The sequence below is a fragment of the Sciurus vulgaris genome, assembly GCF_902686455.1.
Source record: "Sciurus vulgaris genome assembly, chromosome: 11".
NCBI lineage: Eukaryota > Metazoa > Chordata > Mammalia > Rodentia > Sciuridae > Sciurus > Sciurus vulgaris.
Window position 1 is genome coordinate 26,308,202 of NC_136472.1, and position 50,484 is coordinate 26,358,685.

The 50,484-nt window shown below is 45.2% G+C and overlaps 6 protein-coding genes across 7 annotated transcripts in view; 3 read left to right on the forward strand and 3 right to left on the reverse strand.

Annotated features, from left to right (window-relative positions):
* Positions 1 to 6,099, forward strand: part of MTCH2 (mitochondrial carrier 2) — a 19,307-nt gene extending 13,208 nt beyond the window's left edge. Inside the window, exons 10-13 of the mRNA XM_079105048.1 lie at positions 871 to 918; positions 1,803 to 1,870; positions 3,888 to 3,963; positions 5,890 to 6,099. Coding sequence (XP_078961174.1) covers positions 871 to 918; positions 1,803 to 1,870; positions 3,888 to 3,963; positions 5,890 to 5,976 — 279 coding nt within the window. The 3' untranslated portion in view covers positions 5,977 to 6,099. The remainder of the gene's footprint in view (positions 1 to 870; positions 919 to 1,802; positions 1,871 to 3,887; positions 3,964 to 5,889) is intronic.
* A 12,325-nt stretch (positions 6,100 to 18,424) lies between these two features.
* Positions 18,425 to 28,137, forward strand: C1QTNF4 (C1q and TNF related 4). Of its 2 annotated transcripts, XM_079105049.1 has the most exons (4): positions 18,425 to 22,223; positions 22,416 to 22,591; positions 25,781 to 28,026; positions 28,061 to 28,136. In XM_079105049.1, the coding sequence occupies exon 3, from the start codon at positions 25,786 to 25,788 to the stop codon at positions 26,770 to 26,772; it is 987 nt and encodes a 328-aa protein (XP_078961175.1). In that variant the 5' UTR covers positions 18,425 to 22,223; positions 22,416 to 22,591; positions 25,781 to 25,785; the 3' UTR covers positions 26,773 to 28,026; positions 28,061 to 28,136. The 2 variants fall into 2 exon arrangements, with proteins under 2 accessions (XP_078961175.1, XP_078961176.1); XM_079105050.1 differs by lacking the exons at positions 18,425 to 22,223; positions 22,416 to 22,591 and having other exon boundaries at positions 25,210 to 28,026; positions 28,061 to 28,137.
* On the reverse strand, positions 28,055 to 31,063 carry FAM180B (family with sequence similarity 180 member B). Its single transcript, XM_079105052.1, has 3 exons — positions 29,746 to 31,063; positions 28,707 to 28,777; positions 28,055 to 28,513 (listed from the first exon to the last, which is right to left on the reverse strand). Exons 1-3 carry the CDS (start codon positions 29,882 to 29,884, stop codon positions 28,118 to 28,120), a joined length of 606 nt encoding a protein of 201 aa, XP_078961178.1. The 5' UTR covers positions 29,885 to 31,063; the 3' UTR covers positions 28,055 to 28,117.
* A 141-nt stretch (positions 31,064 to 31,204) lies between these two features.
* On the reverse strand, positions 31,205 to 37,629 carry NDUFS3 (NADH:ubiquinone oxidoreductase core subunit S3). The gene is made up of 7 exons (XM_079105051.1): positions 37,476 to 37,629; positions 37,300 to 37,365; positions 35,794 to 35,891; positions 35,443 to 35,592; positions 33,367 to 33,492; positions 33,112 to 33,231; positions 31,205 to 31,450 (listed from the first exon to the last, which is right to left on the reverse strand). The coding sequence occupies exons 1-7, from the start codon at positions 37,534 to 37,536 to the stop codon at positions 31,283 to 31,285; spliced, it is 789 nt and encodes a 262-aa protein (XP_078961177.1). The 5' UTR covers positions 37,537 to 37,629; the 3' UTR covers positions 31,205 to 31,282.
* Positions 37,630 to 37,652: 23 nt separating this feature from the next.
* Positions 37,653 to 42,691, forward strand: KBTBD4 (kelch repeat and BTB domain containing 4). The gene is made up of 4 exons (XM_079105034.1): positions 37,653 to 37,808; positions 38,583 to 39,200; positions 39,727 to 39,833; positions 40,499 to 42,691. The coding sequence occupies exons 2-4, from the start codon at positions 38,612 to 38,614 to the stop codon at positions 41,357 to 41,359; spliced, it is 1,557 nt and encodes a 518-aa protein (XP_078961160.1). The 5' UTR covers positions 37,653 to 37,808; positions 38,583 to 38,611; the 3' UTR covers positions 41,360 to 42,691.
* PTPMT1 (protein tyrosine phosphatase mitochondrial 1) lies at positions 41,417 to 48,528 on the reverse strand. Its single transcript, XM_079105053.1, has 4 exons — positions 48,240 to 48,528; positions 48,039 to 48,119; positions 44,883 to 45,074; positions 41,417 to 42,999 (listed from the first exon to the last, which is right to left on the reverse strand). Exons 1-4 carry the CDS (start codon positions 48,411 to 48,413, stop codon positions 42,868 to 42,870), a joined length of 579 nt encoding a protein of 192 aa, XP_078961179.1. The 5' UTR covers positions 48,414 to 48,528; the 3' UTR covers positions 41,417 to 42,867.
* Positions 48,529 to 50,484: the final 1,956 nt, after the last annotated feature.

The following is a 50,484-nucleotide window of genomic DNA, read 5'->3' on the forward strand; positions in this document are numbered from 1 at the left end:
GAGTTGCTTAGGGCCTCACTAAGTTGCTGAGGCAGGCTTTGAACTTGCGATCCTCCTGCCACAGCCTTCTGAGCTGCTGGGATTATGGGCGTGCACCACTTGCACACTGCACCTGGCATTGTAAGGATCTTTTTTTTTTTTTGGTTGTAGGTAGACATGATACCTTTTGGGTTTTATTTATTTATTTTTATGTGGTGCTGAGAATTGAACCCAGTGCCTCACACATGCTAGGCAAGTGCTCTACCACTGAGCCACAGCCCTGGCCCCTAAGGTTCTCAATTATAAGGATGGAGTTTCTCCAAGGTGCCTGGTACAAAGCTGTATATAGAGGTAGTGAATTGTCCCTTGGATATATTATAAAGAAAATTTTCCAGGAACTATATTTCTGAGACATGAATAATGATTTACTGATCTCATTTTCTTTCGTTTTTGGAAATACTGAGACTTTACTTTTTTTTTTTTTTTTAAAGGAGTTTTACATCCTTTTTTTAAATATAATTTTTTGGTAGTTGTAGTTGGACAGAATGCCTTTATTTTGTTTATTTTTATGTGGTGCTAAGGCTCGAACTCAGTGCTTCAAACATGCTAGGCAAATGCTCTACCACTGAGCTACAGCCCCAGCCTTACATTTGTTCTTATACCACCCTAACGTAATAGAACTTTGTCAGTCTTGAATCAGATCAATCATTTTGACTACAGTTTTTTTATACTCATACTCAATATTTTGTATTTTTAATCCTCAAAATTAATTTTCATGTCATCAAATTGATTTAGACAGAATATATTGATATTGATTTGCTTGTGGGCAATTCACTTAATATCAGCTTAATTTTCTTATTCATTCTAATAGAGGCTCCTTTCCTGTTCTAGGTTTCCACCATGAATGAAATGAAAAGTTATTCCCAAGCTGTCACAGGAGTAAGTTTTGTTTGATCCTTTTTACCTTCTAAGAATAGTTTTGTTTTTCTTTTAAATTTCGCCTGTTTGATCACTGCTTTAAAACCATGAGATGTCTCACTGGGAAATGTCCCTCATATTTGATAATGTTTGTCAAAGGTAAGAAATGATGCAGTTGCTACCTTGTAGTAACAGTAATAACAGACTACATAGTTTGGTGCTATTCAGCTTTCAAAGGGGGTAGATATGAGCAGCTTCATACTGTGTCCTGCTCATCTAACACCTGGAGAACTTTACCCTCTTTAATCACTGTGGGGTCTTGGAATGTTGACCTTTATGTATGTATGTTTGTTTGTATGTATGTATGTATGTATGTGTGTGTGTGTATATATATATATATATATATATATATATATATGAATGATGATGTTATCAGGCTGGTCTCAAACTCCTGGGCCCAAGTGATCTCCTGCCTCAGGATCCCGACAGTAGCTGGGAGCACACACCACCATGCCCAGCTAATAGCAGGCTTTTAGTTTACATTGTCTTGGGAAGGATCCTCTTATTTTCTTCAAGGGTATTTTGAAATGCTTTCTTTGTATTGTATATAAAGGTAGTGAATTATATTTACTTTTCATCCTAAATAATATAGTTCATTTTCATTTTAATGAGAACTTAATCCTAGGATAAGAGAATTCTTGTGGCCTTTGTTAAAAGATTGATTATAATATTAGGAGGAAGAAACATCTGTAGGCTAAAAATTGTGTAACTTGGTCTTTTGGGGAGTATTGAGGAATGAGACAAATGTTTAAGTAGTTGATCATTATGACATTAGGCCTTTAACAGGAAAGAAGAGACTGAAGAGCTGAAATGATCTAATTAGCTGTCTTTTTGCCATTTTACAGTTTTTTGCCAGTATGTTGACCTATCCCTTTGTGCTTGTATCTAATCTTATGGCTGTCAACAACTGTGGGTAAGTACTTTGCATTCCTGTTTGTTTGTTTGTCTGTTTTTTTCTAGTTCTGGGGATCAAACCTAGGGCCTTATGCATACTAGGAAAGTGCTCTGCCACTGAGCTGTACCCTCAACCCCTGTACTTTGCATTTCTTATCCTGATAATTGGCTGCCTGAATGCCTGACAGAGCAGTCCTGGTGAGAATTTGGGGAAGAAAAATGTACTTAATGCTAGTATTATATTCCTAATTTTTTCTCTGTATGCCCCCATGCAGCAGTATTAATTTATATTTATAAGCAACTACCTTATATCCTTTTTTAGAATAGAGAAGGGCATAAATAATATTTCTTAAGCATTTATTTATTTTTCCAATACTGGCAATGGAACCTGGGGGGGCTGTACCATTGAGCTATATCCCCAGTTCTTTTTATTTTTACTTTGAGACAAGGTTGTCACTAAGTTATCCAACTGACCTTGAACTTGTGATCCTCCTGCCTCAGATTCCCAAATAGCTGGAATTACAGGCCCGCACCACAACACTCTTTGTGTTTATATATTTTTAAAAATTGATATGCATTTACCAACTGTATAGGTCCTATCCTCAAAAGGTCAAGATAAGTAACAAATCATTCTACTTTCAGCAGGCATGGTGGTGCATGCCTGTAATCCCCAGCCTCTCCGGAGGCTGAGGCAGGGAGATTGATTGCAAGTTCAAAACCAACCTTAGCAACTTAGTGAGGCCCTCAGCAATTTAGCAAGACCCTGTCTCAAAATAAAACATAAAAAGAGCTGGGGATGTGGCTCAGTGGTTAAGTGCCTTTGGGTTCAATTCCCAGTATCAAAAAAAATAAAATTACTTTCATATTGTTCCCTTTTTTTAGTACCAGGGATTGAACCCAGGGACGCTTAACCACTGAGCCACATTCCAGCCCTTTTCATGTTTTATTTTGAGACAGGGTCTTGCTAAGTTGCTTAGGGCCTCAGCCTCCTGAGAGACTGGAATTAAAAGCATGCACCACTACACCCAGCTTGATTTCCAACTCCTAGATGCCAAGTGACTCTACCAAGTTGGACAGAAGTTTTGCCTTTTGTTTTAATTCAGAACTGTTACAATATAGTAGCTGACATAATATGTTGTTAGTTGTGTGGAGTTTTGAGCAGATTTTGACTATCATGTGACCTTCTGTTTTCTGATTTTTAGAGCAACCACCTCATTTTTGCTCAGAGCATACTTGAAAGATGAGTTTAATGTATTATTTCTTTTTTTAATATTTTTTTACCTCCACGCACAAGTTCAAAGCCTGCCTCAGCAACTTAGTGAGGCCCTAAGCAACTCAGTGAAATCCTGTCTCTAAATACAATATAAAAAAGGGCTGGAGGGCTGGGGATATAGCTCAGTTGGTAGAGTGCTTATCTTGCAAGCACAAGACCCTGAGTTCAATCCCCAGCATCGCAAACAAAAATAAAAATAAAGATAAATTTTAGTTGTTGATGGACTTTTATTTATTTGTATGTGGTGCTCAGTATTGAACCCAGTGCCTCATGTATGCTAAGTGAGCACTGTACCTCTGAGCCACAACTCCAGCCTCAATGTATTATTTCTTATAATTTTTTCAAGAGGAAGTGATTATGGATTACATCTGAGTAGGAGCACATAGTCATGAGTATTTGTATCCATTGTCATACTTAGGTTCTTCGTGAACAGCAGTTTTTAAATCCCTTCCCTGTTCTTACCATGCAGTTTCTGTGTTCTGGAGTTTAATTTCTTCTCTAATGTGAAACCCAAATGTAGAAAATAAGGTTGAAGTTTGGCCTGCTATTTGTTGATTTGGAGTCTAATTCAGGGGTTGAATTCCCTTTTGAATGCTTGATCTTACCCCTCCTCCAGTATAATTTGTTTCATTACAACAAAAACTGCCTCTTGAGAGAATCTTCTACATAGAAAGATCTTTTGTGAAAGATTTATCAAATGCCTGAGGATAATTTTGTAAATATTATCATGAATGCCTAATTTTTTTTTTTTTTCCCTGTTTAGGCTTGCTGGTGGATGCCCTCCTTACTCCCCAATATATAGTTCTTGGATAGATTGCTGGTGCACGCTACAGAAAGAGGTATTTCTTTCCCACTCTCTTGTTTTATTTTCTTAACATCTCTGAAATCCTAAGTTAACTCTTGTAACTCACCCTGTAATTACCAGTTAACATACCCTTTACAGTGTTCTATGTATCACTCTGGCATATTAATAAAATGTGATGCTTAGAAATCATCAGCAAGGGAAAGGAAGAAGTAAGAATACCTAGATGTAAACTGGAAGCCATTTGAATGATCATATTCAGTTTATAAATAGGATCCAGATAATTATCTGATTGCCTTGATTTCAGACTGTTTCAAACTCGCCTTTCTTTTGGTGTTGGGGACTGAACTCAGGGCTTGTGTGCTAAGACATGCTGTGCCACTGAGCTATGCTCCAGCTCCTCAAATTCACCGTTTTTTCACTCCTGAGAATCTCCTTATATATGTCTTTTCCCATAGTTGGGATGAGAAGACCAAAAAAACAAGAAATTACTTGTTTATGAAAAATTTTTGTCACAAATGTTAACAGAGCTGGTTGCTTACTTTTAGAGTCATCTTGGTGAATGATTTTATCCAGATTCCAGTTTATGATTTGTCACTTGCTGGCCTGGGAGGCATGTCATTTGCAACCATATCTTTTCCATCAATCTAGGCCAAACTTTATCAGAAACTAAAATATTGGATGACTGAGGAGTAAATTTAGATGAAACACTTAAAATGGCTATCAGTTCAAAGCTGTTTTTGAGTGGGAGGCACTTTTTAACGGACTGCAGAAGAAAGTGTACTAGACACTCTTTGTTGGGTTATTTTATGGCTCTAGCATGTGTGTGAGAAAGGCCTCGGTTCACAGCTGAGCACTGGTGAAGAGGCCTGAGGGTTGCTGGGGTTGGTTTTGCTCAGCGTACCTACCCTGTGTTCTAAGCTAGAACCCTCAAGTGATTTCATACAGACCTACATGAACTTCCTGAGTTTTACCCTCTTTATTGGATAGTCTCCTCATGGGTCCCCACTTCAAAAGATGGCCTCCCCCCACCCCCTATTTTTAGCTAGCCTCCTACTACAAAAAGAAGGTAGATAGAAAATGGACGAGTGTGTCAAGACACATACCTGGGGAGCAGTTGATCCTACAGATGATTAAGAGAACAACAGATCTGGATTGGGCATTCACTGTATTTTGGAGTTTCCATGGAATTCTCAAAATAACCAGCCATAATATAATTTATATATTTCTTTTCACATATGAAGAAACAGGGGCTGAGAGCAGTGTAGTAATAATTACATAACCCAAAATCTCACAACCTGTATATGAGAAAGCCAGGATTTAGACCCTCCAACTTTAAAGACTACTCAGTGGCACTCAGACATTTTTACCTCAATTATTTATATATATATATATATATATATATATATATATAAAAAATAGAAACTTGACCATTTCATTAAAAAGATAAATGTAGGGTGCTTGTTTAGAATGTGTGAAGCCTGGGGTTCAATCCCCAGCACTGAAAAAGAAAAAGCACTGAGTGTTGAGCACTGTTCTAAGCACTTTTCATGTTAGACTAATTTGATAATTCAGCTAGCAAATGACAAACACCAAATCATAACTGGACCATCTCTATAGAGAAGAAATTCTTGCCTTATCAATGAGGAGAAGTTAAAGTCAGTTATTTCTACTGTATCTCAGCCTGTCAGAAAAGATCCTGTCCACCTTCTTTGGTGTTCTGGGTTGTAGCTCAGTGGTAGAGTACCTGCGTAGCATGAACAAGGCTCTTGGTTGGATACCTAGCACCACGGAGGGTCGGATGGGGAAACCACCCTCTTTGGTAATGATGATCCCAGTTTTGTCCTGGTCATTTTAGTCATGTCTCCTAGAAACATATGCAGTGGGATCTCTGCTGACTTAGTTTGGCTTATTTCATCTTCATGCTGTATTTGTGTTTTTGTTTTTGTTTTGTTTTTTCCAGGGAAATATGAGCCGAGGAAATAGCTTGTTTTTCCGGAAGGTCCCCTTTGGGAAGACTTATTGTTGTGACCTGAGAATGTTAATTTGAAGATGTGGGGCAGGGACAGTGACATTTCTATAGTCCCGGACGCACAGAATTATGGGAGAGAATGTTGATTTCTATACAGTGTGGCGCGCTTTTTTAATAATCAATTAATCTTGGGAAAATGGAGGTGACTGGTGTCTGCCTTTTTTTGTTCTTTTTCCTAGCACATCATTTACCACTGATATTCCCCTATTAGTTATTCTGAAATGGGACACTTGTTGCTCCAGATTCTTGTTTGATATAAACTAAGGGGGAAAAAACCTTATATTTTCCTAAAGGCACAGGCAGGTTGTTGTTGATTCGGGTCTCAGTTTAAGGCTTTGTAAAATGAAGAGTAGAATCCCAAGAAGAAACACTTCTATAAAATTTAAGGAAATTAAAAAGGCATAATATATAGGAGGTTATGAATGACCTTTTCTGGCAGACCATAATAAGGCAACAACATTAGAGTCGGCCTCCCTTTATATGCTTCTAAGCAGTTAATTAAAACCTTGTCTCTTATACTTCTAAGAACGAACAATATGTTGCTAAATTACCATAGATAAATCTCTATATGAGCTATCCATTCCTTCAGTCTATTGTAGAGGGAAAAAATTATCACCACCAACAAAGAGAAAGGATGTTTGTAAAGAATAAGATTTGGAAAGAAAGTATGATGACTTTTTTTTCCCCCACAAAAATAAATTTTTGTTTTTACCTAAAATATGAAAAGCAGATAATGCAGCAGTAGCCCCCTTCTCTAAGAACTAGGCCTTGGCCAGTCCCTAAATTCCATCACTGTATGGTTCTCATTGTATATGATCTTTTGTTCCTAAGTTTTTTGTTTTGTTTCCTTTTTGTTATTTTTACAGAAGGTGAGTAATTTGGTTTTTCTTCCTGATGACACCCTCAGAAAGCATATTTGTATCTGGTAATATGGACATAAGTCCACAGGGTTCTTAGGTTATTTATCACCTCACATGTCATACCCTCAGTTAGGCATGTTAATAAACATTTGGAGGAAAAATCACTTTAGGAGGAAATAAAATTCAATTCAAGCATAAAGCTCCTATTTACTCAGGCCTTATAAAAACAGGTTAAAATGCCCTAAAATGAGAAAGCCTATGGTTTCATTTATTTAAATAATCTGGGACTTTGCCAAATGAGTAAGCTCTTAATTTGCTGCTTCTAAATTTATCTATCAAAGTAGTAGCACCCATAATATTAGATTACTGGGGCACACAGGGGTCTTCTCCCTCCTGTGGGTTTACACTACAACCTGAAGCTCATGAGACTAGCTTAACTTGAAATGTCTTTGATGTCAAAAAGTACTCTGTCTCAAAAAGTAATGTAAGTTTTATATTTTATTCAATATTATCTGAATTTGTTTTAATATAAAAATGTTTTACATTACCTACTTTTTGCTCCCTGTCCCCCCACAAAAAAAAAAAAAAAAAATCTTCAAGTAAAGATGATCTAGGAAAACCTTGCCATGTTTAATCCTGTGGCTTCTGTGCACATACACGCCTGCCTCTTCCTGAGAAGCATGTCTGACTATAATAACCAGTCACCAGCAGAGGACGCCAAGGCTTTGGTTTTGCCCATGCAAATGATATGGCCAGCTGAGTTCACCAAGGTCTGGAAATGCTCAGTCAAAATATTTGAGTCATTTCATTCTTGCTGCATCCTAGCTACAGATTCATCAGGGGCCTTGTAGGTATGGTCCTCCATGAGATAATCTTTAACATAATTCTGAAGTTTATTCTTAGGTTAGTAAATGCAAATAGGTGCTCTTCATACACTTAACGCAAGCCGGGTGTGGTAGTGCATGCCTGTAACCCCAGTAACTAGGGAGACTGAAGCAGGAGAATTGCAATTGCAAGTTCAGGGTCAGCAACTTAGCAAGACCCTGTCTCGAAATAAAAAATAAAAAAGGGCCGGGGATGTGACTCAGTAGTATGGGTTCAATCCTCCGCACACACACACACACACACACACACACACTTTCAAGAGGACTGAGGATGCAGCTCAGTAGTAGAACACTTGCCTAGACTTTAAGAGAGAATCTTGCATCCTGCTTTGTGTCTTGGAGAGAAAGTTGCAAGTAAGAGGTTCTTTTGCTGCTAACCAAACAACAGTTTTTCGGACTATCTTAAATGAGATTACTTTTCCAAAGCAAGTGAGAAAGTTCTCCTCCCAACCAACACTGTCCATATGACAGCTTCCTCATCCACTTACTCCCTAGAGAGATGTCTTGGGGAGACCCTAGCAGTGTACGAGTTAAATCTCCACAGTGTTCTAGACTGCTGTTTTCCCATGCCAAGAGAGAGAAAAATTCTTGAAGAGTCTGTCTGTTATGCCTTGTCTCACAGGAGAACTCCTCTGCAGTCAGGGCCCCAAATCTCTTGTCTAGGACCAGTTAAACACATTTTGTATTGAAACAGGAATTATTTCAGAACCAACTTTTTGCAGCCCTAAAGAATTTCTTTAGGAATTCTTTAGATTCTGATCAGTATCACATACCAAAATATGGGTAGAGGACTACTTTAAAGAGCAGGGCTGGCAGTATAGCTCAGTTGGTAGAGTGCTTGCCTGGCAAGCACAAGGCCCTGGGTTCAATCCCAGTATCGCAAAAAAAAAAAAAAAAAAAAAAAAGGCAGCAAGGCAAAGAGGAGAGCAAGGACCTGGGGCTGTTCTTTAAGACTCTCCAACTTCCTGAGAAGGAGTAAATCTTGACATTAATCTTTGCCTTTTCCAACTCCAATACGATACATGGTGACAGGAAATTTTGTAGTACCAACCTCTGCCTCAAAAAATGGACTGATCCCTGGTAATACCATATTTCTGTGGAAAATCTATTAGGTATTACTTTTATTTCCAGAGTAGCATGAAAAGTCAGAAGTTAGATTAAGGACAAGAGCCAGAATTGTATCTACTCTCCCTTTCTATCCAGTCTGGGCCCTGCCCTTCTGGCGTCAGAAAAAGTGGTAAGAATGTCCTTTGGCTGAAAACACAAAAGGAGGGTGAAAAAGGAAACAAGCACGCCTCCTTTCATACTGCTCGCCTCCACTGGAATTCAATGTCTCATGCCTTTCCTTCCCCCAGGATCCCACATTGAGAGTTTATAAATGCATCTGTCAGTTATTAAGTGAGTAGTTTGGGCAAATTCCCAGTGCTCGGGGCAATGGAGGACACAGAGGCCTGTGATAAATGTTCCTGTCCTCCAAGGCCCTTAGTGTCCACTGAGAAAAAGATTTAAAAACTATTGAATGTTGGAGCCAGGCTCCATGGCACACATCTGTAATTCCAAAGACTCAGGAGGCTGAGGCAGAAAGATCACAAGTTCAAGGCCAGCCCAGAACTTCAACATAAAAAAGAGAAAGCACTGCAAATGTTGCTCAGTAGATTTAGCCCCTGGGTTCAGTACCCAAGACAATAACTAGGAATACCAGAAAGGTTACATGCAATGATGTGCAAAACAGTCACTGAAAGAGGGTGCTCACTGAAGCTCTGAGAAACTTACTCTGATCACCTCCTGCCTGTATGAAGCAGCATATGCCAGTAACTTTATCGAAACTAAGCACTGTGGGGTCTACAAGAGGTAAAGCTCGTCTTGTTGGGGAATCACTGAAGACATCATGAAAGAGTGACCATGAGTTAGTCTTTTAAGGATAATGAGGACCCTGGGAGGCAGAATGGTGGAATGGGAACGATTCCTATCTCTGTTGCTTATCACTGTGGGACCCTGGGCAGGATACATAATAGTTCAGTTTTCCTGTTTTGGTTCATTGTTTTCAGTGCTGAGGATTGAACCCAGAGCCTCACATGTGCTAGGCAGCACTCTACCACTGAGCTACAGCCTTAGCCCTTCATTTGTTTATTTAGTCAGTTTTGTTTTTGTTCTTTGATACCAGGGATTGAACTCAGGGGCACTTAAACCACTGATTCCCATCCCCAATCCTTTTTTTTTTTTTGAAGCTGGCTTTTTGCTTTGAGCTGGGCAATCCTTCTGCCTCAGACTCCTAAGCCACGGGGATTACAGGTGCACCACTGTGCCTGGCCCCTTACTCATTTTAAATCTCATGCTCCTTATCTCTAAAATGAGAAGTGATACTTCTCTTGTAGAAGTATTAAATTTAGTATGGTTTTCTGGCATGGTAATTATTTGGTATGTGGCAACTATTATTAGATTTTTTTTTTTTTTTTTTTTTTTGGTGGTGGTGCTATATACCCAGTCCTATTGTTAGAATTTTAAGAATTAGAAGGAGGAGATATTTTACAGATCATCAGTAATAACATGGGCAAAGCCGAAGAGTTAGTAAAGGCTAAAGCAGTTGAAGACATGCATCTCTCCCTAACCTTTCTCCCAGACATCATCCTATATCTCAAATTAGAAACCCTGGCGATTGCTTTGACTCCTCTTCCCCTCCCCCTGCTTCTAAAAAGTCACCACTAGATTCTCAGAAATGCCTCTTGAATTTGTCACCTCCCTTGCGTCCCCCCCCCCCCCCCACTTGGTACATCATCTCTGCTCAGCTGTTCCAACAGCCTTCTATCTGCTCTTCCTGCCACCAGGGTAGGGCAGTAGGCAGTAGATAAAGCCAGAGCTCTATGGTGTGACACGGTATGGATGATGTCTTCAACTTTCCTCTGCCTACACTGGCAAGTGGTAAAGGACAAAAACCTTTCTGATCCAAGTGTCTTAGACTTCCTACCCTAGCATCCTTAACCCTTACACCCTGAACCCGGGCCACATAGTCCCAATTCTCCTGCAACCTCCGCTGCTCTGCACATTTGTACTTCTGTGGCAGCTGCTGTCTGTGTCTGTTATCTTCCACTGAAGTCTTGTGCAGGAGGAGTCAAGCTGAGAGACGGGGATATTTATAAATGGAAAGTGGGTGTAAAGTTCTGCAGTTACAAATGTTTTAAATAAGGCTAATTCCACCTCTTCCCCCATTTAAGCTTTGAAATTCCTGTCCACCCCCTCATCTCCCATATTTGCCCAAAGCCTGTAAGTTCCTGTCCTGTCCTCAGTCACAGCCACAAGCTTGAATACCATGGTGGCTAAAAGATGTAACATGAAATGAAGTGTAGGAAATACTTCAAAGACAACTATAGAGAGTAAATGCAACTGAGATACCTACCACCTAAGAATAAAATACTTGCTAATGGCCCTCTGTATGCCTTTCCCATATTTCCATTAGCTCCAACCCATAAAACAGCCATATAAACAAAATATCACTCCCATTGAAGTGGTAGGAAAATGAAGCTCAGAAGAGTTGACTGGTTTCATGTAAATGGCAAAGCCAGAACTCAGACCTGAGTCTCCAAATTTGTAGAATTTCTAATATGCCATGCACATGCATTGAGTTTTAACATTTTTGTATATAATAGGGGAATTGATTTTAACAAAGAGTTATGAAACAATGAGAGAGAACTCATGATTTTATTTTAACAATGAAATGGTCAACATTGTATGGTACAGTTGCATACTCAGAAGCTCAATCAAACTGCCTTAAAAGGAATTTACTGGCTCAAATAACCAATGGTCAGTGGTTAATCCAGTGGTTCAAACAAGGGCATCAAGACTCTCATTTTCTGCATCCCTGGGGTTTTCCCATTTCTACCGAGGTTCCCCCATCCCAGATAGGCATTTTCCATGTGGCAAGAAGATGTCAACTGGCAACTCCACTCATGGCTTCTTAGAGCTTGTCATTCCATAGAAAGAACAAATATCTCCTTGAAGAGTTCCAGGAAAATTCCTTAAGAGGACTTGGCTTGAAACCCACACCCATCTGTAAACCATTTGGTGTGCCTGGGAGATGAACTACTCTAGTACCCTTCTGGCTGGATATGAGCCACAGACCCGATCTGAAGGGGCTGAGCAGCCCCACTAGAATAATACACATTAAGCTGGACTGTTTTCTAACAGGGAGGGCATGGATCATCAAATGAAGGTTCCCTGGACAAAGAGTGATTACACCCTGTCCAAAAGAAACAGCTTGCCAGGAATATCTAGCAAACACATGAGAATCCATAAACTGAGCTGGGCATGGGAGTTGATGTACTTGGAACCTTCTATACACAAGTACATGCAGATACTCAATCATTCCATGAGGCAGATAAGAGCCCCATTTTCCAAGTGAGGAAAACTGAAGTTGAGATTTAATGAGTTTGCTAGTAAGTGCCAGAGCTGGATTCCAAATATGGTTATGTTTGACTCCAAATCCTTTGAGCTTTGTACCACAGCACACTGCCCATGTGGGAGGAGCCAGACGTGGAGGTTGAAACTGATAGATGAGCACTTGGAAGCCATGTCCCCATGGGACGGGTAGCATGGTACCAGACTGGGAAACCACCCATGCCCTGGCCACTGCAGTCTTGCACAGCTACCAGCTGGGCAACTGACAAACTTCACATGTGTCAATGACAGTTTCTTCACAGTGGAACAAAAACACTACCAAAAACTGCTCGCACTATCCTTACTTCTGATCATGGGAAGAATCACCTGATGTTCTCAGGAAGGCAAGAACCACAGGAGGAAGCTGGATTGAGAGGGAAGGACATGTTGGGTATAGAATGAATGAATGAATGAATAAACAAAAGCCCTAGAAAAATTAATTGAGAATGAGAAAAGAGCTCAACTTAGTGTCTAGATGGGAATGTGGCACAAGAGGGAATAGAAACTAAGAAATTAGGACATCCCATTTGCAGAAAATCCCCATAAGGAAAAGGAGAGAGCTGAAGAAACCAGCTCTATAGAGTTTCTGACAAGCTCAGAATTTAAAAGGCAGGGGGCATAAGAGATGGGAGGAAAGGTAAGGTCTTTGAAGACTTGGAAAAAGTGCAAAGACATTGCTGGTTATGTTCAGAGCAAGAGGACAGAGTTCCACTTATGGATGAGTTTGGTTGGGCAGTTGTCAAGGAAAGCAAAATACTCATCCCTGTTTTCCATTTTTCCCCAAGGAAAAGCATTGCTAAGCTGAAAAGAATAAAAATGTGGTTTAGAGAGGAAATTGAAACCTCGAATAGAAGAGATAAGAGAAAACCTGGATTAGGGCTGTAGCTCACAGATAGAGCCCTTGCCTAGCATACCCAGGCCCTGGGCTCTACCTAGCTGGAGGTGGCTGAGGACCTAAGCACCTAGCCCTTCAAAATGAACAGCAAACCCTGAGGTGTTGAAAAACCTTTGTAGATAAAATCTGGGAATCCTTTCTAGTGAGTTGAGAAAACCTGGGTGAAAAGGAAAGGGGCCACAGTGCTGAGTGACTGCAAATGTCCTGATATTCAGGATAAAAAGGTAGATTCTGGAGTCTCCTCTAGCTGGGTACATTTGAGGTGAAACCGCCCCCCAATTTATTTTAGAATACAATATCAAACTATGGGTTTGAGAGGAACGAGAAAAAGAAGTAGTACTTTCACAAAGAGCAAGATATGGTGAAAATAATGCAAATGATTATTATTTGGAATTTACTACTTATTGTTTGGCTGAAACCAGTAGGATGTAATTTAAAAGAAATAAGTGGAAAGACCTGTATCTTGATTCCTTGGACCATAGTTCCTTGTTTCTGGGTAACATTGAATTCCTCTTGATTGAGGAGACAACTAGACATTGAACTGAGATTGCCCAGTTGGATGGATTTATAACCTGTTTACTACCCCGCTGCCCCCCAGTGGGCTGGCTGTTCAGTCAATCAGATCTTAGGTCCGACCCCTAGGCTCTTTTTGGTCAGTTCCCTACTCATCAGTGGCCTTCACGCTCACCATGATTGCACAGGGCGCCACTGTTTGAGGGAAAAGCTAATATTTGAATGTCAAAATCAAGCTTCTAAAATAACTTAAAAGTGTGGGCTGAAACCAGCAGGATGAAATTTAAAAGAAATAAGTGGAAAGACCTGCATTTAGATTTTTTAAAAAATCAGTTGCACAAGCATAGGATGAAGAAATTTGGCTTGACAGTGCTGCATGCAAAATTGACTTCAAGTTGAATAGAAACCCTAGGACCAGAACAGCTGCTTTAACAGATAGGGCTTCTCCCCACCCCTTTTTATTTTGAGTACAAAGGGGAAAAACAGTGAAAATATGTCTTCTATAATCATTCCGCTTCCCAAAAGGCAACTGTTAACAGTTTTTAGCAGATCCTTCCAGAGAAATCTATACATACGAGCAAATACATACTTGCTTTTTCCTTGTTCATATAAATGTTAGCATATTGTACACCTTGTTTTTTTCCACCTAACAGTGTATCTTAGAGATGATTTCATTTCAGTGTACAAAGTGATTCCTCATGCTTTTGTAGAAGTTGCATAGTATGCTATTGTATATATGTATCATAATTTATGTAATTGGCCCTTGGTGGCTGGATGCAAAGGCCATTTTCAATATTTTACTATTACAGACAATGCTACAATGAATAAAATGTCTTTTTATTATTACAAACAGTATGCTATTACAAGCAATGCTAAAATTAGTAACATGTAATTTTAAACACATGGGCAAGTATCTGAAGGACATCACTAAATTGAAGGACATACATATTTTCAATTCAGTAGGTGTCTGTGTGATTGCCGAAATATGTCAATGAATCCTCCCACTAACAACATAGGAATGTCTGTTTCTCTGCATCCTCACATCCTCACATCCAGTAGAATGTGTTATAAATCTCACTGATCTTTGACAATTGGTGAGGTGAAAAAATAATAATAATATTGCAATTTTCTTATTCTGGCAGTTGTGTTTTCTTTTTTATTAACTGTTTATATCTTATACCCATTTTTCTATAGAGTTGTCTTTTTTAGTTAGAGTTCTTTATATATTAAAGAAATATGCAGTTTGTGGTATAAGTTACAGATTATGTTTTCCAATGTTGTAGTTTGTTTTATATTTGTTTCTGGCAATTTTATCATGTAAATATGTTCTCCTGTTAAGTAGTAGTAAAATTAATCCATTTTTTATGATTTCTGGATTTTATGTCACTTTTTAAAAAAAATTATTTTTAGTCATCAATAGACTTTAATTTATTTTTATGTGATGCTGGGAATCAAACCCAGTGCCTCACACATGGTAGGCAAGTGCTCTACCACTGAGCCACAACTCCAGCCCCATTTATGTCACATTTTAAGATCCTTTCTCACTCTGAAATTTTATTCTATATATATATATATATATATGGTTTCAGTACTGGGGATAGAATATCCAGGGGTGCTCTACTTTTGAGCTGCATCCACAGTCTATTTTATTTCATTTCATTATTTCATTTCATTTTACTTTATTTGAGATAGTGTCTCACTAAGTTTCTGAGGGTCTTGCCAAGTTGCTGAGGCTGGTCTTGAACTTGCAATCCTCTTGCCTCAGTCTTGAATTTCTGGGATTGCAGGTGTACTTACTCTGAAATGTGTTTTAAATTACCTGATTTCTTTTAGTGTTTTTTTTTTTTTTTCATTTTTATGTTAAATATTTTGATCCATCCCTTTAGAATTTGTTTTGGTAAAATGTGTGATGTATGGATCCACTTTGTTTTTTTCCAGATGGCTATCTCATTGTCCCTATATAATCTATTAACTCATGTATTTTCTTCCTCCTCTGACTTAAAATCCCACTTTTACAAATTCTAATATGTATTTAAATCTGATACTAGCTTTTATTTTCTGTATGTATTTAAATCAGTATGTATTTAAATCTGATACTAGCTTTTATTTTCTGTTCCATTGATCTACTTCTTTTGATACATTTGAAATGAATTATAGTTTTTTTGTTTTTTAAAATAATTTATATATTTTTTAGTTGTTGATAGACATTTATTTTATTCATTTATATATATGCAGTGCTGAGACTCAAACTCAGTGCCTCACACAGAGAGCTTGCTAGGCAAGCTCTCTACCACTGAGCCACAAACCCAGCCCCTGAATTGTAGTTTTTATTGATACTTAAATTAATTTTCAAATGAAAGCAATAAATACACATTCATTGTTGAAAGTCTGGGAAATAGAAAAACTTACAAAGAGATTGGCACAGTGGCACACACCTGTAATCTCAGTTATTTGAGAGGCTGAGGCAGGAGAATGGCAAGTTCAAGCCCAAGGCCAGCCTTAGCAATTTAACAAAACTGTGTCTCAAAATAAAATTTTTAAGAAAGGGGCTGGGAATGTAGCTGAATGACAGAGTGCTTGCCTAGCATGCATGAGGTCTTGGGTTTAATCTCCAGTACCAAAAAAAAAAAAAAAAAATTGTGCAGAGAGAATATTTTCTTGAAAGGGATTCTCACAGGTGGCTCTTGGGAAAACAAGTTATGAGAGAGCTGGATCCCTGAATCACTCTCTGGCTTCCTGTTTCTTGATGTGATATCTTAATCCCACCATCGTGATGCCGTCTACCATGAGGTCCTCACCAGAGCTGACCTGATGCTGGTGTATACCCTTTAGCTGAACTGTGAGCTAAAATAAGCCTCTTTTCTTTATAAAGTTGGTTTCCCTCAAGTATTTCATTGTAGTAATGATTATTTCATTATACTGTAACACGCTTTCACACAGCTCATATTCATGTGTGTGTGTCTGCCACTGGGGTTAGAACCGAGGAACTCACATACTAGGCAACTGCTCTACCACTGAGCTACATCCCCAGTCCTACTCATTTTTCAAACATACCAAATAGTAATAGTAACCAACACATACATCAATTATGTCTGTGAATGCTGTGACAAGCCTGTGAGGCATGGATCCTTTAATTATCCCCCTTTTACAGATGGGGAAACTGAGATCATGCAATTAATGATGAACTGGGATTCAAACTGGAGCACTCTAATGGCAGCCTCAGCTCTTCACCAAGATTCTGTGTTACCTGCCTAAGGGCACCTGCCCCCTTATCTTTCTGTTGTTGCCTGACAAAATCCAGCACAGCATTCACAACTTTCTTCAGGTGTCTCCTCTTTCACTAAACCTCACTGGATCCGTCCACTCAGGATTAATTTCCTTTCCTGTTTCCCATTGCACTTTATCTATGGTTTTATTTCTAGCTGTTCCTTAAAAATCCGAGGATGGGCTGATGACGTGGCTCAGTGGTAGAGCACTTGCCTGATGTGCATGAGGTCCTGGGCTCAGACCCCAGCACTGCAAAAAAATAAAAGTTAAAAAAAAATCAAATAAAAATCTGAGGAGAAAATGAGAAATTACCAGATGCCATTCATGCCTCTCCCTGTCCTCTTCCTGTCCCTTCCCGCTCCTGCTCCAGAGGTTACTCAACTAGTTTGTGGATTACATTCTCATCCCAAGCTCTCCCCACTCCCTCAGTACTCCTTTGATCCTCTCACTGGCAGGGGCTTCCCTGGGCTAAAGACAGGCAAAGTAATTCAAGCCCTCCACTGCCACCCCACCAGTGGGAATCAGAAGGCAATGCCTGTCACAGGGCTTTCCAAGTTGGGTCTGGACTCATCTTGAAGTCGTCCTCATTCATATTGCTGACAGGCTGGGAATCAGCTGGAGCCAGGACCAGCTTCATGATCATGCAACTTGTGCAGATGCACAGGCACCTCACTTAGACCCTTTGTGGTTCAGTGGTAGAGTGCTTGCTTAGCACGCAGGCTTTCATCCCCAGCACTGCATTTTAAAAAATTGGTTGTGGGAATCTAACCCAGGGCCTCATACTGTTCATTTTTGAACAAGAATCCCCATCATTTCATTTTGCACCAAACCTTGCAAATTATTTAGCTGGTCCTGACTGGAGCTGTGGACCTCAACATCTACACAGGGCCTTTCCATGTGGCCTAGATTTTCTGTGTGGAGAGAGAGAGAGATCCAGGCAGAAGTGGCATCGCCTTTTATGACCTAACCTAACTCGTCTTTATGGGGAGTGGCAAGATCACACCACAAGAGCAAGGAGGAATGGAAGATACTATTACAACCATTGGAATATGAAATTCGACACATCCAGTCATGAACAGGTCACCTCCCCATCCATCTGCAGAAGGGGCATGAGGGAGTCAGTTCTGCTTGCTTTCTGGAAGGCTAGTGTCAGGACCTCTGAGCCCTGCTGGGAAAAGGGCCAAGGGAGAGTTGGAAATTTGATCTTCACAGCCACTCCCAGCTCTTCCCCTCCTGGGTCATTTATTAGAAGCCCAGAGGGATCAGAACCTGGGGCGATGGGGCTTGGAGCCTGACCCAGTACCTAAAATGTCTGCTCTCCTGGAGGACTCGAATCTCCGAGGGAGGCAGACTCAGTGCCCTGACATCTGTTTCTCCTGCCAGCATCTCTGCTTGACTGAAGATCCCTCCTCTTTCATTTCTCCCTGGGGCATGTTGTTGTCTTTCTCATTAACTTCCCCTCAACTCCCAGCAAGGTCCCTAGACTCTGAGCTCTGCTAATTCCCCTGTAATCCTCTGGCAAACCAGGAGGCTAATTAAATTGTGAGCTTGTGCAGTCACAGTCTCCAAATCTCTCAGTCTCCCCGGTCTTTTCCCTTTCTTCTCTTTCTTACTGTCCCCTATAGTCCAGATTCATCTGGATGATTTTCATTGTTGTCAGCTTGATCTGCCTTCCTCTCCTCTCTTCCTCATTCTTCTTTCACTCTGCAGCCGGAGTAGCCTTCAAACACAGCTCTGAGCATTGCCTTCCCTCTGCTGCAAGATGAAAGTTCTTCAGCTTGGGTTCAAACTCCACACACCTTACCTGCCATAACTTCCCTTCCCAAACCCTTCTCTCGGGAAATGAGCCATGAACAGTCCCCCCACCCAGTCCCCGGCTATGCCACCTCCACACTTCTCTTCATATCTTACCTTTAATTGGACCTTACCCCCCCTCACTCCTCCTCCATCTCCACCTCCACCTCCACCTCCACCTCCTCATATCAAAACCCTACTCATTTTTTAGAAATAGCCTATTTTTTGTCACCTTCCCTGATTCCCCCCCCCCCCCCCCCAGCTGGAATTGCTCCCTCTTTGAGCTTCGTCGGTACTTTTTGGCTTAAAGCTGGTGCCGATCTCTTTCCACCTATTGCAGTTTTTCTTTGTTTTGTTTTTTGTTTGTTGGTTGGCTGGTCTAGGATTTGAACCCAAGGTAACTTAACCACTGAGCTACATCCCCAGCCCCTTTTTATTTTTTGAGACAGTGTTCCACTAGGTTGCTTACAGCCTCACTAAGTTGCTGAGGCTGGTTTCAAACCTATGATCCTCCTGCCTCAGCCTCTGGAGTTGCTGAGATTACAGGCGTTTGCCACCACACCCCGCCCCTATTGCAGTTCTTTATGTTCACATTCTTCTGCCCTTACTAATTGATGAACTCCTTGAGGGCAAGGTCTAGGACTTGATCATCTCAGCTTCTTCAAGTTAGCACTGTGTCTTAAAAGACCCAAGGTGACAAATGGAACTTCAGCCTTCATATCCACATTCCAGAAAGAGAAGAGAGAAGTGAGGGCAAAAAGAGTGGGCCTCCCAACTGAGCTGGTCCCTTTAAAAGCACTTTCTCTGCCAGGTGTGGTGGTACACGCCTGTAATCCCAGTGACTCAAAAGGCTGAGGCAGAAGGATCAGAAGTTCAAAGCCAGCCTCAGCAATTTAGCAAGGCCCTAAGCAACTTAGCGGCAACCTGTCTCAAAATAAAAAAGTAAAAAGAGCTGCAGAGGTGGTTCAGTGGTCAAGCGCCCCTGGGTTCAAACCCTAGTACCAAAATAAATAAATAAAATAAAAAATTTAAAAATTTAAAAAATGAAAGCACTTTTTCTGCCCGTGACTTCCATTTACATCCTATTGACCATGCTTAGCTGCAAGAGAAACTGGGTTCACTACCTCCCTTGAAAGTCAAGAGTTCAGCCTTGTTTTACAGATGAAAATATAAGGCCCAGAGAGGATCCGAGAAAGGGAGGCTGCAGAGCCTAAAGATTAAGAAACGGATTTTGGAACCAGAAAGACCTGTATTTGAATCCTACACCAGCACTAACCTCTTTATTCATTTGTAAAGTTATTGGCTTAATGGTATCTACTTGGGGAACAGTGTTAATAAAATTAAGTAGCACAATGGCTGGGAAGAACACTCAACATGATGTGGCTCACAGTTTCTGTCCATTGTATATTGTACTAGTTTGGGTTTCCCCAAAGCAGAGTCTGAGACAAGGATTGGGTGTGATTAGTTTATATAGGAGATAAGTCCAAGAAGTATGGTGAGGAATGAGAAATGAAACCAGAAAAGGAGAAAAGAAAGCATTCTGATATAAGGTTTTCACCAAGGAAAATTTACTTGGTTTTGCTGGAACATGCCTTGGAATTGGGAATTGGAATAATCCCACTGAGGGACCAGAAAGCTGGGGTACTGACCCTGTAACTCCTTTTCCTCATGGCCTAACGGTTGCTCTAGGGTGTCAGCTCTCCAGCACTTCTGGTCACACGCCCCGCCCCTGTCATCTGCCTCTCCACTGCTCCACCAAGAGTGCCCTCAGGAAAGACAAGGGAAGCAGGGGCAGGTTCTGAAATTGGGTGCAGGTGGTTCCTGATGGGCCAGGGTGGGGTGGGGGTGGGTAGGCAAGGCACTGACTGTATCTGCTGTTAAAATCCTTGTGGTTCCTACAGCAGAGTAAGAGCGAGCAGGAGCTGCAACCTGGTCTAGAGTCTCTTCTCTAAACCCTTCTGCCATCTCTTCCTAACTCGCTCTGGCCTTCCACCCCAGACTGCCTCACATACCCACCAGCTCCTGTCAGCCTTTGTTTTTCCTATTCCTTCCCAGTGACTTCCTCCCCCTGCTGATGCCTTGAAGCCACCCCTGTTGTTATCTGCCTGATACACCTCCACCCCCACTTTGACTTCTCTGGTGAAAACTCTTATGACCATGGATAAGTGTCAAATGATTTCCAGACCCAGTCAGACCCCAATTGGGATTTTGTTTTTTTTGACATGAGTTTTCCTGTGTTGTCCAGGCTGGCCTCGAACTCCTGAGCTCAAGACATCCTCCCATCTCAGGTCTGGAGTAACTGGGAGTAAAGGTGCCAACTGGTATTAACTGACCTGTCTTCTCCCATCCCCTGCCACCAGTGGGAATCACACCTTCAAGAGGACTGCCCTAGCAGGACCCTGTCTCAAAATTTAGAAAAAGAGGACTCACCAGGCTCCTGGTCCCAAGGCGTACAATGCTCTAAGAAGGGTTGTGGCTGTCACAGGATGAACTTGGCCTTACCTAGCCCTCTTGCTACACCCAGGCTCTTCCTACCCTTTTCCTGTCATGCGCCCTCCCCATAAGCCTGTGGCTTATGCTTTTCAAGCTGGTGAGGGAGATGTGATCTAACAAGGGCTGCCAGGTGCTTTGCCCCATGTCCCCCAGCACCCCATTATCCACTCACCTAATACCTTAAAGGAAAATTATGGACACTTTCACAGGAATTCACTTGTACTAGAGTAACTGGGGTCAGGTAAGCTTTGAGAGTTCTGGAAGGAACGCTCCGGAGGGCAGGTATCCTCCCAGGGGCCAAGGCCTCTTAGGGGCCGCATGAAGGTCTGTGGAAGAGCCAGGACTGGAGTTGGAGGAACTCCACCCCACCCCACCCAACAACCAGGTGCCGGAGGAGGGCAGCAGCCCCTGGTGGCTCAGAAAGGGGCTCTTCAAAAGCCATCCACTCAGTCAGCATCTCCTGAATACCAGGCAGCTGTCATCTCCACAGCAATCCAGACCCAGACCTGGATGAAGGAGTCAAAGCCCACAGTAGAGGTCACAGTGTTAAGATGAGAAGTTTCCCAGCCTTGAGGCCCTGGCCTCAGCTGGGCAGGGTGTCCATGTCCCTCTCCATGCAGGGACCCTTTGAGGCCTCCCACTACACTTCTCAACAGAAAATTCAATTCTGCCCCAAGGATCCTCCTTCTCCCTTGCCATCTCCCCAGAGGTATGCAGACTGCAGATGTCTGCAGGCTTTGTCTTCCTCCTTCCCTTCGATGCAATGTGGGCATTTTCAGTCTTGGAAGTGAGGAAGAAAAACTAGGACATTTTAAACTCTTCTTTTACTGGCAACATCGTCCCATTTATCCTTCTTTTCCCTCGGCCCCTCTCCCTCAAGGCCACTCAGCCTGGACATTTGTCCCAGTCAACAGCTCACCTTCCATCGTCCTTGCAGCCCAAAGGCTAGCCCAGTCTCTGAGTCCTGCTCCAGTCCTCTCCCACCAAACCAGCGAGGAAGCTGGTCTGTAGAGTATCCTGGGCCACCTCCAGTGTGAACTCTGCCTCGGGCCTCAGTTTCCCTATCTGCTAAACTGGATTAATGATGCCTACTCTCTAGACCCAAAGGATGAAGCTCTAAGGTCACGGGTGAGGAAGGGTCCGCTCGCTCGGCGCAGGCTCGTTGCGGTGCCCCAGGCCCGGTTGTTCCGCTCCCCTCCTCGCGCGGCGCGCCCCTCCCTCCCCGTCCCCCTTCCCGCCTCTTCCCTGTCTTTCCGCCCCTCCGCCGGATCGTCTCCCTCTTTGACTGTCCTTCCCTAATCCTCACGCCTCCGGGTCCAGGGAACCCGCGCCCCGCCCGCCGCCGCCTCGCGGCCTGAGCCCCCGCCGCCCCGGGCAGGCCCAGCTCCACCGCAGCGCGAGCGGTCAGTGCGCAGCCCAGGCGCCCGCCCGGAGCCCGGAGCTCGGAGCCCATTGCGGGCTCGGACAGAAGCATCCCGGCCGCCGCCTCCAGCCAGGTAAGGGCAGCTTGGAGAAGGCGGGGAAACCAGGTTTCCCCTTATTGCAAGCGGGGGCGGCGGGAGGCGTGGGGCCATTGAGTCCTTTTTTCTTGAACTGAGGACCCGGGCGCTTTTTCCCCAAAGAGGCTTAATGGCTTTCACTCCCGAGCGATGGGCGGAGGGAAGATCTAGGGAAAGAGAGGGTTTGGGTACCCTTTCTGGGGCATTTTTTCCTCCATGGGAAAGGACTAATTGGTTGCTCTTGTTAAAGTGGAAATGATCTTCTTGGGAGGATGAGGGATTTGCAACGTAGATGGCGAGGAGATTCTGGCGGGGCTTTAGACAGGGGTTAGCGGGGGAGTGAGGGCTTGGGAGATGAGGGGTTTGGCGATGTCCTCCACCAATATCGGTGCACCTCCCCCGTTGGTTCTATGGCTCTGGGTCTGCCCAGCTCTGCCCCAGTTTTTCTCTTTGAAGATGTCTATTTTGAGCCTCACCTGGACAGAGCTAGGAACAGCCATTTCTTTCTCTGGAGCCATGCCGCCCACCTGACAATCCTCCCCCGCCCCCAGGCCTGCTCAAGAAAGGAGGTTCGGGGGAGAGCTTTCAGAGAAGGACGGGACCCGGACACTTGGGAAATGGGCTGCGGTGGGGAAAAACAGAGGCTGGTATCTGGCACACGGGAAAACGCTTTGGTGGTGGGGAGCACCAGAGCTGGCAGGGAGATGGATGGACAGTCGCTCCTGGGAAAGGACCTGCTAGGAAAGCGGCAGGGCTCCCAGGCTTCTGTTCCTAGGTTCCCAGAAGACAAAATGCTAGAGGGCTTTTGTTTGGTTGTTTGCTTGCTTGCAGTTCTCTTTCACACTGGATCCCAACTCTCATTTCCCTGGTCTCCTATTAAAAAAAAAGAAAAAAAAAAAAAAAAAAAAAAAAAAAACAGACGTAGAGGAAGAGTTGGCTGGAAATACTGGAAATACCTGTGTTTAGGAGGGAAAAGTGGTGCAAAAGAAGGTGCATTGAATTTGAAGTAGAAAAAAATCCTCTGTTCTTGCTTTAGTGCTCTATGGATAACCTTGGGTCAAAATGTGGCCCCTTGTTAGACCTTGTCTTTCTCATCTATAAAGTGAGTCTTGGCTGATCTCACAAGTTTGCCAAGACTACATGTGTCCAAAAGAGCTTCGTAAAAGGGAATGTACCTGACATTTGTGAGGTGCAATCTTGACCACTGTAGACGCCCTCTCCTGGATATCACAACCAATAGGCTGCCTTCTTGACAATTAGAAAAAGTACCTCCACTGAAGGAGACAGTGGGACAGTAGCTTGGGTCTTTGTTATAAGAATTAGAAGACATCTTTACCCCAGATGCCACCCTGACAGCTGGGCAAGTGGAATGTGGGCTAGATTCCAGCTCCCACCAACACTCGGGTGAACATCCTGGTGCAGGAAACATCCACAGCTGCATATGGCAGCCCTTGGCAACAGGCTGCTGGTGTCTCCTGTAGACACAAAGCTACATACTTTCCCAGGCCATTTCACAGAGAAGCCCACATCTTAGCTTACTGTTACTATTTTGCCTCCACTTCAGGGCCCCAAAGCCTATGCCCTACTAGGAAGCATGATGGAACCCCACTATCAGAGAGTGACTCCTTCCCTAAGCTCTTAGAGTAGAAGTTACTGAGTCCCTAAGCCTTTATGTCAAGAACTTGATCAGATCTTTCTTCCCACGGCTAAGAACAGAAGGAAACATCTGCACACCTGGGTAGCAGTGCTGTTTATAAACCATGCTCACATCTGCTCTCTCAGACTATCCTATCAGCAAGCTTATGAAGCAAGACTTCTCACCATTTACATAGAGGAAGCCATGCTCAAATAGATTAAGAAATTTGCCTGAGATTTCACAATATTAGTGAAAGAGCCAAGACCCTCCCCCAGATTTAGGTTTGTCCACTCCATTCCACCACAGCTAAGGAACAAAAGCTGCTGACTTCAGTCCTGCCAAAGCCCTGCTGGAATTTTGCTCTTCCTCTATCCCCAGTAGCCCCTGACTCTCCTCCTCCAGTGACCAGCCTTTTCTTTCATTCTGATTTCATGGGGGGCTACCTCAAAATCCAACTCCTCTAGGGAGTCCCGAGGTCCTATGTGAGGGCTGACCCTTGAATGGGTAAGAAGCTAGAAAAGGGTCAAAGAAAGCATTTAGATAGTAACTGTCATGGAGGGCACTGGCTCCTCTGAAGAGCAGGCCCAGGACCAGAGGAGACACACACACACACAAACACAGACAGTGAATCAGAGTCCGAGGGAAACTGGAAGATCTTCTCAATGTCTCCTGAGTTACCAGGGCAACGGGTGCTAAAGGGGAAGGGAAGGGGTGAGACCAGCAGACAGTGCTGTAGGCCATAGCATTTCTGCTTGTCTGTGGTATATATGTGCCAGACTTCACTTTTGAAAGGGGTTTCCATGCTTACCAAAAAAAAAGTTTGGAGAATCACTGGTTTAGGTACAGTGGTTCTGAAAGTGCTGTCCCTGGACCAGCTGCATGAACACCACCAGGGAAATTTTTGTGGGGGGGCACTGGGGAATGAACCCAGGGGTGCTTAACCACTGAGCCACATCCCCAGCCCCCCCCCCCCTTTTATGTATTTTATTTAAAGACAGGGTCTCACTGAATTGCTTGGGGCCTTGATAAATTGCTGATGCTGGCTTTAAACGGCTATCCTCCTGCCTCAGCCTCCCGGGTTGCTGGGATTACAGGCATGCACCACTGCACCCGGCTATCACCAAGGAAATTGATAGGCATACAAATTCTCAGACCCCATCCCAGATCTACAGAATAAACTCTGCGGTTGGGGCCCAACTATGTGTGGTTTTTATTCTTGTTGTTGCTGTTATTATCTCCTGCAGTACTGCAGATTGAACCCAGTGCATTCTACCATTGAGCTACATCCCCAGACCTCCTTTTAAATTTTATTTAAATTTTGAGACAGGGTCTCACTAAGTTGTCCTGTGTGTTTAACAAGCCCTCCAAGTGACCGAGCAGGCTAAAGTTTAAGAAGCTGTAACCTAGTCAGTGTGTAGGGAAATCGAGGGCAATTTGTGGGTCAAGGGCAGGGATAGGAAAAGAACCCAGGTCTTCTCCAGTCCAGAGAGCAGGATATTTGGGGGTGAGTCCTGTCCAGCTCTCCTCTCCTTCCCCTCTCTCCCCTCCAGGGGCCATGCTGTTGCTCCTGCTGGGCCTGCTGAGCCCAGTTGCCTGCTGGGCACTGGGCCCCGCCGCTGGCCCCGGCTCCTCAGAGCTGCGCTCAGCTTTCTCGGCTGCACGCACAACACCCTTGGAGGGCACGTCAGAGATGGCAGTGACCTTCGACAAGGTGTACGTAAACATCGGGGGCGACTTCGACGCGGCCACCGGCCAGTTCCGCTGCCGCGTGCCCGGCGCCTACTTCTTTTCCTTTACCGCCGGTAAGGCCCCGCACAAGAGCCTGTCGGTGATGCTGGTGCGCAACCGCGACGAGGTGCAAGCGCTGGCCTTCGACGAGCAGCGGCGGCCTGGCGCGCGGCGCGCTGCCAGTCAGAGCGCCATGCTGCAGCTCGACTACGGCGACACGGTGTGGCTGCGGCTCCACGGCGCGCCGCAGTATGCTCTCGGCTCGCCGGGCGCCACCTTCAGCGGCTACCTGGTGTACGCCGACGCCGACGCCGACGCGCCTGCGCGCGGGCCGCCCGCGCCTCCTGAGCCACGCTCGGCCTTTTCGGCGGCGCGCACGCGCAGCCTGGTGGGCTCGGACGCGGGCCCCGGGCCGCGGCACAGGCCGCTGGCCTTCGACACCGAGCTGGTCAATATCGGCGGTGACTTCGACGCGGCGGCGGGCGTGTTCCGCTGCCGCCTGCCTGGCGCCTACTACTTCTCCTTCACGCTGGGCAAGCTGCCACGCAAGACGCTCTCCGTGAAGCTGATGAAGAACCGCGACGAGGTTCAGGCCATGATCTACGACGACGGCGCGTCGCGGCGCCGCGAGATGCAGAGCCAGAGCGTGATGCTGGCCCTGCGGCGCGGGGACGCGGTCTGGCTGCTCAGCCACGACCACGACGGCTATGGCGCCTACAGCAACCACGGCAAGTACATCACCTTCTCCGGCTTCCTGGTGTACCCCGACCTCACCCCCTCCGGCCCGCCGGGACTCGGGCCCCCGGAGCTCTGAGCACCGACCGATCCCAGAGGCGCCCCGGAGGGCCAAGGGGCGTGCATGCCGAGCCGGGACCGCGGCCCGAACGCCCCACCCTGGCGCGAGCATGACGGTCTGCCCAGCGCGGCTGGACTCTGCCAATAAAGTGGGCCTGCGCCGGGCATCCGGAGAGTCTGCTCTGTCTTAAACGATACTTTGCCTCGGGGTGGAACAGGAAAGCACTGAATTCTGCAGCCCATAGGCCCGGTGGGAATCAAGCCCTGGGAGGGTGAGGAGGTGGGAAATTTCGTCTAATGCGTGTACCTGTCCAGTCCGCCTCTCCATCTGACACCTCACCTTTGACTAAGAGCTAGGACCCATCTGATTCCTTTCTGCGACGAGACAGCATGCCACTACCCACCCGGGGCCACAGGATTTAAGGGAACATCACGTTCCTTCTTCCAGTAGGGTATGGGAATGTGATGAGCGCTTGACCCCTGGTTGCTTTCTCCTGCCCTCCCAGGATGAGGGTGATTTCCTTAGGGCTGCGTTAGACAAGCTAACTCTAACAGAATGACACATGCTCCAGGAGGCCAGAACAGAGTTTTTATGAGAAGAGATACACAGAATCTGGGATACACCTACCACAGCCTGCATCAGCTAGTCTCTCTGGGTGGATGGGTCCTCTCCCAGCCTTACTCCTTTCTCTGAGATGTTCCTCTGAGGCTTGTTGAGATGGAACAGAAGACATTTGCCTTCCTTTCCCCCAAGTTAATGTTCCTCCACCTGATTCCCTCCACTCCTCCAGTGGACAGAACTCAGGAAGTCCAACCTGGGCTCCCAATCCATATGGGGAACTTGCAGGTTCAAGGGACTCTAAAGCCCTGGTCAGGCTTGAGAGGAGTATCTAAACTAGGACTTGTGCAGGGTGTACAGGTTTGTTTAGCTTCCACAGGACCTCTCACAGACTGCCAGGGTAGGGCTTGGAGGGTGGAAGTTCTGACCTGAACTTAGGGCTGTTTCCCTTTCAGCATCCCTTAAACACACACTGCCCACAAGTCTTGCCCTTAGCTGTGTGCCTGCTGCCCATTCCATGCCCTGGGCTCTTAGCCCTATCAGGGTCCATGGAACAAGAAAAGGGTAGGGGTAAGCATGGGATGTTGGGGGGGGGGGGGGCGGCGGTCAAGGTGCAAGCCCAGCCCATAAATCTGAATAGGAAAAACAGGTGCCAGATGACAGTCCCCAGTCCCCAGGATGGGTCTAGCTCATGTTTTTTTTTTTGTTTTTTTTGTTTTTGTTTTTTTTTTTTTTTGGTGGGGGGGAGGAAGGGAGTGGAGGTAGGGCATGATAGGAGGGAAAAATGACAGGTGAAAGGGAAGGGTTAGGGAAAGGGATCAAGGATGGAGGCCCGGGGTCCCAGCCAAGGGGACTGGCCCTGTGGGCAGAAATCCTTACACAGGTCCCAGAGTGTTTCCTGTGCCAGGAGGGCGAAGACCTGGGCCCAGCGACCCCTCTCCTCAGCCTCACTAGCAGCATGGAGCCGGTAGACGCAGGATAGGCCTGTGAGGAGCAGATGTTCAAAGTCCCAAGGACTAAGAGGAGGCCCCTTCCGCAGGTCCTGGAATTGCTGCAGCTGCTGCTCAGCACCCTCCAAGTCACTGGGCACTCGGTGCTGCAGGAGGAGCCTGAGTCGGCGACCTGGACGTGTGGATGCTAGTTCTTCATCCTGGATGTACAGCTGTCCCATGACATCCAGCTCCAGCCCAGCCCAGAGCAGCTGCAAGGGGAGCTATTTAAGGGGTGGGCTGTGGCCTGGGGAGCTGGGCAGGGGGCATAAGCAGGCAGTAGGACTCATGCCAGGTTGACCCCCACCCCCAGCAGGCCCACCCTGAGATATTCCCCCTTCCCAACCCTGAGCTTAGGGACTTGTGGAAACTCCCACCCCCACAACCCAGGCTAGGAAGAATGACCTCAAACATCACTTCCGGGGCCTCTGGGTCCTGCAGGCCACCTCCTGCGCTGGCGCTGTCCTCAGGCTGCCCTGGGGCAGCAGAGAGGAGTCAGGCCCTTGTCATACTCCACCCTAAACACCCCAGAGTCCCAGAAGTGCTTTTCAGCTGCCCGGTAGGGGTCCCTACTGGATCTTCTGCCACCTCACGCTCCCCTCCCCATCCCCCATGCACACTGACATTCATCTTCCCAGGCATGGATCTTGTGATCTCAGTGTCATACCAAGTTATACCAAAATGTCGGCAAATGCCCAGGACTCCTCCTTTAACTTGCACAATTCCCTGGTAAAGAGCTCCAGACCAACAGGTCACAAGGCCCTTTTCCTCTCACTCTCCCTCCCTATAGTCATCTGGGAATAGTGTGACCTAAACTACTGCCAGTGACCCTCCCCAAAGGATAAGGACCTCTTTTCCTTTTGCAGTGCTGGGGATTGAACCTAGGGCCTTGCACTAGGCAAGTGCTCTGCCACTGAGCTACACCCCCAGCCCTTTTTAAAAAATTTGAGACTGGGTCTTGCTACATTACTGAGGCCATCCTGGAACTTGTGATCCTCCTGCCTCAGCCTTCTGAGTCACTGGGATTATATGTATGCACCACTGTGCCCAGCCAAAAGATGAAGACTTTTTTGGGAGGGGGCTACTACTTTTTCCTTGCTTCTCCTCAGTAATGTATTGTGTGTAAGGCAGAGGACTGGGCAGGACAGGATGTGTTAATTTTCCTCCATCATACATCATGAAGTGTCCAGTCTTGGCAGTGATTGTCCCAAACCCAGAACAGGTCAAGAGACCCTGCTTTGGACATCAGCTGAAATAAGCCCAGAGTCCAACTGTGTCTTGTGCCAGCATTAAGTGCACCTGAACCTTTCCAGTTCTGGGGGTGGCATCCACACCATTACCCACTGTAGCATACTTCAGGCCCACAGTTCCTTTGCCCTGTGAGGGTCAGGTGCAGCCAGCAGCCTTTCTCGGCTCATATCCACCCACCCTGAGGCCCTGGTACCTGCATGGTGATGGGTTGTTGTTGCTCCAGGGAAGAGGCAAATGGCTACCACCAGATAAGCCAGTAACTTCGGTGTCCTGGCCATGCTGCACCTCGTCCTCTGAGTCTCACTCTTCCTAGCAGCTCTCTGCTCCCTCATTTGCCTGCCACATACCACAGCTCCAACTTTCCACTGCAGACTGCTCCACTGTTGTTATGCGTGTCATTCTTCAATGCAGAATAGGGAGGGACTGGCTTGTGGCCTCCGTCACCTCCTGGGGGTTCTTTCCACCCTCCAGAAAAGGGAATCTTTGGTTTTGGCAGTAGCAGCCTGTTCCTGCCTAATGGGTGGGATGCTTATTTAATAGGAAAAAGGGCTTGGTAGCACTGGCTTGGCTCTCCCAAGGGGGAGGAAAGATCTTAAACAGTAATGCTACCTTACTATCCGTCCTCACCCTCCAAACATCCTGCTACTAACAGGATGCCAGCCCCTGACACCCAGTTCACCCCAGCCTCCAGAGAGCTGCTCAGCCAAGATCATCAGCTGCAAAGCACAATACTCCCGCTGCATGCTGGGCGGGCCACATGGGAGGCAGAGCCTAGTGCTCTCATTTCAGGCACTCAGCCACAGGCTGAAGCATTCCTAGACCAGCTGGGGAAGCAAGAACTGTCTCCTGGCAGACAGAAAGATCTGCCACTCTGTAGTGTTTTATGCCCTAGCCCTGGAACCTCTACTTACTAGCAACAGTCTTGGCTCAGGCCAGAAACCAGGCAGATTCTTTTAGCCAAGAACGATGAGCTATCAGGCTAGAGAGTATGAAGGGTTTAAGATTCAAAAATGAGCTGAGGTATTCTTTCAGGCTTTGTTGATTCATGGAACCCTGTTGGTGTGTGGGTGGGAGGAGAGTAGAATGGGAATTCCTTGGTTCCACCCAGGTTCCTGGATCCATCAGATGCCACTATACAATCTGCATTAGGACCTTCCAACAGTTATTGAAACCTTCCAGTTCTCATTAGATGCCATGCCAAACAGGTTCTGAACCCACTGGAATGTAAGCACTTTGAATTAGACAGAATCCTTCTTAGAAGTACATCCAGGCCTGCAGGTGACAACATCTGCAACACCACTAATTAGTCCCAATAAAATAGACTTGTAGGCTGGGTGAGACGGCACATGCCTGTAATCCCAGTGATTTGGGAGGCTGAGATAGGAGGACCATAAATTTGAGGCTAGCCTGAGCAACTTGGTGAGACCCTGTCTTAAAATAAAACATAAAAAGATGTGAGGATGTAGTTCAGTGGTAAAATGCCCCGGGTTCAATACACAGTACTCAAAACAAACAAACAAACAAACAAACAAAACCCTAACAGACTTGCAGCTTTGGCATGGTCTAAGGGAGCAGACAAACACGCTTGCCTGTACCTGCCTTTACCTGAGTCTAAAGCTTCACTTCTACCAATTTTGAGCACACAAAAAGTGTTGAGTGTAGGAATTTATTTACAAGAACACTCAATCGTAGATAAGATGCTCTCTAGAATTCACAAGCCTTCCCTGGAGCTATTTGGCTTCAGGCTTCTTGTCTCCAGCTTCAAGCTTGAGACTCTCAGGAGGCTGACGAAAGGCAGGGAAAGCCTCCCAGGGGCTGTTCAGGTCAAATTTGCGGAACTCTTGGGCCAACTCCACAGGCTCAGCCACCACCCGCTTCACCTCATCATCATAGCGTAACTGCAGGAGCAAAAGACAGGACTGAGTACTGAGGAAGGCACTGTCATGGCCTAGGAGCACACTTTCATGGGCCATGGGTTACTCCCCCAGCCCATCATCCCTCTGTCCTTGATTCCTATTCCAGCCTCTTTCCTGGCTCTGTCAAGCCTCCATCCACATTTGTATCACCTTTCACGACACGTCACATTCCAGACACCTGGTGAGTGGAATTCCCAAATGGGAATGTAGGTGGGAGGAGAGTAGAATGGGAATTCCTTGATAACACCCAGGTGGCTAGATCTGTCAGATGCCACCATACAGTCTGCATGAGGTAGGGCCTTACTCCAACAGTTATTGGGACCCTGCAGTTCTCATTAGATGCCATGCCAAACAGATCCTAAACCCACTGTCCCCTGCCCCACCAGTGGGGCTCACCTATTCTCATAAGATAATGGAAAGCATTTGTCCAGGATTAGGAGCAGCTGGTGGCTGAAAAGAGTAAACCTAAACTGACAGACACACAACTTCAGGCCCTGTGACCTTGGTTTTTCCATTGTGAAGATCCAAAGTTGAGCCAGGTGTGGTGGTACATGCCTGTAATCCCACTGGCTCAGGAGGCTGAGACAGGAGGATCCCAAGTTAAAGCCAGCCTCGGCAACTTAGCGAGGTCGTAAACAATTCAGTGAGACCCTGTCATTAAATAAAATACAGAAAAGGGCTGGGGATGCGGCTCAGTGTTTAAGTGCCCCTGAGTTCAATCCCTAGCACCAAAAAAGAAAAAAAAAGTCTGAAGTTGAATGAGGTGTGTTGGCCCATGCCTATAATTACATTATGCCTGTAATTAACATCTCTAAAAAAGTTACCTTGCTACAAAATTCATGTGTGTAACAGACTATCTTCCTGCTAATAAATAATCAGCAGTGCCACTGAAATTCTTTATAAGACCCTTGTAGTGACATATTACTGGCTATTCGTTTTGTGGGTTTTTTGGTACCAGGGATTGAACCCAGAGGCACTTAACTACTGAGCCACATCCTCAACCCTTTTTATTTTTTATTTGAGACATGGTCTCACTAAGTTGTTGAGGCTGGCTCTGAACTCTTTTTTTTTTTTTTTTTTGCAGTGCTGGGATTTGAACCCAAGGTCTTGTGCTTGTGAGGCAAACTACCAACTGAACCATATCCCCAGCCCCTGGCTCTGAACTCTTGATCCTTCTGCCTCAGCCTCCTGAGTCACTGGGATTATAGGTGTGTGCCAGCTGTGCCCAGCTCAGTGGCAGTTTGTAAGAATTGAATATTTAGCATCTTCTCTGCCAAATGCCTTATTGAAAACCCAGTGCAAGAAAAAATAATCCTCTACTGTCAGGAGTTGGGGCAGATGGTTCTTAAAGCTGCCTTTATCATTAAAATGGTCATTATACCATCTAGCATCAACTGACATTTATAACACACCAAGCTTCACACATACATCACTTAATGCTCACCATATATCATTTAAGTGCTATTATTGTCCCTACTACCAACAGAATCATAGTCAAATTAAGTATCTTGCCTCAGATTACAAAAATGAAGCTAGGATTTGAATCCAGAGCCCACACTCCACAGATCCTGCCAGGTCCACTATCCCCCAGGTTCCTTGTGCATCCGTCTCTAAGGCTACCACCCCAATATCAAGGCTCCTACCTCAACATAGCCAGACAAGGGGAAGTCTTTCCGGAAAGGATGGCCCTCAAAGCCATAATCTGTCAGGATCCTTCTTAGGTCAGGGTGGTTAGCAAAGAAGACTCCAAACATGTCCCAGATCTACAAAAAAAGAGGTTACTAGGCAACCAGTCCACAGGGCCTATAGCAGGGGGAAGGAACTACATTACAGCCCAAGTTTCAACCAATTCAGCAACTCTGGCCCAGAAGCAAGGCCCACCATCTCCACCAACTCACCTCCCTTTCATACCAGTTGGCTGCCTTGTACACAGAGACTGTGGACTCAATGGGTGTCAGCTCATCTGTATAGGTCTTCACACGGATCCGTGAGTTGAAGCGCAGAGATAGCAGGTTGTAGACAATCTAGGGAGAACAGAGGGAGCTGGAGGATCAAGAAGGACATAGTTTGAGGGGTCTAAGATGAGAGTCTATGGGTAAGCATTAGCTATAAGGATTCAGGGTAGGTTAGGGTTCCACCTGCCTTCTGTTGAAGTTCAAAACCTCAAGATGTCCCTATGCTGACAACTATTTGCAAAGACCCAGGCCATAGCTGTGGTTAGGCATGCCAGTATGCTTGTCTTTGCTCTTGATACTCTTTGTCTGGAAGATCTTTCTGGTCCACCTGTCCCAAATCCTCATGAGGCTAACTTCTGATCTTCTGCTTATCTGGTAAGATTTAGCATAAACATTCTCTTGAAAGAAGACTTTCAGACAAGGCTTAGTGCTGCATCTGTTTCTTAAGTATCCTCTAACTTCCTATGTATTGTAGATTACCACATTAAATTAGAAGTCTTTTAGTAGGTATGGGGTCCTCATGGAAAATAGATACTGGATGTTCTGTCTTTCTCTTTTCCAGGGTCTGGCACACAGGAGATGAACAGTAAACTTAATAGTTAAATGTATTGAGAATTTGTGTGCTAATAATTCATCTGCACCATCTCATTTGATCCTGACAACCACCATAAATGATAGGAACAACTTTATACTTTTCTTTTTTTTTGGCAGTACTAGAGATTGAATCCAGGGGCCATGCACTTGCTGGGCAAGCAATCCACTAATGAGTTACCTTCCCAGTCCTTTTTTATTTTGAGACAGGGTTCTACTCAATTTCCTAGGCTGGCCTTGAACTTGTGATCCTTTTGCCTCAGTCTCCTGAACAGCTTGAATTATAAGCATTCACCACCAAGCCTGGCTCTTATTTTTAATTGCTCTCTGGTAATTCTCTTCTGGATTCTTTGCTTCCTAAAGTCACTAAGATTAATCCTTCTTCTCTAATATTATATCTTCTAACCCTACTTGTTATAGTTAACAAATGTCCAAGGACAGCCACAACAAATCCTAACGCACCACATATTACCAAATCCCGTGTGCAGGGAATGTCTTTGAAATCTGAAATTTCTGGGAGCATAAAAGGCTTTCCTTCCCAGGGCTTCAGCAATGCCTCCAGACCTGCCCTGCCATCACCTATACTTATATCACAGATAAGAAAACTAAAGTACTGGGCATGGTGGTGTATGCTTGTAATCCTAGAAGCCCAGGAGGCTGAGGTAGAGGGACGACAAGTTCAAAGATAGCCTTAGCAACTTATCGATACCCTGTCTCAAAATAAGAAAAAGGGCCAGGAATGTGGCTCAGTGGTTAAGTGTCCTAGTGTTCACTCCCGGTACTAAAAAAAGAAAAAGAAAATGAAAGCACATGGACACACGCAAAAAGCTGGGCACCATGACGCATGCTTATAGTTCTAGCTACTCAGGAGGCTATGGTGGGAGAATCACTTCAGACCAGAGTTCAAGATCTGTCTAAAACAGAATGTCTGAGGTTACAAAGCCAAGTGATGGCAGAGCCAGTATTCATTCTTAAGGTCTACCTCATTGTAAAACCCTGGTTTAACTGCTGTGTTCTACTGAATGATCAAACTGAAATGGAAACTAGGGAGACTACGGGACCCATTGGTAGCCCTGAAAATATTCTGTCCCCTTTCTTTTTTTCTGGATTGAACCCATGGGCATTTTACAACTGAGCTACATTCCTAGTTTTTTTTTTTTTTTTTTTTTTTTTGCGGTGCTGGGGATTGAACTCAGGACCTTGTACTTGCAAGGCAAGCACTCTACCAACTGAGCTATCTCCCCAGCCCCATTCCCAGTTTTTTATTCTTTATTTTGAGAGAGTGTCTTGCTAAGTTGCCAAGGTGGGCTTGAACTTAGTTTTCCTGCCTTGGCCTCCTGAATTGTTGGGATTATAGGACACCACTATGCCTGGCTCTGTCCCTTTTTCACCCTTATTCCCAAAACCTTTTCAAATTTCCTGACTGACCTCAAAACGATTTTGCCGAGTTGGTACATCCACTGCTGTCAAGTCAGCCAAGGATTTGAATTGTGCATTGGTGTGATCCCTGAGGAAAGTCAGCACTGGGATGACTCCATCAGGATGGATACAGATCTCTAACTCATTGAAGCAGGTCACCTGCAGACATAGAAGGGAGGAGAGAAAAAGAAAGTATCTACAGAGGGAGCAGCTAACTTTAGTTGAAATCACTTAGCTTAAAGTAGGGAAAGAAGTTCAAGTTAGGGATGAAGAAATCTATGAAAATAGTGCCCATTCCCACAAGCCCTGAAAACATGGTTCTTTCTTGATCCAGACCCAAACAATTGTAGTGAGTATTACCTGAACTTGTTGGACATACTTGGGCAGGATTTCAGCTACATACTCTCCAAAAGCTGAGAGCTGTTTGTGGGCGACATCGTTCTGTGGTCTGACAGTGGCTGGAAGGAAAAGGCGCACTTAACAGAGTGAAGAAGGCAGCAACCAGCTCTGTATCTATTTGCGCTTGTAAAGGGTGTCATCTCTCAGCAGGGCTCCCTATAGAAAGGTGCAGGTGAGCTGGGCTTGACAGTACACACCTGTATGCCAGTGGCTCAGAACACTTAGGCAGGAGAATCACCAAGTTAAAGGCCAGCCTCAGCAACTTAATGTCTCAAAATAAAAAGGGCTGGGTATGTGACTAAGTGGTTAAGGGCCCTTGGGTTCAATCCCTGGTACCAAAAGAAAAAGAAAAGGAGGGAGGAAAAAAAGGTGCAGGCGGCGAGTTCCTCTTCCAGAGTATAGGAAATAATGAAAATGTGGAGAAAAACACCACCTGCACAACACACAAAAACACTTCTTACTGCAACTGTGGTGTTTGCCTCTTCTTGAAACTATTCCATGGCTCTTCCCTCACACTTCCTGTACTGCTGCTAACACAGTATAATGTCACCTTTCTTACAAGACTAGAAACTTTAAGGATGGGAACCACACGTTTGCTTCTCTTTTCTTCTTGGCCCTTAGCTTAGGTTCTCATACTAAGAACTGCAGGACTGAAGAACCCTCATAGAATACCTTGTGAATCCCATCTTCCTTTTTGGTGTGTGTATCAATAAGAAAACTCAGGTCCAAAAGGGAAGAAAAGTTAGGTCTTCTATTTCCCAGTCTGCTTATGTTGACTATAACATAATTTCTATATATTCACTCATGCAAGCTTAACTCACTGGGCATTCACCCAGCACCAGCTGGGGAGTAATGGTTAAGTGTTTTCTGTCTTTGACAGCAAGCAGACCTGCTCTGTCTGTGACCCTGGGCAAATATTTTGTTTGTTTATTTATTTTGAGGTGATGGGGATCAAACCCAGGTCCTTGGGCATGCTGGGCAAGTGCTCTACAAAAACTGAGCTACCTTTCTAGCCCCAGACCCTGGGCAATTTAGTTATCTGGACTTTTCTGATTCATAATATGTACAGTAAAATACTATCTACCTCATAAAGGCTTTGTGAGGACCAAATAACATTCATTAAAAGTCTTGGTAAGGTGACTGATACACAATGAGCGCTCAATGAACTTGAAGACTTCTGTTATTACTGGGCTCTGAGGTCCAAAAGTTAGGTTTCCTGCCCTCAAAGAGCTGTCAACTTAATCAGAGAAAAGAGGATTTTAAAAACGCACAAAGGATGAAGGCCATTATCAGGTCTGTGGCACAGGGAGAGCTCGATTCTGCCTGTAGGGTAGAAACCACAGCAATCAGGTGTCCAAGGACAAGCAGAGATTTGCCAGAACATAGAAGGGATCCTAGGATAAGAAGTATCGAACGAAGGGACACCCAATGACAGTCTGGAGAAAAGCGCCGCCCGCACATACTCACGGCGCTTGTCGGCCGCGGCGCTCTCCCGCCTCACCCGCTGCAACAGCACCGAGGGTCGTCCAGCCGCTGCACAGGAAGATAAAAGGTACAGACGCGCAGGATGAGGCTTGAGAAGTTCTCTGCGCTGGACGCTCCACTACCTCTGATCCTGGCCTCAGCCTGCTCCCGCTACTCACCCCTGGCCACCGCTGAGGCCCCCACGATCCCGCTCCACCAGACCCTGGCCGCCGCGGCCATGTTCCCGGGAAGCAAACCAGGTTGCTGAGGCAAGGGCTCGTAGGACACGGAACCCCAAGGGCACGGACCGGAAGCGGAAATATGCAACAAATCTTCTTCCGGGCGGTCGCGGGGCCGGAAGCAGGGGTTCCGGGTTGCGGGCTCCGGGATGAAAGGAGGGAACGCAGGTGAGAAAACAAGACCGACAAGTAGGGAAACCGTGAGGTGAACGTAGCGCTAGCTCGCTGTGGCAGAGGCTGAAGAGACGGCAAAGACACTGAAGAATCGGACTGGTGAGAGGAGAAGAGGCGGTTGTTCTGCGTTCTACCTTCCATACCCCTCCCCCGCTCCCTGAGCTAAGCTTTTGAGGAGGGCGGGCGAGTGGGTAGGGGTCCGGGGGTGGGGAGAACGGTTTCCCTAGCGACGGTTTCCTAGGTGACTCCAGGTGGAGCGGGGACCCAACACTGGGCATGGGCCTCCTCGTGCCCCTGGCTGGGGACTGCTGGGCTCTGTCTCAAGCTCTGGGACAGAGCTTTAGAGATTCCTTAGGGCAAGCGGGTAAAGGAGGGACAGAAGCCCAGAAAAGAGAAAAAGTGAGGCTGATGAATGTCCTAGGCCAAGCCTCATATAGGAGAGTCTGAACTCCGTGTGCAGGGGAAGAGGGAAACTAGCCACAAGGACGTGGCGAGGTTTTTTGTTTGTTTGGTGTGCTTCTGCATTCTCTTACTAATTGTATGCCCATGTTATTTAGATATTAAGGGCTTATAAGATCATAGACTTTCTCCAGCCCCTTGCTTTCATGTGTTAACCTAAATCCCAAGTCTTCTGTTACATTATGGAGAGGAATAGTCAGTATTCTCTCAGGCAAAACATCAAGAGTTTGCGGTTTTATTGATTTCATTAGGGAAGGGCACCTCAGAGGAAAATGAACTCAACTTTAGTTGAAGGAGAGGCCAGTCTGGACTCCCTTTGCTTTCAGTTTTTCCTTGTCCCTCCCTAAGTTGGACAGTTGGATTCACAGACTAGGGTGTGATTCCCCAAGTTACTCAAGGTGGGTTGTTTTGCAGACAGCTGGCAGAGAGAGAAGTTGGCTACCATGGAATCACCAGAGGAGCCTGGAGCATCCATGGATGAGAACTACTTTGTGAACTACACTTTCAAAGATCGGTCCCACTCAGGCCGGGTGGCTCAAGGCATCATGAAACTATGTCTGGAGGAGGAACTCTTTGCTGATGTCACCATTTCAGTAGAAGGCCGGGAGTTTCAGCTGCACCGGCTGGTCCTCTCAGCTCAGAGCTGCTTTTTCCGGTCCATGTTCACTTCTAACCTGAAGGAGGCTCACAATCGGGTGATTGTGCTGCAGGACGTCAGTGAATCTGTTTTCCAGCTCCTAGTTGATTATATCTACCATGGGACTGTGAAACTTAGAGCTGATGAGCTGCAGGAAATTTATGAGGTGTCAGACATGTATCAACTGACATCTCTCTTTGAGGAATGTTCTCGGTTTTTGGCCCGGACAGTGCAAGTGGGAAACTGCCTTCAGGTGATGTGGCTGGCAGATCGGCACAGTGATCCTGAGCTCTACACTGCGGCCAAGCACTGTGCCAAGACCCACCTGGCCCAGCTGCAGAGCACAGAGGAATTTCTCCACTTGCCCCACCATCTACTCACTGATATCATCTCGGGTAAGTATAGGGAGAGGGCACATCATACCCAACTACTTGACTATAAGGTTCAGGTTGTTCTAGTTCAACAGATGGAAACCCTCAAACTTCCTGCTATTAGTTTGTATTATTATTCTTGGTAGAACTGTAGATTGAAGTTGAGTTGAGATTCAGTGTGGCTGCCATTAGAGACAGAGTACCTTAGAGAAGCAGTACTTTCCCACTAAAGGTAGTAGTGAGGGGCTAATTTGTCCTATGCTTAAGTGTTCTCATCTGTCCTATACTTTGCATATGCCTATGAGACTAGTTTCCTAAGTGAATTGATGATGAATCAAGATATGTAAGATAAACTTTTTAGTGATGGGCCACTAAGTAAGAGTCCTGACCCTGCACATGAGGTAAAACCATACTTTAGATGTGAGGTCTTCACCCTAGTAGGTTGCTTCCGTGGCAAATAAATTGGATCATCTTTAAAGCCCCTTGCTCTGAATTTCCCTTTCAAACTGTCAGGTTATCATTGAGCATGCTTTTCCTTTGGCTGTCACAGATGGAGTACCATGTTCCCAGAACCCAACAGAAGCAATAGAAGCCTGGATCAATTTTAATAAAGAGGAAAGAGAGGCTTTCGCAGAGTCACTCAGGAGTAGCTTGAAGGTAAGGCAGATTTCTTAAGAATTGGGCACCGGCCAGGTGTGGTGATCCACACCTGTAATCCCAGGAACTTGGGAGGTTGAAGCAGGAAGATCACAAGTTTCAGGCCAGTCTTAGCAACTTAGCATGACCCTAAGCAACTTAGTAAGACCCTGTTTTAAAATAAAAAAATAAAAAGGGCTGGAGATATAGCTTAGTGGTGAAGTGCCTCTGGATTCAATCTCCAGCAGCATAAAAAGAAAGAACCGGGCAACATAATCTCCACACATTCCAGCCATCACTTAGCCTGGCCTCTTTCATGCTGTTGAATAAACTGTGTATGGCTTGAAATTGCTATGATGTTTAAGGAGGAGTGTTGTGACCCCAGAAGCCACCAATCTATGAGCTTCAAAGCTCCTCAAGTGAACTACTTTAATCATTTGGTTAATAATCCTTTGCCTGAAGCACAGTTTATATGAGTTTTTTTAAAAGTTGCAACAGTGAGTGGCAAAACAGATTTTCTACCTCAGCATCAAATGCTTGAAAGAGAGTGGTTAGAAGAGTCAGGATGACAAACAGTGACTGGAGGGAAATAGGTACAAAAGAATACAAGTATGAGGCTCAGGACTTTAAGGATATGTGTCTCAGTTGAACTGACGTGTCATTTATGATTTTAATTTTGGCAACAGGAAATTGGGGAGAATGTGCACATTTACCTTATTGGAAAAGAGTCATCTCGTACCCACTCCTTAGCTGTGTCCTTACACTGTGCTGAAGATGACTCCATCAGTGTAAGTGGCCAGAATAGCTTGTGCCACCAGATCACTGCAGCCTGCAAGCATGGCGGAGACTTATATGTGGTGGGAGGTTCCATCCCACGGCGCATGTGGAAGTGCAACAATGCCACTGTCGACTGGGAGTGGTGTGCACCTTTGCCCCGAGACCGGCTCCAACATACCCTGGTGTCTGTGCCCGGGAAAGATGCCATATATTCATTGGGTGGTAAGACACTGCAGGATACCCTCTCGAATGCAGTCATCTATTATCGGGTAGGTGATAACGTGTGGACAGAGACAACTCAGCTAGAGGTGGCTGTGTCAGGGGCCGCTGGTGCCAACCTCAACGGAATCATCTACTTACTAGGGGGTGAAGAGAATGACCTGGACTTCTTTACTAAACCTTCCCGACTTATCCAGTGCTTTGACACAGAGACAGACAAGTGCCATGTGAAGCCCTATGTGCTACCCTTTGCAGGACGCATGCATGCAGCGGTGCACAAGGATCTGGTGTTCATTGTGGCTGAAGGGGACTCCCTGGTGTGCTATAATCCCCTGCTAGACAGCTTCACAAGGCTTTGCCTTCCTGAGGCCTGGAGTTCTGTCCCATCTCTCTGGAAGATTGCCAGCTGTAATGGGAGCATCTACGTCTTCAGGGACCGATACAAGAAGGGAGATGCCAATACCTACAAACTTGACCCTGCCACCTCAGCGGTAACTGTCACGAGAGGCATTAAGGTGCTTCTTACCAATTTGCAGTTCGTATTGGCCTAAGGTGGTGACAGGAAGAACATCTGACTCCTTCACCCTCCCCTTTTTGGGCTCCTCCCCAAACTAAAAATCCCCTGAGCCCCAATTCAGTAATATGTTATTTTGGGCAGCGCCTCATCCCTTCCCTGAACACTTAGGTGTGTTCTGTTTGGGGATTTTTAGACTGTTGCTGCACAGCTGGCTGCTTGAACTGAGAGGTTGGCCAGCCTGTTCTCTGCCATCCCCACTAATCCTGTGCCTCATTACAGATTGCTACGTGTGAGCCTTTTCTCAGACCTTAGGCACAGCCTCCCCTCTTTACCTAATCAATGGAAAATAGGAGCACCCCCATCCCAACTAGCCTGTGAGGTGGCTAGTTAATCATTTTACCACGAGAATTAGGTGTTAAGTTTTCCTTCAGGCTTTGGATGGAAGAGTGGACTTAGCTGAAGGTGTACCTCACCAGCAGGAGTCAACTCTAGAATTTAGGACGTTCCTTCTATTGTTTTCTCATCTTCTGTCAGAAAAAGTAACTTTGGTTTTATTTTTGGCTTACTCCAAGGGGTAAGCTAGAAAGTAGAAAGAATGATTTCTGATTAATAGCAGAATCTGTTTTTCAAACTCAAATATATAAGGTCTCTGCTCTTTTAAAAGCTCTAAGCTAAATCAAGAGCTAGGAACTGTTCATACAAATAAAAGGTTTTTGAAAGGATGTGTGCATCCATGTTGAATCCCAAGGGGTGACTTCCTAAGGGGAACTAGTCACATAACCATGCATTTCTAAATCAGCAATCCTGCTTGCATCCCATGCATCCTTTTCTACATGCAGGTCACTGCTCCAGAAGTGTGAGGGGTACCTCACAGGGTCAGTAAAGTTGGGGTTCTGACAGTAGCAAAAAGCCATAGCTAAGTATTTCTTCTTTCTTCTTCTACTATTAAATGTCTTTGAGTTATGGTATTAAATATCTAGGTATAATTTTAGGTACACAATAGATTTTTGTTGAAATGAATATTTCTTTGGTTCTATTCAAGAAAATAAGATTTAGGAGCTGGGGTTGTGGCTTAGTGGTAGAGTGCTTGCCTTGTGTCTGTGAGACACTGGGTTCAATGCTCAGCACCACATAAATAAATAAAGGTATTGTGTCCATCTAAAACTAAAAAAAATTTAAAGATTTAGGGCTATAGTTGTGGCTCAGTGGTAGAGTGCTTGGTTGGCATGTGTGAGGCACTGGGTTCAATTCTCAGCACCACATAAGTACATAAAGATCCATCGACAACTAAAAAAAATATATTAATATATATAAATAAAAAAGGATTTAGACACACTGAATCTCTTCCTCTGTAGGCATACGACAGTGTTAACTTAGGAAAATAAGATACAAGAAAATTGTCCACTACTTAGCACATTTCTGTTATGTCAAGTCTGGGCTGAAGCCCTTTTGGTCCTGTAAAACTTCTTTTATTTTGTATCAAGCAGCATTGTCTAGTTCTTTCAAATCCACATATTTCATGTCTTTCATGTGATATAAATGTCATCTTGCTGCCTCTGTAGAAATCTCCTTGTGGAACTCTTTGAGAATTTCCAGCTGGCCAGGTCTGATGTAGATGTGGGACCGGATCTTGGAAATGGCTCTTACAGCCTCCTCCGGGCTACAGTTGTGTACCTGAAGTAGAGGGTTGGGAAATCAGCAGAGAAAGAAAGGAACAAGTGTTCAGATGCCCTAGACCTGTAAGGTGCTGAAGGACTCCTAGAATTTCTTTTTTCTAAAAAGTCCATTTTAGCTGGGCACAGTAGCTCCCAGCAGCAGGGAGGCTGAGGCAGGAGGATCTCAAATTCAAAGCCAGCCTCAGCAAAAACGAGGCCCTAAGCAATTCAGTGAGATCCTGTCTCTAAATAAAATACAAAATAGGGCTGGGAACGTGACCCAGTGATCTAGTGCCCGAGTTCAACCCCTGGTACCCCCACCCAAAAAAAAAGTCGATTCGAGGAAGAGTGTTAAAATTCATGCTCTATTACCAGTGTGGTACTTGGGAGGCTGAGGCAAGACCATCACTTGAGCTGAAGAGCTCAAGGCCAGTGTGGGCAACATAAAAGGACCCCATCTCAAAAAACAAAACAAGGGTGGGGTTGCAGCTCAGTGGTTGAGCACTGAGGCACTGGGTTTGATTCTCAGTACCACATATAAATAAATAAATAAAGGTCCACTGACAACTAAAAAAATATTAAAACCAAACCAGAACAAAACGACAACAACAACAAAAAAAATTCCATGTATGATAAATGGAGAGCACTGTAATCATTTCTGTCAAACAGGCCAATTCTTATTCTTCCAAACTCTGGAAAAAGAAGGTTAAACATGTGAAGCTGAGATCCTAAGCTCAAAACTGCCTAGGTCTAATCAATATCCTGGGCTCTGAGCTGGAATTTTGGTTAAAAGACTTTCTAGGATGTGCTGGGGGTGCAACTCAGTGGTAGTGTGAATGCTTCCCATGCACTAGGCCCTGGGTTTAATCACCAGAACCACCAATAGAAATGTATAGGAAATAGTATAAAATGGTTGCTTTTGTGTGTTTTAGTACTGGGGATTGAACTCAGGTGCTCTATCACTGACATGTATCCCCAGTCCTTTTTATACTGAAGTTTTAGTATTGTTCAGTCATATACTCACCATTCCACAGTAACACAAAACTAGACAGATTACCACATTTTCTGTGTCCTTTATCCACAGGACTTAGTAAATACTCTGTAAGGGCCAGACTGGTAACAAAAATGAGTTTGTTTATTTATTTTGAAACAAGGTCTTGCTGTGTTGCTGGGGAATGTCTTGAACTCCTAGGCTCAAGTGATTCTCCTGCCTCAGCATAACAAGCAACTGGGACTATAGGTACATGCCACAGCACCTGACTTAAAATACTTTTAAAGCATCCTACTGCCAGTCAGCAAATAAGTGAAATTTTGTTTGGATCCTCTCTTTCTAGAAACTAATGTCCAGGGGCTTAACCACTGAGCCACAGCCCCAGCCCTTTTTCTTTTTAGAAAGGGTCTCCCTAAGTTGTTGAGGCTGGCCTTGAACTTGTGATCCTCCTGCCTCAGCCTCCCAAGTTGCTGGGATTACAGGCATGCACCATCACCACATCCAAGAATGTGAAATATTTGAAGAAACCTGAGTACTATAGAGCTGAAGGGTGATCAGCACTAATATCTATAGTACTTGAACTTCATAACATTTAGTTTGAAGAAACATCATCAGAGAGAACTTGAGCTTCATAACTTATTTAGTTTGAGGAAACTGAACATCAGAGAGGAGAACCCACTTTTGTATGCTTTGGCAAATGGCAGAGCCAGAGGTTAGCCTAGCCAGGAAACTCAGGTGCTTTGCATGATACCATGCTTCCTCCTGACAGCCTGAAATTGGATAATGCCTCTCTCCAGGAAGGCTGCCAGACGGGTGGTCTACTATAAATGAAGTCAGTCCAGAAATACCTTCATCATAAAAACCAAACAAACAAAAAAATAAAAAGAAAAAAAGAAAAGAAAAAGAAATACCTGCATCAGATATGCTGCGACCATAGTGGCACTTCTGGAGCGTCCAGCTTTACAATGTACATAGACACAATGGCCCAACGACTGGTACTTGAGTGCAAATCGGACTCCTCTGTGTAGGTTGGCCAAGGTGGGGATCCCAGTCATGTCGACTGTGCTGAGCCGCAGCTGCTCCACGCCTACTCTCTTCCACTCCTGAAACCAGGTCCACCAGCATAAAACAGAATGAAAGAAACCCAATGTGGATGGAATGAAGAGGGTCTCCCAAGGAACAGCAAAGCAACAGGAAATTTCAGGGTTTGCTACAAGGTGAATATACTCTTCTATTTTCTAAAAAAGAAATTTTTTCAGAAATGCCCTAAAAATGGCTAATTACATGACTGGGCTTTTATCACGCAGCTATGCTGCTGAGTTAGAACTATGTCCAAGATTTAAAGTATTCTTTTTTGTGTGTGTGGTCCTGGGGATCAAACTCAGGGCCTTGTACCACATGCTAGGTATGCAGTCTGCCACTGAGCTATATCCCCAGCCCTTGAACTATTCTCTCTCTTTTTTTTAAAATAACTTTATTTTGTTTATTTTTTTATGCAGTGCTGAGGACCAAATGCAGTGTCTCACACATGCTAGTCAAGTACTCTAGCCCTGAGCCACAACCCCAGCCCCACACTATTCGTAAAGTACTCTTTAAACCAGGTGTACTGGTGCGCATGCTTTGGAATCCCTTTAATTCAGGAGGCTGGGAAAGAATTCCCAAGTCCAAGGTCAGTCTCAGCAACTTAGCAAGACCCTGTCTCAAGATAAAAAAATTTTTAAAAAGTTGGGCTGCGGATATAGATCAGTGGCAGAGTGATTGCCTAGCATATGAAAAGCCCTGAGTTCAATGCCCCAGTACCAAAACAAACAACAAACAAAAACTCACCTGAAATAACCAAATGCTAACCGAGTTATTTAGCTGGGTGTGATGGTACATGCCTGTAATCTCAGCTACTCTTATTAACCTCTTTTATGAGTATCTGAGATTTTTATGACATTGAATGAAGGTCTGTATTTAATTCTACTCATAAAATTAAGGAAAACTGAAAGCAGAGTTTTGCAGCTTGTAGCTTATGCATCAATTGCATCAGAAACACCTGCAGAATTGCTAAATACTCAGATTCCTGGTCCCCACCCTAAAGTTACTGAGTCAGAAATCTCTGGGGGTTGTAAGTAGGAATGTGCAATTTTAGCAAGACTGCCAGATGATTCTTAGGCATATTAAAATGTGAGAACCATTGCCTTGGAGACTTCTTTTCCTTAGGATAGTGGGATGATATAGCTCCATTTTACAAATGTCAATGCTTCACATAGAAAGACAAGCATATTTGTGGATGCCCAGTAACTTCGGACTTCCCTTGCACCATAGGACTGACCACAGTAGTGAACATTTACTATTTTGGCTCATGATCCCTGAGACCTTGTGGCAAAGTACTTTAGTAAATCTAGGGAACTGTTATCCATTCCTTAAAATGTACGCCAAGAGGGGATAGGGGTGTAGTGCAGTAGTAGAACAAGGCCTTAGGTCCAATCCCTAGCACCATACACACGTCAAGAATGACTAATACATACATACTAACACATACATACACAAGCGTGCATGTTGTGTGTGATGTATGTATGTGTGTGTGGTGCTAGGGACCAAATCCAGGGCCTCACACGTTTAGCCAAACATGCTCTCCCAATGAGCTACATTCTCATCCACTAATTAGTGTGTGTGTGTGTGTGTATTTATATATATATTTTTTTTTTTTCTTTTTTTTCCCCCCTTATTACTGGGGATTGAATCCAGAGGTGCTCTATACCATTGAGCTGCATCCCCAGCCCTTTTTTATATTGAGACAAGATCTCACTAACTTTCATTCCTCATGCCTCAACCTCCTGAATCACTGGGTTAATATATTTAAAATGTGAGTCACAAATTTAAGGCTTCCAAAAAATCTGAGAGTTGAAATTAACAGCATTTTCATTAAATATATCAGTATAATAGAGAAAAATAATTGTTCAGTAATAATAGGGCACCATCTACTAATAACCATTGTGGAAGTGTCCACAAGCAAGCATTCATATTTAATGAAAATTACATTTTCGAACTGAACTTTATTATGATGGTATTTTGGAGTTCAACCATAATCTCTAACATGAATATGGCAAAAATTCACCCAAATCAGAGCCAAATGAACTCGTTTCAGTTTTTCAATGGATAGTTTTATGACATTTAGATAGGAAGAGCGTTGGGAGGGGCTTTTCTTCTTACAATTGGCAGGGACTTCATCTTAAATGCCTAACAGTGCCTGACCCATACTTAATGCTTAATAAGCGTTACATGGATAAATGATGGAATGAGCAAGGCACACAAGTTTTTGCTTTTTAATTTCAGTCACTGATTTTTTTTCGGGGGGAGGGGGGTACTGGGGATTGAACCCAGAGGCGCTTAACATCCCCAGCGCTTTTTATCTTTTGAAGTTTGTGTTTTGAGACAGGGGCTCGCTAAGTTGCTGAGGCTGGTTTCGAACTTGAGATCCTCGGCCTCAGCCTCTTGAGTTGTTGAGAGCACACATGTGTATCCCTATACCGGGCTCACGGATTTGAGTGACAGAAATGAAGGAATTTTGTGCATAAAGGGTAATAGGATTTTGTCAACTTTTCCATCTCTTGTTTTATTTATTTATTTATTTTATTTAAAATGTTTTATTTTTACAGACACATTTTGATTCATTGTACACAAATGGGGTATGATTTTTCATTTCTATGGTTGTACACAATGTAGATTCACGGGTCTCAAATATTGCCCACTCTGGTCTCCAATTCCCGGGCTCAAGTGATTCCCTTGCCTCAGCCTCCAGGGCGCTGGGACTACAAGGCGCGGCACTACCTCTGGTTTGTCAACTTTACTCTTCCCTTTCACGTTTCTAGCCTATCTCCAACTGCAGCCATTTCAGTTTTTAGGACCAGACCGACTCTTCTCCCAAGAAGGCAAATAAGCTTGGGAGTTCTGTCTTGGAGCACGGTCACTGTAGCGTCCATCCTCCCCCCAACCTTCTCCAGGACTCCTGGGCCCGGGGCAGTGGGCGAGGCTGGCAGGCGCCCTGCTCCAGCTCCTCCCCGGGGGCCCGGGCCCCTCACCTTTGAGGAGTTGCACAGGAACCTCGTCTCGTACTCCTCGTTCATGGTGATCACCCCGCGCACGTTCTCGTCCTGTATCAGCTGCCGAGGCAAAGAGCGGGCTCAGCAAGGGCCGCGGAGGCCCCGGGGCCTCCCCGGGCGGGTGGGCCAGGCCGCGAAGGGGCTGGCGGCGCGAAGGCCGAGCCTCGCCGCCTCGCTCACCTTGTGCGTCATGCCCCGCAGCGGCAGCGCGCCCAGCAGCACCGTGTGGTCGATGCGGTGGTACCAGTCGCGGTGCGCCGGGCCCCGCACCTTCCCGCGGAACACCGTGTAGAGCAGCGTCGGATAGAAGAGCACCCGGGCCAGGCCGGCCTGCATCCACGCGGAGGCCGCCATCGGGCCCCGCCCGGTCGGGCGCGGCGACGTGCCGCTCGTTCCCAGGCTCGAGGTCTGCGACCGCGAGGACGACGAGGGCGAGGTCTGCGGGCAGCCGGCGGCCTCCCGCGAAGAAGCCGCGGTCGCCGCCGGCGGCTCGGGCGCCGAGATCCGGGGCTCGCAGCCCTGGGCCTCCGGGCAGTGGCCTGGGGCTCCTGGGGCGGGCTCCAGGGCTCGGGAGGAGGGGCCGCCGGCGCGGGGGAGGGACCTGGCTGGCGGCGTGGAGCGGGTCCCAGCCGGCGTGCCGAGCGCGTCCTGGGCCACCGGCCTGCGAGCCTGCGGCTGGTGACACTGGGGCTCTTGCCTGTGGTCAGTGATTGCCCCCGGGAGGGGTCGTGATCCCAGCTGAGGGGGCACGACCTCTGCGAGCGGAGCTGTGGCCGGCCGAGGGAGGAAGAGCACCGCGCACTGCCCCGACCGGCCGGAAGGAGGGGCGGTGATTCCAGGTCCCCCCTAAAATAAAAGGGAGACGAGGTTGGGAAGAGCCTCTGCGGTGGTGTGGTGGCGCACGCCTGCAACCCTGGCGACTGGGCCCAGGCAGAAGGACTGCAAGTTCAAGGCCAGCCTGGAGACTTAGCTAGACCCTGCCTCTAAATTAAAAAAGAAAAAAAAAAAAAGAGGTCCAGGGATGTCACCCAGTAGTAAAGGTAATAAAGTGCCCCAGGGTTCAATCCCAGTTCCTTAGAAGGGAAAGGAAGGATCTAAGGGTGTAGTTCAGCGGTGGATCGCCTGCCTGGCATGTGTCAGTTCCTGGGTTCCATTCCCAGTGTGGCAAAATCAAAACAAAATAACACTTTTTATAACAGCTTTATTGAGATATAATTCACCCATTTTATGAGTACTGTTCAATGAATTTTAAAAGATGAAAAGGGTTTTTGTTGTAGCTGGGTTTTTATTTTGTTTTGTTTTTTGTTAGTTTGCTGTACTCGGGAACAAACCCAGGGCCTTGAGCATGCTAGGAAGAGAGCACTATACCACTTGACATATCCCTAGCCCCAAAAGGTGAAAGATTTATGTGATCTGCAGACAAACTAGAGTGTTCAAAGTGTTTTGGTATATTCATTAAGGTGTATAATCATCACCAGAATTAATTTTAGAAATTTTCATTTCGCCAGTCTGGCACGGTGACACACACCTGTAATCCTAGTGACTAAGGAGGCTGAGGCAGGAGGATCCAAAGGCTAGCCTCAGCAACTTAGTGAGTCCCTGGCTCAAAATAAAAAGTAAAAGGGATGGGGATATAGTTCCGTGGTAAAGCATCTCTGTGTTTAATCCCTGGTAAAATAAATAATTATTTTTTACAACAAAAATTAAAACCAATTTTTTGGGGAGTGTTTATGGTGCTGGGGACCAAACCCAGGGCCTCACATGTGCTACACAGGGTTCTACCACTGAGGTATGCCCCCACCCCTCAACAATATGGTTTTTAACCAACCACATACATACTTAATAAAAATGTGATTAAAACAGTCTTTTATGACTTTTTAATTAAAGATTTAACCACTCTTGTGAAGTATATATTAGTCATTCTTTTTTATATGTATATACTTTTAGTTGTAAATGGACACAATGCTTTTATTTAATTTATTTTTTATGTGGTGCTGAGGATTGACCCCAGTGCTTCACATGCAAGGCAAGTGCTCTACCACAACCCCCTAGTCATTCATTTTCAATTCTCTGTAATTGTCTGTTATGATTATATCTCGGTTTATTTACCCATTGTCTTGAGATAGAAATTTAGGTTGATTCTAGTTTTTAACAATTAGGAACATATCAGTGGTTTCAACTTTTATGGAGTTTTTTTGTTAATGCCTCCATCCCTCGTTTTGCTTTATAATTTTTTATTATAATGGTATCAAGTTTGTTGTAAAAAATGGAAGCACTTCAAAATTACATGGTATAAAATAAATGAAGGCCTCCTTAATTTTACCTCAGGAGATAGCCTTGAGTAGAGTTAGGTGCATATTCTCCCAGGGGTTTTCCTTTTTGTTTTCAGGGTCTGTTAACAGTCCAAGAAAATTCTTTATCTATC

Excerpts from the sequence above, each read along its gene's own strand:
- C1QTNF4 (XM_079105049.1), top strand. The coding sequence starts at position 25,786 with ATGCTGTTGCTCCTGCTGGGCCTGCTGAGCCCAGTTGCCTGCTGGGCA.
- FAM180B (XM_079105052.1), bottom strand. The coding sequence starts at position 29,884 with ATGAGGGAGCAGAGAGCTGCTAGGAAGAGTGAGACTCAGAGGACGAGG. Across the intron at positions 28,778-29,745 it reads AACAACCCATCACCATGCAG|GGCAGCCTGAGGACAGCGCC; the intron begins GTACCAGGGCCT and ends CTGCTGCCCCAG. Across the intron at positions 28,514-28,706 it reads CCCCGGAAGTGATGTTTGAG|CTGCTCTGGGCTGGGCTGGA; the intron begins GTCATTCTTCCT and ends CTCCCCTTGCAG.
- NDUFS3 (XM_079105051.1), bottom strand. The coding sequence starts at position 37,536 with ATGGCCGCGGCGGCCAGGGTCTGGTGGAGCGGGATCGTGGGGGCCTCA. Across the intron at positions 35,593-35,793 it reads AGTATGTCCAACAAGTTCAG|GTGACCTGCTTCAATGAGTT; the intron begins GTAATACTCACT and ends CTATGTCTGCAG. Across the intron at positions 31,451-33,111 it reads CCTTGTCTGGCTATGTTGAG|TTACGCTATGATGATGAGGT; the intron begins GTAGGAGCCTTG and ends TTGCTCCTGCAG.
- KBTBD4 (XM_079105034.1), top strand. The coding sequence starts at position 38,612 with ATGGAATCACCAGAGGAGCCTGGAGCATCCATGGATGAGAACTACTTT. Across the intron at positions 39,201-39,726 it reads ACTCACTGATATCATCTCGG|ATGGAGTACCATGTTCCCAG; the intron begins GTAAGTATAGGG and ends TGGCTGTCACAG. Across the intron at positions 39,834-40,498 it reads CACTCAGGAGTAGCTTGAAG|GAAATTGGGGAGAATGTGCA; the intron begins GTAAGGCAGATT and ends TTTTGGCAACAG.
- PTPMT1 (XM_079105053.1), bottom strand. The coding sequence starts at position 48,413 with ATGGCGGCCTCCGCGTGGATGCAGGCCGGCCTGGCCCGGGTGCTCTTC. Across the intron at positions 48,120-48,239 it reads TGCGGGGCATGACGCACAAG|CTGATACAGGACGAGAACGT; the intron begins GTGAGCGAGGCG and ends TTGCCTCGGCAG. Across the intron at positions 43,000-44,882 it reads TCGCAGCATATCTGATGCAG|GTACACAACTGTAGCCCGGA; the intron begins GTATTTCTTTTT and ends CCTCTACTTCAG.